At 43.0% G+C, this 72,089-nt stretch overlaps 2 protein-coding genes across 2 annotated transcripts; both read right to left on the reverse strand.

The window, feature by feature from the left end:
* Window positions 1–9,523: 9,523 nt before the first annotated feature.
* Window positions 9,524–11,688, reverse strand: LOC147975014 (uncharacterized). Its single transcript, XM_087517935.1, has one exon. It carries the CDS (start codon window positions 11,614–11,616, stop codon window positions 9,601–9,603), a length of 2,016 nt encoding a protein of 671 aa, XP_087374061.1. The 5' UTR covers window positions 11,617–11,688; the 3' UTR covers window positions 9,524–9,600.
* Window positions 11,689–35,209: 23,521 nt separating this feature from the next.
* On the reverse strand, window positions 35,210–38,973 carry LOC125550944 (large ribosomal subunit protein uL10-like). The gene is made up of 5 exons (XM_048714079.2): window positions 38,608–38,973; window positions 38,418–38,486; window positions 36,261–36,359; window positions 35,768–36,160; window positions 35,210–35,530 (listed from the first exon to the last, which is right to left on the reverse strand). Exons 1-5 carry the CDS (start codon window positions 38,866–38,868, stop codon window positions 35,384–35,386), a joined length of 969 nt encoding a protein of 322 aa, XP_048570036.1. The 5' UTR covers window positions 38,869–38,973; the 3' UTR covers window positions 35,210–35,383.
* Between the last annotated feature and the right edge of the window lie 33,116 nt (window positions 38,974–72,089).

Consider the following 72,089-nt stretch of genomic DNA (forward strand, 5'->3'; position numbering starts at 1 on the left):
ACAGGTGGGCCGGCGGTGCGTGGTAGACGGGGGCGGGCTGGACGGCCGAAGGTGCCTGCACCACCTCCTCCCGTGGCAACGCCTCCCGCTCCGGTGACCGCGGCGGAGTGGGGCACCAGTTCACGCCCACGTCGGCGGCCATCTCCGGAGCAGTGCAGGACCAGCCCCACCCCTGGCCCAGCAGCTGCTGGAACGCGGCCACCAGCTCCTCCTCCTCGGGGATGGCTACCTCGCCGGCAGCGGAGCGGGCCGTCATCTCCTCCAGGCCCTCCCATTGCCGCTCATCGTGCGTGTACATGGAGTCCTCCATGACACGCGCCATGAGACGGGCCTCCTCCTCGTCCGTCATGCGAGGAGGTGGTGGTGGCGATGGAGACGGTGAAGGCGACGGCGTGGGCGTGACGCCGCGCACCCGCCTACGCCCGCGCTCCTAGGGAGCAGGCGCTGCGCGCTCCTGTCGTGGCCGCTGCGGCCCCGTCGAGGTGCCGGCGAAGAAGGACGCGCGCCTAGTGTCGTGCTCGTCACGAAACCAGGTGTCCCAGAGCCCAGAGTCGGGGCGTACCTGGGGTCATAGAAGAGGTCGTCGGGGAGGAGGCGGCGGCGGTGCTCGATCTCCTTCTCGCGCGCACGGCCGCTCGTCGGGATCGGGACCCGGTCGGCGGAGAGATGCCAGTTATTGGGGAGATGGACGTCGCTCCAGGGGAGCGGCGTCCTCATCTTCCAATAACGGCGGCACACCGACGAGTGGACGTAATGCCGGTCGCGGTCGCCGGCGGACGTGGGCGCGATGGAGAAGGCGAGCGGCGCGGGGGCCCGGCGTGGTGGCGATGGCGAGCCGCGGCGGCGTCCCAACGAGGAACCAGCCTCGCGGTCGTGCTTGCCTTTGCGGCCGGACTTCCAAAGGCCCATTGCTGCGGGCGGCCGGCCGACGAGGTGTTGGCTAGGGTTTGGGACTGGGGCTGTCGGGTTTCGAGGAGGCCGCGGGGTGGCGTGGGGCAGTGTGGACGACGACCCGTCCACGCTTCCCACTTAAAGAAGAACGGCGACTGTTCGACGTGCGAATGACAGGTGGGGCCGCCCACTCGTGCGCATTGATGTGGGCGGATGGGAGGTAGGTGGCCGCCTGTCACGCGGCCCCGACGCGGACGAGCGCGCGTCCGTTTGTTGTCCATCGCGACCCAAACCCGGCGCAAGTTTGCGCTTGAAATGGGTCGGCCCGGACACAAAACGGACAAGATGGGTCCGGGCCGTCACGCGCTGGGCCGCCTTCTTTGTCCGTATTACCCCAAATGGACGAAGCCGGACAGGATAGGGTCGCACGGTGGAGTTGGCCTGAGTGTGTGCCCTGCCTTGGTATGTAGCTTTGATGTGTAGCAACCTCTTCTTTGTATTGATGATGATCAGGGTACAAAAATATTACAGGGGCAACATGGTCTTTTCATCTCACACTTAACACCGTTAGTGTTTAAAATATACGAAAGTGTCATATAAGAAACAAAAAATACTTTTGCTATTAAATAGGAAAGAAAATTTTATTTGAAACAAATAAGAAACCAAATTTTAAGAAAGGACCAAATAAGGAATTCTCTCTCCAAAATGACCAAGGGCCTTTTTGTAAAAAATGCCAGTGCGACAAGAATTTCAAGACAGAGGGAGTACTATCAAAAGGAGACTCTGAAGTTTTTCTTTTCGTATTCTTAAACCCAAAATACCTTCAAAATTTTCACATTTCCAAGGCCTAACTCTCTCCATCTTCATCTTTTCGGAGCCTCCCAATGGTAGGTTGCCCAATTTAGAGGTTGAGTGTGTCTTCTGCAAGGAAAGGCTTCACTAGAAGAGGAACTACAAAAAGTACAAGGCAGACCTGAAAAAAGAATTGGAAAGAGTATACATGTTAGGGACATTTACATTTATGCCCCTAACTCGATCCCGTTACTCAGATTTACCACTAATTCTCGAGTCTGCTCAAATTTGCCCCTCTTCCGTAATAAAGATGCTATGGCAAGCTAACACATTACTGAGTTTATTTTAAAAAAAGGTGTTATATGGAGTGACGATTCTCGGAGAAGCTGGGGAGGGGTAGAATCGCCCAAAAGAACTGGCCCATATAGTACTACATCTTACTTTTTACAATATTTACCAAGCTCAACAAACTTGCCTAGCTTCACCATGATTTTCTTAAATTGTGCACATAGATGATACTTCAAGATTCTATTGCGTATGACATCATAGGGCATGAAAAACAGGTGCAAAAGATGTTACCTTCACAGCTTCACTGCTATTATGGCATTCTCAAAAAGAGGTAGCAGGTTGGGATGGTTGAACAAGGACGAACCACCTCCTAGAAGACTTTGCGTTTCTTTGTATTGAAAAGTGAGGGTTTAAGTTACAAGCCTCCTAGGAGGTACAATGGTCAGGGTGGTTACAGGAAATCAGTGCACATCCCATGTTTGGGGCATGGTGTCCCGCAGGCCGGCAGCTCCTGCCTTGGCCCAGAGCGCCGCCTCCTCCTTGATCTTCGCGACTGGGTCACGCACACATGGCTGGGCGCCGTTAAAGACGCAATCGTTGCGGTGTTTTCAGATCAACCATGGGGTTACGAGGGCCATGGAGGCTAGGCCCTTGCGCATGAGCGTTGGTGTGCTCCGCTTGGCCGCATGCCACCATTCCAGGAGGGAAGATTCGTGGCTTGGCGATGTGCACGGCATGCGGAGCCAGACAATGATTTCATGCCAAACCTGCCGGGAGAATGGGCAGCGGACGAGCAGGTGGTCCGTCGTCTCGGGATCCTGGGAGCACAGGAGGCAGGGGTTGTGGTGCTGTAGACCTCGGCATGCCAGGCGGTCGGCGGTCCAGCATCTGTCTTGGTCGGCGAGCCAGTGGAAGAAGCGTACCCAAGGGGGCGCCCAGCTTTTCCAGATGAATTTCCAAGACTTGCTTTGGATTGAGCCCTGGAAGGTGGCCTTGTAGCAAGATTTGGCGGTGTATGAGCCACTTGTAGTCCACTTCCAGACGAGCTGATCAGGCGTGTTGCTCAGGGTGGTGTGCGCGATGGCATGCCAGAGCCGTATGTACTGGCCAATCTCGTGGACACCCAGCACGCCCTCAATGTCTCGGGCCCAAGTTGATGGCAACATCTAGTAGCAGGGGCAGAGGGGAAGGAGAAAATTTTACCAGACTCTGCACACAAAACCACAAGGATGCATTTGTCGGCTTAAGAAATGGAAATGATTTCACAGATTAAGAACGAATGCACAAAACCTACAACACACGCGAGACATGGAGGCGAGAGGTCACCAAGAGGTGAGTGGGCGGAATCAGCTGGGGGTACACGCAACATGCAAGATAAATCACTGACCTAAAACTTGGTTTGTTCTGTCTTATGCCTAAAGAAGGTATTAGCGCTTAATATCTAAATAGAAGTGCAGGAGATGCTTTTCACGCTTATTATAAGATTCCTTTATAGGATCACTGGCGCAAGAACCTGATTTGGCCTGGAATTCATTTGCTTATTAAGGCTTTCATTTGACACCCATAAGTGTTGAACTACGACTGAATATATTCCCCAAGTTCTTGCAGCACCAGAGAACTTTTGTGGCCACCAGAAATAAAAACAAAATCATGCATTTTCAAGTAAAACGAGCTTGCATTGACATTTGACAGCAGTACAAAGTCCAATAAATAGATATATATTCTCCCATCAGCGGCTACTAATAGGCAAGGCTAAAGATAAAAAAGATCAATGAACAGAGTCGCAGCAGCGAAGATAAAAAGACCAAACCAAAAATATACAGTCAGATCCAGACACAAACCAAAGGTCATCAATCCTGAACTGTATAATAATGAAAATAAAGTATGATCACTCAAAAAGGAACCAGATACTGGACCCCTAATCATAAAAATTGTGCATACATATAGGCAGAACAAATAAGATCCTTGTTGGAGTTACAAAGACGATTAAGCATAAAAGGGAAGGAATCAAAATTAGTACTCACCTCACCCATGAGGAACGGAAGCAGCAGCATCAAGAGCAGCACCAAAAGGATAGGAGGGACAGTGGTGGAAGATGCAGTTGAAGAGGAAGATTTTTCTATAAACAAAATCAATGGCACAATGGAAAACATTCAGAATAGTGGGGGTCAAGCTTGCAAACAAAAGAAACTGCTCAAAATCTGCAGTTTACTTTACAACAATCAAGGCTAGTATGTATAATACAGAACAAGGACCGCAATATTTTTACTTTTTGAGAAACCAGCACGGTATTTTGTTTGGTGGACAAGCAACCTTCAATTTTCAGAGGGAGCAGTGCTGAAGGCACGGAGTGTTATGCACAGATACCTTAAATATTGCAACCAGACATAAATTGTGGAATATATCAGGACCTGCGGCTCCATTGAAGGCACTTCCAAGGCCAGAAGGAGCATTTTTCTTTGTTCTATTTCACCTCTAATGCAAAAAAAGATCTGCCTATTAGCTATGCCATGTGTTTACAATAGCATATTAGCATGCCTAGTCTTTAATATTAGTACGTGTGCAAATCCCGTTGCATAAGCTTCAACTGTAAAAGCTAGCCCAAGTACATAACTTCGAATTATCTGTCTCTGATTTTCCCAAAGTGTAGTAAAAGATTCTTGTTTGTTCTTAGAATTTACTTTTCCTGATATGATGTTTGTCCTTCGATTTGCACAACACTTCGCACACCCATCTGGTTTAATTTATGCTAATGAAAAATAGAGGTCATTGAAGAGGAGAAAAATGCACTTGGCAGTTCTTGCATTATTCTGACATACAAACCTTTACTATTCTGGTTTTGAAGTTCTGTACTGATAAGCATCAATTGTTGTAGTCCTCAGTGTTATGAAATCTGATGTGGATAAACGCTCTAGAAAAATCTGATACAACAATTTTAGTAATATGGATTTAAAACAACCTGATCACTGCATCTTGCTCACTCCATTGGACCTCCACTCGCATGAGAAATGTTTTGAGCTCCTTGTTAGCGGGGTCCTGCTGCCTGCTGGAGACACACCAGCTGAAGGCGCTGCGTCCGTGAACAAGCGCACGTATCTGGTTTAGTTTCTGCTAGTAAAAAAGAGAAGAATGTGACCACATATGCACTGTAAACTGATCCATGTGTTGTAACTTAATCTTGCAGAGTAACCAATCCAACCATTCCAAATTGAGTTCGGCAAGGTAATAAAGGATAGAAGATGCAAAGAGAAGAAAGAATACAAATTGACCTGAAACTGAAGTGTTGTCAGGGATAAGGCAGGCAGCTCCTGTACTTGTTGTCTGCATGGTTGTGCGGAGACCTACTTGCCACCGTCCACCTCGATTTGTTATGATCTTGATGGCTGTCATTTTCGATCGTGTTAGAGCTTAAGTCCACTGATTATTAATTACTACTCTGTTGTACAGACACTCGCAATGTAATATGAACCGGCAACATTGATGTTTCATGATTATATCTCCCTCGCAATGTAGAATTCGCAACCACATATTAGTGTTGCATAGATCCCCTATGATTTCCAGGAAGAAATGCATCACAAAATATGACCATGATGTAGCATGGTTGCTTAAAAATATGATCATAAATCCATGTTACAGTTCATTTGTCTCTTGCTGTTTGTACATGGTATATGCCATGTCTTTAGGAAATTTTGTACATGTTGATGATTTTATTTTATTTTGAGAATTTGGGAAGACTAATGCAACATGGGGAAATCTGCATCCCATATTCATAGCTATTTTCAGTTCTGAACTTCGAAAAATAGAGGCAGGTGTAGCAATTTGCAACTATGCCTATCAAACATTACGAGGAGGTTATATATACCCTACAACCATGGAAAAGCTTTGGCAAGATTTCTGACATTATTGTTTTTTGGTGAGTGACCAGATATGGTAACCTTGGGCAGAACATCTGGGTGTAGTTTAAAAGGTTACATTCTGAAATGCTGCTATACGCCTACATTGACCAAAATACTCGTCCGTTCATTACATGATGCAAGTATGTCAGATGGACTGATCATGCTCTGATTTTCAGCAACTGAAATGATTATGTCGTTTAGAAGGATATAGTAAGCTGGAGAACATTTTAAATTTCCAACTATGGTCACTGTTTTCCGAAGACAAAAAGAATGCATACATTATTGTATTTATTTATTCATGAAGAAAAGTAGATACTGATAAAACGACTGGATGCTACCAACTATTTTTATTTATGTTGTTCTACATATCAGAAATGCTTATGTTATATAACCTGAACGATAAATATGTTTCTTATTATATAGGTGTATGTTTTGAAGATAAACATAACCTGACTGAGTGGCCATCAGGAACATCATGGGAAAGGCTGTGTACAAAAGATCCAAAGTGGCCAGACCATTCCCCGGACCCTGCACAAGCGGGAGCTACATGCACGGGGCTGCCCCTTTTTTTTAACTGGATGACCCACTGAACCAATATTTTTCTTGTGCTGAAATTAATGTTTAACATACAAGGCATTGGTATTTCTTATATATATATATATATAGCAGTATATAATAAAAACGTGTAATCTTGCATCAAACAATGTTTTGATCAGAAATATTAAAGATATACCTCGTTTCCGTTTTGATAACTATGTAAGTCTACCACATTTATAATATCTTGAAAAAGGAGCCCGTCCCAATATTCCGGTGGACCTTGTTGTATAGTTACTTGAATTTGCTTTCATGTCCTTCCTAGATAATTGTCCACATGTGATTCTTGCTAAGGTGATGAGAAACATTAGTAGATCCCTAATTAGCATGAGCATAGGAAGAACATGCAGCAGTATAAGGATGCCATGCTACACGTCCAACTACTTGTAACAAACTTTTTTTTCGTTGTATATTACTTGATACAAAATCCAACAATAGGCAATATTGATGCTCTGGTCAAGATTTATTTTGTCATGTTACAGTGGAACATACACATATTGTTATCTATAAAAAAACAGATTCATTTGAAATGTTAAGATGACTGAGCATGTCCTTTTAAACCGGTATAGCACTTATAGAAGTCTATTAGAATGGAAACAATAAGAAATTCTTTGTAGGCATAAACTCAAAAACATGGTGGTCAGAAAACGCTGTAATCCACATATTGATTTCTCTTAAGGCTGAGACGCAAACTCTGGGTTCAGATTTACGGCAGGAATATATACAGATTAGTAAAGAAAGAAGCTAGTACTTCATCAGATGGAAATCTTACCTATCAAACACATTAAGCTACGGGAGAATGGTGGCCAACCAGCATGGCCACGTGGCGCATGCTGGTTGGCCGTGGCAAAAAACTTTTTGATTTTCTTGGAAGATGAAATTGAGAAACTTTTTTATTTTTTTGGAAGATGAAATTGAGACCTTTTTTTTCTTTTGAGAAAAGTTTTTTTGAAGATTATTTTTGAAAGATGAAAGTGAGACTTTTGTTTCTTTTTCATTTTAAGAAAGTTTTTAGGCTTTTTCTTTTTCTTTTTGAGATGGATGTGATGTTCACGTGTTGTGAGAAAGTTTTCTTTTCAATTTTGAGATGAAATTGAGGTTTTTTCTTTGAGAGGGAGAAAGACATGCACAAGTTCCTCTCAAGAGGCCCGCAATGGCGGCCCCCAACCACTAGTTCAATATCTAAGTTGTATGTGCGTCAGTGCGGGCTTGAGTACGATATGTTCAGCCAGTGGCCGGGCAGCAGTGGTATGGCATCCAGCTGCTAGCACTTGCAGGGTGGGGCAACCGTGGCCAGAGGCACATACGCACGGAGATGCCAGGAAGCTATGGCGGTGAGCACGCGGAGCAGCAGCAAGAGTGCGGAGGGGTCTGGAAGTGTCACGGTAGGGGTGTTCTAGGCGCTTCCAGTCGCACGCGGTGGGATGATAGTGGTGGGATGACAGCGAATCCCGAAGATATTGACCGTTGGATTTGGTACAGTAAAGATCAGACCATAGATCATTGTCTTTGTAAATTGAATCAATGGTTGGCATTGATTTGGGATGCTAGGGAGGAGAGAGAAGAGGCAAAATTCAAAATTCATACACTATACAGCAGTATAGCTATAGAAAAAGGAAAAAGAATTTAGTAGTCACAAATTATGGTGTACTGCAGCCATTGAGATCTCTGCATATTGTTGTGGCTGGTCGTGGGTTTGAGTCCTATGGTTATAAATTATTATATTTATAGAAAAGCTAATAATTTAGACCGAATTTGACATGGGAGGAGTCCGTTAAGAGAGACCTGAAGGATTGGAGTATCACCAAAGAGCTAGCTATGGACAGGGGTGCGTGGAAGCTTGCTATCCATGTGCCAGAGCCATGAGTTGGTTGCGAGATCTTATGGGTTTCACCTCTAGCCTACCCCAACTTGTTTGGGACTAAAGGCTTTGTTGTTGTTGTTGTTGTATAGAAAAACTAATAATTTCCAAAATAGTACTTACCAAAATATTGATAGTGGTGAAAAATACGCATTTTTGAGAAAGGGCGGGGAAAATCATGTAACGAAATTTCGTTCACTCCCTATAAAGTGTACCACATCACCACCAATCTATTGAGAAAATATAACCTATTGCCTAACCATATGGCAACTTAACCATGAAACCATGCTCAGAGGCATATCTTTCATAACAAAGAAATATAAAGGGAAGCCAATGAACTCAACTACTACAAACATGTATCTGGATAACAGTAATCCAAATAAATAAATAGTAATGATAAAAAATGACAATGCTATCACCTTTATTATGACAATGCTATCACCAACTGCAACCAAGGCACCAATCTAGCTGGCTGGATAACACATAGCACATTCACTGGTCATTGGTCAACAAGACAGTCATTCATTTTACATGGCAAGCTAATGAATACTGTTGAATTTGATGAACCACATGGTTCACACAAGCTTGACTTGGTTACAGGAAGATGGAAAATCTACTCATCATTCAACAGCCCTGTTCATTTCTAGGTTCAGCTAGAATTACGAACATGGGGAGGGACCTACTCCGTCAATCACCATATTTTTCTCTCAAGATTGCAGCAACCAGATCCTGAACGGTGACTTCCCCCACCCCGGCCTGCTAAGCAAGACCAAAATATACTGGAGTACATATTTATCCCGCCAGTTTTAAAGTTCAAAGTATTTAATTAGTTGAAGGAGTGTGAATGTGAACTCTTAGTTACGTCTACCTACGAGATTTTAAACCCTGGCAATTAACCATGCACATTTAACTACTCAGTTTGGTGGAGTACTGGTGCTACTCAGTAATAATTTCAATTTTGTACAGTGATCAGTGTTCCCTGTCATTAGGAGCACTAGTGTGGATGCATGTGTCTGATGTGTAATTGTGTATGGAGACACGAGAGTAATGGACAGCATGTAATCATGAAGGCTACTGATTAATGAAGAAACACAAAAGCAGAGTACCATGAGCTGGGTGCTGGACATGAACTCAAAACGACTCCTTTTTTGGATAGTCACAGGTTGTCAAAAAACAAGCTTATAAAGAAACGCATAACACAAAAGGAAATGGCAGGCAATTCTTTACAAATCCTATGTCTGAGTTGTAGTTTACTTGATAAGCTACTGAAGTAAAGTGCTAGGGGTGGAATGACGGATGGCGGTATAAAGGATTTTGCTGGAAAGGATTATGCCGAGTAGGTACGACATTTGCTGCAACTGGCCCACCTTGAATTCCCGGTAAAAATGGTAGAGGAATTGCAGGCATTAAATCAAACGGCCGATGCCCAATGGGGCCAATCTGTGTCACATTCGGAATCACAGGTGATAGAGATCTTGCGGAAGGACCAGTTGGAGTTGGTAGCTTGGTAACACATGGCCTTGGCTGGTTTAAGTACAGCTGTTTCCCTTCCAGCTTTCTTTGTTTCCCCTGCACTTGGCCATCTTGTCCCTCGTGTTGCTGCTGCTCCTTCTTGTGCTTCTTGTATTTCTGCTTTTGCTTCTGCTGTTGGGTCTTTTGCTGCTGCCTTGAATTTAATGTCGATGTAGTAGAGGCATTTGTTGTAATACGGCTCTTTGCATACTCAACTAACAATTTGTTAATCTCTTCCAAGATAGTAACCGATTTTCTTGAATCAGTGAGTTGCTGTTTAACCATAGATTCCGCAAGCCGAAGATTCTCAATCTCCTTTGATATGGTCAGATTCAGGGACTTGTCTAATCCATTCTTGCTAAGTAACTCTAGAGCAGTCCCTTTTGCCTTCTCAACATATCCCTCCAGAAGAGCAAGTGGTGGATATTTGTCCACCAATTGAAGAACCTGTGTCATTGGTATGACGCTCAACTGTTGTCCATTTTCAATCAAATAATCAATTAAGTCGCTGATCCTACTGACAAGACCAAGACCCTTGCAGAGATTGACACAGTTCTTCTTCTGATATTTGCGTGGGACAGTGCCATAGAGACGGATGATCTCATCGACATCAAACTCTGATACAATGTTGTAAGAAATGATGAAGTTAAGGAAGGCCCATGAGTCCAGCATGCCATGATCTCCACAAATCTCCGACTCACCGATCTTCTTCTTCCAGTATTTGGCAAACAGCTTGGCCTGATCTATCATTCGCACAGAAAGCTTGGGTGCCACAGCAGGCACACAGCGGATCAGCGCAACACAGTTCTCCCAGATCCTGTTGGTCTTGGTCTGTTTTTTGGGCAGAAAGATCCTAACCACATCAAGGACAAGAGCAGCGGCATCTTTGGCATTGCACATGGCCACAGGGTACTCTTGACGGTCGATGTTGTTGTTAAACACGATATTCACCAGTCCTGCGACGTTCATTCTAGAGCATGCCGCTACAAGATCCTTATTACACACTTTTTTCACAGAAACCTTCTTGGCTTCCTGCTGCTCGTCTTTGGCATCCCCCATCTCATCGTCAGACACCTGCGGTTCCTCTTCATCCTTCTCTACCTTGCAGTCCCTCTCGGCCTCATCACTGGCCTCCAAAACCTTATGCTCATTCACCTTCTCTTCTTCAGCTTCCAGCATCTGCTCGCCGTCCTTCTGCGGCTTGCCTGCCGCATTGTTGGCATCTACCTCATCTTCTTCAATCTCCACGACCTCCTCCTCCTCCTCCTCTTCCACAACCACCTCCTCATCATCAGCATCCTCCTCCACCTCCACTTCTTCTTCCACCTCCTCCTCCACCTCCACCTCCACTTCTTCTTCCACCTCCTCCATCACTTCCTCGTACTCCTCTTCCTCCACCTCCTCCTCCTCGCTGGTGGTGTCCTCGTCTCCTTGATTTTTGCGCTTGCCGGTTGGGACTGGTGCGGGAACGGCGAGGGCGGAGCGGGCCCCCTCGAGGACCCGTAGCTGGCGGTGGCGGAGCGAGATGGAGGACTGGAGGGAGGAGATGTGAACGTCGAGGTCGCCCCAGGTGAAGGGGAGCGGGAAGGGCGAGCAGGCGGCGAGGCGGTCGAAGGCCTCGCGCAAGGCCTCCTTCCTGGCCGGGAGCGCGGCGATTGCTGCCTCCACCTCCGCCGTCGCCATCGCCTTCGGGGGCTGGTCGGAGTCAGACTGCGCTATCGGAGGAGAGGGGGTGGGGATTGGAATTTTGGCGGCGGCGGATTGCGCCGAGGCGGACTCCATCGCGACGCACTAGAAACCGGTTTTCCTGTTCTTTTGGCCTTCTTCTTTCCGTCGTTTGGACTTTGGATCACGGAAGGTCCAGCCGTCCAGGGGTCGTTTGGCGAAGGCTGAAAATAAAGGACAAAAACAAATCATGTTTGCTGCAGGATCCATAATACTCCCTCCGTTGCTAAATATTTGTGTTTTTAGATATTTCAAATGAACTACCACATATGGATGTATATAGACATATTTTAAAATGTAGATTCATTCATTTTGCTTCGAATATAGTCACTTGTTGAAATCTCTAGAAAGACAAATATTTAAGAACGAAGGGAGTAATAAATAAATTTAAAAAGAGTTTAGCCATAGCAATTTGTTCAAGTTCTCAACATGCAATGAGAGTTTACAAACATAAAATATGCCCAAAACAGTATTACCTCCGTTCGGAAAATAACCGACGCTCTTTTAGTTCAAGCTTACATGTGATTGTTTCTTGTCCTTTGTACTAAGTTTTCGTGAATTGAATAAATGAACAATGCTTGTTTTAAATTTCAATATATTTAACTCCTCCCTTTCTAGCCTCCTCATGTTTATCATGAGCTTTATAGCCTTCACGAAACCCTTCACATGATTGTAAAGTTTCAATCCAAATTCTTCTGGGCTGATGAGGGGGATAAGCAGAAACACCACATGGTCTGTTGGACCGGTATTTGCAAGCCTAGGGACTCGGGCGGTCTTGGGATCATGTCATCCAAACACATGAACATCACTCTCTTACAAAATGGTTGTGGCGCATTGCAAATAACAAAGGTGGATTATGGTTGGATATTGTCTGGCGAAATATCTTAGGAGCCAACCCCTTGCGTTTTGCCAACGCTCAGAAGGCTCCCAATTCTGGCACTCCATAATCCAACTTCTCTTCATCCTTCGGATTGCTTCCTCGATCTCGATGAGGTCGGGATCTGCAACCCTATTTTGGCTTGACCGCTGGCGGGTAACCTTCCTTCGTTACTCGCTTTCCGGAGCTATTCTCCATTAGCGGCGTGCCACTTATTTTGGTCCAGGCTGCCCTTTTGATCTTGGGAGTCTCGCCTTCCGTCGGGCTTTTTCGGCCCCCTTGAGCAAGCCGCCTGGGATGAGCTTCTACAATGTGTGGCGTTCCACACCCCTAGCCTGTAGCCAGACTGGGTGTCATGGCACCTTGAGAAACACGAGCGTTTCTCCTCTAGTCGCTCTGCCAGGCTATAACTCTGTAACACCCACAACGCGGCTATATCTCCCACGTGTCGGAGCACGACTTAGAGGCATAACCGCATAGTAGGCATGTCGCAAGAGGGGTAATCTTTACACATCCCATGTACTAAATAAGAGAGGGATAAAGAGTTGGCTTACAATCGCCACTTCACACAATACATAAATATAGCATTACATCATCCAGAATACAATCAAGGTCCGACTACGGAACCAAAATAAAAGAAGACCACCCCTAATGCTAGATCCCCGATCGCCCCGACTGGGCTCCACTACTGATCAACTGGAAACGAAACAACACAACCAACACGGCCTTCATTGAGCTCCCATCTGAGCTCAGTTGCGTCACCTGCTCTGGTATCATCGGTACCTGCAACTATTTGGAAGTATCTGTGAGCCATGAGGACTCAACAATCTCACACCCGCGAGATCAAGACTATTTAAGCATATGGGTAGGAAAGGGTAGTGAGGTGGGGCTGCAGCAAGCACTAAGCATATATGGTGGCTAACATGCACAAATAAGAGCGAGAAGAGAAGCAATGCAATGGTCGTGAACTAGAAGTGATCAAGAAGTGATCATGAAACTACTTACGTTCAAACATAACTCCAAAGCCGTGTTCACTTCCCGGACTCCGCCGGAAAGAGACCATCACGGCTACACACGCGGTTGATGCATTTTAATTAAGTGTCAAGTTCTCTACAACCGGACATTAACAAATTCACATCTGCCCATAACCGCGGGCACGGCTTTCGAAAGTTCAAACCCTGCAGGGGTGTCCCAACTTAGCCCATCACAAGCTCTCACGGTCAACGAAGGATATTCCTTCTCCCAGGAAGACCCGATCAGACTCGGAATCCTGGTTACAAGACATTTCGACAATGGTAAAACAAGACCAGCAAGACCGCCCGATGCGCCGACATCCCGATAGGAGCTGCACATATCTCGTTCTCAGGGCAACACCGGATGAGCGCTCCGTACAACTAAAACCAGCCCTCAAGTTTCCCTGAGGTGGCGCTGCAAAGGACTCTAGTTCGGACCAACACTTAGACAAGCACTGGCCCGGGGGGGGGGCTTAAAATAAAGATGACCCTCGGGAGCGCGACTCCCAAGGGAAAAGTAGGTGGTGGTGAGGCAAATGGTAAAACCAAGGTTGGGCCTTGCTGGAGGAGTTTTATTCAAAGCGAACTATCAAGGGGTCCCCATAACACTCAACCGTGTAAGGAACACAAAATCAAGGAACATAACACCGGTATGACGGAAACTAGGGCGGCAAGAGTGAAACAAAACACCAGGCATAAGGCCGAGCCTTCCACCCTTTACCAAGTATATAGATGCATTAATATAAATAAGAGATATTGTGATATCCCAACATATCCATGTTCCAAATATGGAACAAACTTCATCTTCACCTGCAACTAGCAACGCTATAAGAGGGGCTGAGCAAAGCGGTAACATAGCCAAACAATGCTTTGCTAGGAAAAAAGGGTTAGAGGCTTGTCATGACAATATGGGAGGCATAATATAACAAGTGGTAGGTATCGCGGCATAGCAATAGAGCGAGCAACTAGCAAGCAAAGATAGAAGTGATTTTGAGGGTATGGTCATCTTGCCTGAGATCCCGCCAGGAAGAAGAACGAGTCCATGAAGAAGACAAACGGACGTAGTCGAACGAATCCTCATAAACGCGACGTTATCGGAACTAACCCGAAGAAGCAACACCGGAAAGAAGCAAAACAACATAGTAAACAACCACGACATAGGCATGGCATGATGCACAACCAAGTATGATGCATGTCCGGTTTAATGAAGCATGGCATGGCAAAGTGCACAAGCAATTCTACAAATTAAGTGAAGCTCAATATGCAACGAGTTGCATATTGACGAAACACCACGTCAATTATTTAGTTCTCTCTTGTTTATGTACCCAACAATATTAAATGTTATTAAACATGGCAAGGGGTTAAGCACAACAAAACTACCTATTTAGGCAAGTTTAAATGAGGCCGGAAACAACAAACAACAAGTCCGGAAAATCCTCATGTGCATATTTATGGATTTGGTACTGTTCTGTCCTAAGGCATATTTTAGAGTTTTTAAACATGCAAAGTAAAGTCACCATGACAATCTATGCATTTTCTACCCCATTTACATATAAAGTTTATTAGGTTTGGAGCTACGGTTATTTAGTTATGAATTAAATCATTTTAACATGGCAATTAAGCAAATAAATGCAAATAGAAGCTTAAATATTTTAAACATGGTTGAAAGTTGGATATCATGAAACTAGACACAAATTTAAGCATTTTTCATATATAAAGTTTTTACATATGATGCATAGATTGTGAGATATTGAATGCATGAAGTCTAGGGGGTTCTCTGCAAATCTGTAAACTGGCGGGCCCATTTGCGCAAGGTGGGGCGCTAGACCTGGGCTTCTCACCAGAGGGCTTGGGGCGCTGCTGGGCAGCGGCCTGGCACGCTGTAGGCGCAATCAACGTGAGGCAGGGGAGCGGGGATCGAACGACTGCTCGTTCTCTAGCTCGGGCTCGGTGCAAAAGGAAGCAGAGACCGCGGGGATGAACATGGCGAAGCAGGGACGTCCAGGATGATGGCGGCGCGGCGGCTTGCACCCGGCAGCAGAGCGATCCAGATCCGGCAGCGGGGAGCTCCTGCGGGGTAGCCATGAGGGCGGCGGCAGCCATGGGAGCTCCTACTCGGGAGGAGGCGCGAGGTAGGGGACGGAGTGGACGCGGTCAACGACGACGAAGCCCGGTGAAGGGCCGCGAGCACACGTGGGATCCGAGCGGCGGCGGCTGCAGAACGCTATGTGGCTTGAGGCAGCATGGCAGAGCTCCATCGGGCTCCATGGCGTCCTTGGTGGCGCTCCTGTAGAAAAGGAAACGAGGGAGAGAGATGAGCAGAGAGAGAGGGAATGGTAGGAGCGCGGAAGGCCAAGAAGAAGGGGCAACATAGCTCATCTGGTGGTTCGGCGAGGTCTCCTGCTCGGCCGCTGCGCGCACGGGGATGAGAAGGAGCTGCTGGTTAGCTTGGGTTTGGATCGAGGATGCAAAACGAGGAGGTGGTCGGAGATCTGGTTGGTGGAACGGATCAGGAGGGGATCGAGGGGAGGAGGTGGTTGGCCCAGTGTATGTTTGGATCGGGAGCGATCCCAAGGAAGAGAGTGGCGGCGGCGGGTGAGGTGATTTGATGGATGGGACAAGCCCCTAGGATCTAGGGTTAGACTGATATTTATATTAGATGAATTTTAGGTTAGGGGCTAACTCGTCTCTCCGATCAAAATCGAACGGTCGGGAAAAATAAACTAGGGAGTCCAAATAAGAAAACGAAGATATTATATAGATGTTTGGAGATGATCCGGACCCATCAGTCATGACTGCTTGGGTCGGGTCCGGCACAATTTTCGGACGCGCGCGCGAGGAGGGCCACGGGCTGACGAGAGGGGTTAGGTTGGGCCTGGCGGTAGGTAGTGGACTGTGCAGAAAGTCTTGGGCTGAGAGAAGAGAAGAGAGAGACCCGGCGACTATTTCCGGAAACCGAAAACGCTCGACGTTTGACCGGCTATATTGCCGCTATAGTTATCCGTTGGGGCGTCAAACGGACTCCGAATGCGATGAAACTTGGCGAGCGACCTACTGACGACAAAACAACACCTCACGCCAACTTTCATCCCAATCCGAGAACATTTTCTGGCCACTTATAAAATAATATTTCGGACGTGCCGCGGGCGCGTGCAAGTGTGTCTGGGCTCCGAACGGACAACGGAAGGAACGAGCAGACCCGGACGGATGCAAGTTCTGAAAACATGATGATGCAATGCACATGATGACATGGCAAGATGCAATACGCGAGCAAATGACATGGCAAAGATAGCGAATAACTAGAAGACACCTGGCGCAACGGTTTTAGGGCGTCACAAACTCCCTCACTAGGGTCGGCTCCCCTCACTCTGTTTGGCCGATTAGGCTTCCCCTGAAAATTAGGATCTTCTTATGGCTCTGGATTCGAGCTAGGGTACCCAAGAGGTGGAGGTACTTAAATGGCATGGACCTGGGGATGGCATCTGCCCACTTTGTGATGTGGTCGAGGACTCCAACTAGATTTTCTTCTAGTGTGGAAGAACTTGATTCCTTTGGTGTTGCTTCTATAAAATTGGTTAGCGGTGGGTGGTGCCATGCGAACTTCCCTGGCCTCTTTGGAGAATTTCAAGCTTGCATGGCGGGATCTCGCCACATTAGGTGGCTGGCCATTGGAGTTCTTATGTGGATGCTTTGGATGATCCGTAACAAGCTAGTTATCGAGCGATCTCCGCTGCGATGTCCTGCTGATGCTATTTTATAAACTTTGTGGTTTCTTCCAGCTGTGGAATTAAGCCGGTTAACCGCAGCCAGGATTGTGGCACCATTGATGATCTCACTACCGGCTTCGGGACATCTGCCCTTTGCATGGGGCCACCCCTACCCCCGCCACCGTCGGAGCCGGACTAGAGTTGTGGTTCCCATTACGTGACCCGGTGGCCTTTTTTCTTTTATTTGGGCTTGTTGAGTTGTGCCCTCAACATAACCTTCTTCTTTTTCTGTGTTTTACTATGTCTCTATTTGTTTGCTACATCTAAACCTTGTATGCTTGTGGCGGCTGCTTTATTTATAAAGCGGGGTGAAAGCCTTTTTTTGGTGAATTTAATTATATTTTACTTGTTAACACCCCCCACCCACATGTAAATTCATGACCTCTCACAAGATAATTCTATAAGATTGAATTGTAGTGTTAGAATATATATTAACGAAAAGCACAAGGAGGTAGCATGTTGCTACTTCTTGAGCTTGCATTGGTTTTTCCCTTGAAGAGGAAAGGGTGATGCGACAAAGTAGAGATAGGTATTTTCCTCAGTTAGAGAACCAAGGTATCAATCTAGTAGGAGACAACGCACAAATCACCAATACCTGCACAAACAATCAAACACTTGCACCCAACGCAATAAAGGGGTTGTCAATCCCTTCACGGTCACTTGGAAAAGTGAGATCTGATAGAGATAGATAAAACTAAACAAAAGATAAAGTGAATATTTTTGGGTTATTTTTTTGTTTATAGATCGGAAAGTAAAAGATTGCAAAATAGTAGATTGGAAACTTATATGATGGAAAATAGACCCGGGGCCATAGGTTTCACTAGAGGCTTATCTCAAGATAGCAAATAATACGATGGATGAACAAATTACTGTCGAGCAATTGATAGAAAAGCGCAAAGTTATGACGATATCTAAGGAAATGATTATGAAATATAGGCATCACATCCGTGTCAAGTAGATTGAAACGGTTCTGCATCTACTACTATTACTCCACACATCGACCGACTCCTGTCTGCATCTAGAGTATTAAGTTCATGAGGAACAAAGTAACGCATTAAGTAAGATGACATGATGTAGAGGAATAAACTCAAGCAATATGATGTAAACCCCATCTTTTTATCCTCGATGGCAACAATACATACGTGCCTTGCTACCCCTACTGTCACTGGGAAAGAACACCGCAAGATTAAACCCAAAACTAAGCACTTCTCCCATTGCAAGAAAAACCAATGTAGTTGGCCAAACTAACCGATAGTTCGAAGAGAATTACAAAGATATCAAATCATGCATAAAAGTTGATCATAAATCCACAATTCATCGGATCTCGACAAACACACCGCAAAAGAATATTGCATCGAATAGATCTCCAAGAACATGGAGGAGAACATGGTGTTGGGAATCAAAGAGAGAGAAGAAGCCATCTAGCTACTAGCTATGGACCCGTAGGTCTGAGGCAAACTACGTACTCACGCTTCATCGAAAGGGCAATAGAGTTGATGTAGAAGCCCTCCGTGATCGAAACCCCCTCCGGCAGGATGCTGGAAAAGGCCCCAAGATGGGACTCACGAGAACAGAAGGTTGCGGCGGTGGAAAGGTGTTTTTGTGGATGCTTATGGAGGTTCGGGAATATATGTGAATATATAGGAGGAAGATCTAGGTCAAGGGGTCACCGAGGGGCCCACAAGGCAGGGGGCACGCCTACCCTTGTGGTCGCCTCGTGGCTCTTCTGACTTGGTCTTCAAGTCTCCGGGGTGTCTTCTGGTCCAAGAAAAATCATCGCGTAGGTTTTGTTCTGTTTGGACTCCATTTGGTATTCCTTCTTCGGGAAGCTAAAAAACAAGGAAAACAGAAACTGGCATTAGGCTCTACGTTAATAGATTAGTCCCAGAAATAATATAAAATAGCATATTAATGCATATAAAACATCCAAAACAGATAATATGATAGCATGGAACAATAAAAAAATTATAGATACGTTGGAGACGTATCAAGCATCCCCAAGCTTAATTCTTGCTCGTCCTCGATTAGGTAAATGATAAAAACAGAATTTTTGATGTGGAATGCTACCTAACATATTTATCCATGTAATTTTCTTTATTGTGGCGTGAATGTTCAGATCCATAAGATTCAAAACAAATGTTTAATACTGACATAAAAACAATAATACTTCAAGCATATTAACAAGGCAATTATGTCTTCTCAAAATAACATGGCCAAAGAAAGCTATCCCTACAAAATCATATAGTATGGCTATGCTCCGTCTTCATCACACAAAATATTTAAATCATGCACAACCCCGATGACAAGCCAAGAAATTGTTTCATATTTTTGATGTTCTCAAACTTTTTCAACTTTCACGCAATACATGAGCGTGAGCCATGGACATGGCACTATAGGTGGAATAGAATATGGTGGTTGTGGAGAATACAAAAGGAAGGAGATAGTCTCACACCAACTAGGCGTATCAACGGGCTATGGAGATGCCCATCAATAGATATCAATGTGAGTGAGTAGGGATTGCCATGCAACGGATGCACTAGAGCTATAAGTGTATGAAATCTCAAAAAGAAACTAAGTGGGTGTGCATCCAACTTGCTTGCTCACGAATACCTAGGGAAATTTGAGGAAGCACATCATTGGACTATACAATCCAAGTTCTATAATAAAAATTTTCCACTAGTATATGAAAGTGACAACATAGGAGACTCTATATCATGAAGATCATGGTGCTACTTTGAAGCATAAGTGTGGAAAAAGGATAGTAACATTGCCCCTTCTCTCTTTTCTATCATTTTTTGAATGGGCTTCTTTGGCCTCTTTTATTTTTTTGTAAAGTCCGGAGACTCATCCCAACTTGTGGGGAAATCATGTCTTCCATCGTCCTTTCCTCACATGGGACAATGCTCTAATAATGAAGATCATCACACTTTTATTTACTTACAACTCAAGAATTACAACTCGATACTTAGAACAAAATATGACTCTATATGAATGCCTCCGGCGGTGTACCGGGATGTGCAATGAATCAACAGTGACATGTATGAAAATTATGAAAGGTGGCTTTACCACAAATACGATGTCAACTACATGATCATACAAAGCAATATGACAATGATGGAGCGTGTCATAATAAACGTAACGGTGGAAGGTTGCATGGCAATATATCTCGGAATGACTATGGAAGTGCCATAATAGGTAGGTATGGTGGCTGTTTTGAGGTAGGTATATGGTGGGTTTGATGCACCGGCGAAAGTTGCGCGGTACTAGAGAGGCTAACAATGGTGGAAGGATGCGAGTGCGTATAATCCATGGACTCAACATTAGTCATAAAAAACTCACATACTTATTGCAAAAATCTATTAGATATCGAAACAAAGTACTACGCGCATGCTCCTAGGGGGGTAGATTCGTAGGAAAAGACCATCGCTCGTCCCCGACCGCCACTCATAAGGAAGACAATCAATAAATAAATCATGCTCTGTCTTCATCACATAACGGTTCACCATACATGCATGCTACAGGAATCACAAACTTTAACACAAGTATTTCTACAATCCACAATTACTCACTAGCATGACTCTAATATCACCATCTCTATATTTCAAAATAATCATAAGGAATAAATCTTCTCATAGTATTCAATGCACTTTATATGAAAGTTTTTATTATATCCCTCTTGGATGTCTATCATATTAGGACTAAATTTATAACCAAAGCAAATTACCATACTGTTTAGAGACTCTCAAAATAATATAAGTGAAGCATGAGAGTTTATCAATTTCTATAAAATAAAGCCACCGCCGTGCTCTTAAAATATATAAGTGAAGCACCAGAGCAAAATTGCCTAACTCAAAAGATATAAGTGAAGCACATAGAGTATTCTAATAAATCACGATTCATGCGTGTCCCTCTCAAAAGGTGTGTACAGCAAGTATGATTGTGGAAAACTAAAAATCAAAGACTCATATCATACAAGATGCTCCAAATAAAACACATATCATGTGGTGAATAAAAATATGGTCTCAAGTAAAGTTACCGATAGACGAAGACGAAAGAGGGGATGCCTTCCGGGGCATCCCCAAGCTTAGGATTTTGGTTGTCCTTGAATATTACCTTGTGGTGCCTTGGGCATCCCCAAGCTTAGGCTCTTGCCACTCCTTATTCCATAGTCCATCAAATCCTTACCCAAAAGTTGAAAACTTCACAACACAAAACTCAACAAAAAATCTCATAATAAGCTTCATTAGTATAAGAAAATAAATCACCACTTTTGGTATTGTTGTGAGCTCATTCTTTATTTATATTGGTGTAATATCTACTGTATTCCAACTTTTGCATGGTTCATACCCCCCGATACTACCCATAGATACATCAGAATAAGCAAACAACACAAGGAAAACAAAATCTGTCAAAAACAGAACAATCTGTAGTAATCTGTAACTCTCGAATACTTATGTAACTCCAAATATTCTAATAAATTAGGACAACCTGAGAAATTTTTATATTAGTCTTCTGCAAAAAGAATTAGTATTTTATCACGCTTCTGTTAAAAATGATAATTATTTTCCTGGACGCAAAAGTTTCTGTTTTTCAGCAAGATCAAAACAACTATCATCGTAAGCCATCCCAAAGGTCTTACTTGGCACAAACACTAACTAAAACACAAAAACACATCTAACCAGATGCTAGATGAACTATTTATTGCAAAACAGCAAGGAAAAATATTGGGTTGTCTCCCAACAAGCGCTTTTCTTTAAAGACTTTTAGCTAGGCATTGATAATTTTAATGATGCTCACATGGAAGATAACAATTGAAACACAAAGAGCGCATCATAAAACACGTGACAAACACATCTAAGTCTAACATACTTCCTATTCATAGGCATTTTATAAGCAAACAAATTATCATGACAAGCAAAAACTAGCATATGCAAGGAAGAAGAAAGAAACAATAGCAATCTCAACATAACGAGAGGTAATTTAGTAACATGAAGATTTCTACAACCATATTTTCCTATCTCATAATAATTACATGTGGGATCATATTCAAATTCAACAATATAGTTATCACATAAAATTTTCTCTACATGATCCACATGCATGCAAAGTTGACACTCTTCCAAAATAGTGGGAATATCATTAACTAAAGGCATGACCTCTCCAAACCCACTTTTATCAAAAACTTCATAAGATTGAACATTATCCAAATATGTGGGATCTAAAGTTGACACTCTCCCAAGCCCACTTTCGGTATTATTGCAAACATTATTATCAACCTCATGTTCATCATGGGGCTTAAATAATTTCCAAGATTATAAGAAGAATCACCCCAATCATGATTATTGCAACAAGTAGTGGACATAGAAAAACTAGCATCCCCAAGCTTAGGGTTTTGCATATTATTAGCATAATTGACATCAATAGAATTTAGAATAACATCATTGCAATCATGCTTTTCATTCAAGGAGCTATCGTGAATCACTTCGTAAATTTCTTCTTTTAGTACTTCATTACAATTTTCAGATTCATGAATTTAAAGCAAAACTTCATAAAGATAATCTAGTGCACACAACTCACTAGCAATAGGTTCATTATAATCGGATCTCTTAAAAATATTAGCAACTGTATGAGGATCCATAAACTCCTTGCTTCTAATTTTCAATAAATACACAATTATACCAAGCAAACGAGCAAACAAACCAAGTAAGACATAAGGGCAAATGCAAAGACGAATGAAAGAAGGGCGAAGAAAACGGTAAATATTTCTGAAAATCATTTTAGAAGTGGGGAGAGGAAAATGAGAGGCAAATGGCGAACAATGTAATGCAAGAGATGAGAGTTTTATGATGGGTACTTGGTATGTCTTGACTTGGTGTAGATCTCCCCGACAACGGCACCAGAAATTCTTCCTGCTACTTCTTGAGCTTGGGTTGGTTTTTCCCTTGAAGAGGAAAGGGTGATGCAACAAAGTAGAGATAAGTATTTCCCTCGGTTAGGGAACCAAGGTATCAATCCAGTAGGAGACAACGCACAAATCACCAATACCTACACAAACAATCAAACACTTGCACCCAACGCGATAAAGGGGTTATCAATCCCTTCAGGTCACTTGCAAAAGTGAGATCTGATAGAGATAGATAAAACTAAACAAAAGATAAAGTAAATATTTTTGGGTTTTTTTTGTTTATAGATCGGAAAGTAAAAGATTGCAAAATAGTAGATCGGAGACTTATATGATGGAAAATAGACCCGGGGGCCATAAGTTTCACTAGAGGCTTATCTCAAGATAGCAAATAATACAGTGGGTGAACAAATTAATGTCGAGCAATTGATAGAAAAGCGCAAAGTTATGACGATATCTAAGGCAATGATTATGAAATATAGGCATCACGTTCATGTCAAGTAGACCGAAACGATTCTGCATCTACTACTATTACTCCACACATCGACCGACTCCTGCCTGCATGTAGAATATTAAGTTCATGAGGAACAGAGTAACATATTAAGTAAGATGACATGATGTAGAGGAATAAACTCAAGCAATATGATGTAAACCCCATCTTTTTATCCTTGATGGCAACAATACAATACGTGCCTTTCTGTCCCTGCCGTCACTGGGAAAGGACACCACGAGATTGAACCCAAAGCTAAGCACTTCTCCCATTGCAAGAAAAACCAATCTAGTTGGCCAAACTAAACCGATAGTTCGAAGACAATTACAAAGATATCAAATCATGCATAAAAGAATCCAGAGAAGATTCAAATAATATTCATAGATAAGCTGATTATAAATCCACAATTCATCGGATCTCGACAAACACACCGCAAAAGAAGATTACATCGGATAGATCTCCAAGAACATTGAGGAGAACATGGTATTGAGAATCAAAGATAGAGAAGAAGCCATCTAGTATCTATATGTAGAATTTCACATATCTCTGCTCTCGAGACCACACTGGTATTAGGACTAAAGAAAATGCTTGATTTTGCTAGACTCACCATCTGTCCAGAACTCTGACAATAGGTATCCAGAACATGTTGTAAGGAAGTTGCATTTAGAACAGCTGGTCTCGTGAGAATTAGAGAATCGTCAGCAAAAAGGAGATGTAGTACCGACGGTGCATTTCTACACACTCTAACCCCATGCGTGCCACCAACTTCTTCTTCATACGGCAACATACTAGATAACCCTTCTACGCAAAGTAAGAAAAGTTAGGGGGAGAGGGGATCTCCCTGCCTAATACCTCTTGAAGGGGTAAACACATATATATGTTTCTTGAGAATTGAATCTCACCTTATACCTTACTAAGCTTACACATGCCATTATCATTTCGATCCATTGTTCATGAAACCCAAGCTTTTGCATCATAGCTTTGAGGAATGCCCACTCCACCCTGTCGTATGCCTTGTGCATACCCAACTTCACAGCAAATAAACTTTCTTGTCCTATTTTTTATTTTTTATTTTGTGCACACATTCATAAGCAATGAGTACATTATTCGTGATCAGCCTTCCTGGGATAAAAGCACTCTAAGTAGGAGATATTATTTCAGGCAGGATACATTTAATCCTTGAAGCTAACATCTTGGAGATGATCTTATATAAAACATTGCATAGACTAATAGGTCTATATTGAGTTACTAGGCCAGGTGAATTTGTCTTGGGTATGAGAACAATAAATGTATCATTCCATTCAGCCGGGATCTGACGAGAATTAGTAGCAAACACAACTTCCTGTGTAATGTCTGTTGGGGAACGTTGCAGAAAACAAAAATTTTCCTACTCGTTTCACCAAGATCCATCTAGGAGTTCATCTAGCAACGAGTGATTAGATGCATCTACGTACCTTGTAGATCGCGAGCGGAAGCGTTCAAAGAACGGGGATGATGTAGTCGAACACGACGTGATTCAAATCACCGATGATCTTAGCACCGAACGGACGATGCCTCCGCGTTCAACACACGTACGGAACGGATGACGTCTCCTCCTTTCTTGATCCAGCAAGGGGGGAAGAGAGGTTGATGAAGATCCAGCAGCACGATGGCGTGGTGGTGGATGCAGGGCGTCACAGTAGCAGGGCTTCGCCTATACTACGAGAGAGAGACGTAACGGGGAGAGAGGAAGCACCAAAGGCTGAGGTATGAAGTCCTCCCTCTCCTCAACTATATATAGGAGGTCCAAGGGGGGGGTGCGCAGCCTAGGAGATCCAATCTCCTAGGTGCGGCGGCCAGGGAGGTTTCCCTCCCCCCCAAGGCACTTAGGGGTGCCTTCCACTAGTGGGACTCCTCCCATATGGAAACCCTAGGCGCATGGGCCTATAGGGGCTGGTGCCCTTGGCCCATACAGGCCAAGGCGCACCCCCTACAGCCCATGTGGCCCCCTGGGATAGGTGGCCCCACCCGGTGGGCCCCCGGGACCCCTCCGGTGGTCCCGGTACAATACCGATAACCCCGAAACTTGTCCCGATGGCTGAAACAGCACTTCCTATATATAATTCTTTACCTCCGGACCATTCCGGAACTCCTCGTGACGTCCGGGATCTCATCCGGGACTCCGAACAACATTCGGGTTACTTCATATACATATCTTCACAACCCTAGCGTCTCCGAACCTTAAGTGTGTAGACCCTACGGGTTCGGGAGACAAGCAGACATGACCGAGACGACTCTCCAGTCAATAACCAACAGCGGGATCTGGATACCCATGTTGGCTCCCACATGCTCCACGATGATCTCATCGGATGAACCACGATGTCGAGGATTAATCAACCCCGTATACAATTCCCTTTGTCAATCGGTATGTTACTTGCCCGAGACTCGATCGTTGGTATCCCAATACCTTGTTCAATCTCGTTACCGGCAAGTCACTTTACTCGTACCGTAATGCATGATCCCGTGATCAACCACTTGGTCACCTTGAGCTCATAATGATGATGCATTACCGAGTGGGCCCAGTGATACCTCTCCGTTATATGGAGTGACAAATCCCAGTCTCGATCCGTGTCAACCCAACAGACACTTTCGGAGATACCTGTAATGCACCTTTATAGTCACCCAGTTACGTTGTGACGTTTGATACACCCAAAGCACTCCTACGGTATCCGGGAGTTACACGATCTCATGGTCAAAGGAAAAGATACTTGACATTGGAAAAGCTCTAGCAAACGAACTACACGATCTTTGTGCTATGCTTAGGATTGGGTCTTGTCCATCACATCATTCTCCTAATGATGTGATCCCGTTATCAATGACATCCAATGTCCATAGCCAGGAAATCATGACTATCTGTTGATCAACGAGCTAGTCAACTAGAGGCTTACCAGGGACATATTATGGTCTATGTATTCACACGTGTATTACGATTTCCGGATAATACAGTTATAGCATGAATAAAGACAATTATCATGAACAAAGAAATATAATAATAATGCTTTTATTATTGCCTCTAGGGCATATTTCCAACAGTCTCCCACTTGCACTAGAGTCAATAATCTAGTTACATTGTGATGAATCGAACACCCATGGAATTCTGGTGTTGATCATGTTTTGACCTAGGGAGAGGTTTAGTCAACGGATCTGCTATATTTAGGTCCGTATGTACTTTACAAATCTCTATGTCTCCATCTTGAACATTTTCACGAATGGAGTTGAAGCGACGCTTGATGTGCCTTGTCTTCTTGTGAAACCTGGGCTCCTTGGCAAGTGCAATAGCTCCAGTGTTGTCACAAAAGAGTTTGATTGGCCCCGACGCATTGGGTATGACTCCTAGGTCGGTGATGAACTCCTTCACTCATATAGCTTCATGTGCTGCCTCCGAGGCTGCCATGTACTCCGCTTCACATGTAGATCCCGCCACGACGCTCTGTTTGCAGCTGCACCAGCTCACTGCTGCACCATTCAACATATACACGTATCCGGTTTGTGACTTAGAGTCATCCAGATCTGTGTCGAAGCTAGCGTCGACGTAACCCTTTACGACGAGCTTTTCGTCACCTCCATAAACGAGAAACATTTCCCTAGTCCTTTTCAGGTACTTCAGGATATTCTTGACCGCTGTCCAGTGTTCCTTGCCGGGATTACTTTGGTACCTTCCTACCAAACTTACGGCAAGGTTTACATCAGGTCTGGTACACAGCATGGCATACATAATAGAACCTATGGCTGATGCATAGGGGATGACGCTCATCTCTTCTATATCTTCTGCCGTGATCGGACATTGAGCTGAGCTCAATTTCATACCTTGTAACACAGGCAAGAACCCCTTCTTGGACTGATCCATTTTGAACTTCTTCAAAATCTTATCAAGGTATGTGCTTTGTGAAAGACCTATGAGGCGTTTTGATCTATCTCTATAGATCTTGATGCCTAATATATAAGCAGCTTCTCCAAGGTCCTTCATTGAAAAACTCTTATTCAAGTAGGCCTTGATGCTGTCCAAGAGTTCTATATCATTTCCCATCAAAAGTATGTCATCTACATATAGTATGAGAAATGCTACAGAGCTCACTCACTTTCTTGTAAACGCAGGCTTCTCCATAAGTCTGCGTAAACCCAAACGCTTTGATCATCTCATCAAAGCGAATGTTCCAACTCCGAGATGCTTGCACCAGCCCATAAATCGAGCGTTGGAGCTTGCACACCTTGTCAGCATTCTTAGGATCGACAAAACCTTCCGGCTGCATCATATACAACTCTTCCTTAAGGAAACCATTAAGGAATGCCGTTTTGACGTCCATTTGCCATATCTCATAATCGTAGAATGCGGCAATTGCTAACATGATTCGGACGGACTTTAGCTTCGCTACCGGTGAGAAATTCTCATCGTAGTCAATTCCTTGAACTTGTCGATAACCCTTAGCGACAAGCCGAGCTTTATAGATGGTCACATTACCATCCGCGTCTGTCTTCTTCTTGAAGATCCATTTATTTTCTATGGCTCACCGTTCAACGGGCAAGTCAGTCAAAGTCCATACTTCGTTTTCATACATGGATCTTATCTCGGATTTCATGGCTTCTAGCCATTTGTCGGAATCCGGGCCTGCCATCGCTTCTTCATAGTTCGAAGGTTCACTGTTGTCTAACAACATGATTTCCAAGACAGGGTTGCCGTACCACTCTGGTGCGGAACGTGTCCTTGTGGACCTTCGAATTTCAGTAGGAGCTTGATCAGAAGTATCTTGATCATCATCAATAACTTCCTCTCTAGTCGGTGCAGGTGCCTCAGGAACATTTTCTTGAGTTGCGCCATTTTCCGGTTCAAGAGGTAATACTTCATCAAGTTCTACTTTCCTCCCACTTACTTCTTTCGAGAGAAACTCTTTCTCCAGAAAGGATCCATTCTTGGCAACAAAGATCTTGCCTTCGGATCTGAGGTAGAAGATATACCCAAAGGTTTCTTTAGGGTATCCTATGAAGACGCATTTTTCCGACTTGGGTTCAAGCTTTTCAGGTTGAAGTTTCTTGACATAAGCATCGCATCCCCAAACTTTTAGAAACGACAGCTTAGGTTTCTTCCCAAACCATAATTCATACGGTGTTGTCTCAACGGATTTCGACGGAGCCCTATTTAAAGTGAATGCGGCAGTCTCTAAAGCATAGCCCCAAAAAGATAACGGTAAATCGGCAAGAGACATCATAGATCGCACCATATCTAATAAAGTGCGATTACGACGTTCGGACACACCATTACGCTGAGGTGTTCCAGGCGGCGTTAGTTGTGAAACTATTCCACATTTTCTTAAGTGTGTGCCAAATTCGTGACTCAAGTATTCTCCTCCACGATCTGATCGTAGAAACTTGATTTTCCTGTCACGTTGATTCTCAACTTCACTCTGAAATTCCTTGAACTTTTCAAAGGTTTCAGACTTGTGTTTCATTAAGTAGACATACCCATATCTACTTAAGTCATCAGTGAGGGTGAGAACATAACGATAGCCACCGCGAGCCTCAACACTCATTGGACCGCACACATCAGTATGTATGATTTCCAATAAGTTGGTTGCTCGCTCCATTGTTCCTGAGAACGGAGTCTAGGTCATTTTTCCCATGAGGCATGGTTTGCACGTGTCAAATGATTCATAATCAAGAGATTCTAAAAGTCCATCTGCATGGAGCTTCTTCATGCGTTTGACACCTATGTGACCAAGGCGGCAGTGCCACAAGTATGTGGGACTATCATTATCAACTTTACATCTTTTGGTATTCACACTATGAATATGTGTAGTAATACGCTCGAGATTCATTAAGAATAAACCATTGACTATCGGAGCATGACCATAAAACATATCTCTCATATAAATAGAACAACCATTATTCTCGGATTTAAATGAGTAGCCATCTCGTATTAAACGAGATCCTGATACAATGTTCATGCTCAGACATGGCACTAAATAACAATTATTGAGGTTTATAACTAATCCCGTAGGTAAATGTAGAGGTAGCGTGCCGACGACGATCACATCGACCTTGGAACCATTCCCGACGCGCATCGTCACCTCGTCCTTCTCCAGTTTCCGTTTATTCCGCAGCTCCTGTGGTGAGTTACAAATATGAGTAACGGCACCGGTATCAAATACCCAGGAGTTACTACGAGTACTGGTAAGGTACACATCAATCACATGTATATCAAATATACCTTTGGTGTTGCCGGCCTTCTTATCCGCTAAGTATTTAGGGCAGTTCCGCTTCCAGTGACCCTTCCCTTTGCAATAAAAGCACTCCGTCTCAGGCTTGGGTCCATACTTTGACTTCTTCTTCCCAGCAGCTTGCTTGCCGGGTGCGGCAACTTCCTTGCCGTCCTTCTCAAAGTTCTTTTTACCCTTGCCCTTCTTGAACTTAGTGGTTTTATTGACCATCAACACTTGATGTTCCTTCTTGACTTCTACCTCTGCTGATTTCAGCATTGCAAATACTTCAGGAATGGTCTTTTCCATCCCCTGCATATTGAAGTTCATCACAAAGCTCTTGTAGCTTGGTGGAAGCGACTGGAGGATTCTGTCAATGACCGCATCATCCGGGAGATTAACTCCCAGCTGAGTCAAGCGGTTATGTAACCCAGACATAGTGAGTATGTGCTCACTGACAGAACTATTTTCCTCCATCTTATAGCTGAAGAACTTATCGGAGACTTCATATCTCTCGATCCGGGCATGAGCTTGAAAAACCATTTTCAGCTCTTCGAACATCTCATATGCTCCATGTCTCTCAAAACGCTTTTGGAGCCCCGGCTCTAAGCTGTAAAGCATGCCGCACTGAACAAGGGAGTAGTCGTCAACACGTGTCTGCCAAGCGTTCATAACGTCTTGGTTCTGTGGGACGGGAGGATCACCTAGCGGTGCTTGTAGGACATAATCTTTCTTGGCAGCTATGAGGATGATCCTCAGGTTCTGGACCCAGTCCGTATAGTTGCTGCCATCGTCTTTCAGCTTGGTTTTCTCTAGGAACGCGTTGAAATTGAATACAACGTAGGCCATTTGATCTACAAGACATATTGTAAAGATTTTTAGACTATGTTCATGATAATTAAGTTCCATCTAATCAAATTATTAATGAACTCCCACTTAGATAGACATCCCTCTTCTAGTCATCTAAGTATAACATGATCCGAGTTGGCTAGGCCATGTCCGATCATCACGTGACACGGACTAGTCAACGTCGGTGAACATCTTCATGTTGATCGTATCTTCTATACGACTCATGCTCGACCTTTCGGTCTTCTGTGTTCCGAGGCCATGTCTATGCACATGCTAGGCTCGTCAAGTCAACCTAAGTGTATTGCGTGTGTAAATCTGTCTTACACCCGTTGTATGTGAACGTAAGGATCTATCACACCCGATCATCACGTGGTGCTTCGAAACGACGAACTGTAGCAACGGTGCACAGTTAGGGGAGAACACTTCTTGAAATTGTTGTAAGGGATCATCTTATTTACTACCGTCGTTTTAAGTAAACAAGATGCAAAACATGATAAACATCACATGTAATCAAATAATAATAGTGACATGATATGGCCAATATCACATAGCTCCTTTGATCTCCATCTTGGGGCTCCATGATCATCCTTGTAGATCGTCATACTCATCGACATATAAGTCGTGATTCCTTGTACAAGAACATGATCAATCTCATACATCACATATATCATTCATCACATCCTTTTGGCCATATCACATCACATAGCATACCCTGCAAAAACAAGTTAGACGTCCTCTAATTGTTGTTTGCATGTTTTACGTGGCTGCTATGGGTTTCTAGCAAGAACGTTTCTTACCTACGCAATGACCACAACGTGATATGCCAATTGCTATTTACCCTTCATAAGGACCCTTTTCATCGAATCCGATCCGACTAAAGTAGGAGAGACAGACACCCGCTAGCCACCTTATGCAACTAGTGCATGTCAGTCGGTGGAACCTGTCTCACGTAAGAGTACGTGTAAGGTCGGTCCGGGCCGCTTCATCCCACGATGCCGCCGAATCAAGATAAGACTAGTAACGACAAGTATATTGAACAAAATCAACGCCCACAACTACTTTGTGTTCTACTCGTGCAAGAGAACTACGCATAGACCTAGCTCATGATGCCACTTTTGGGGAACGTTGCAGAAAACAAAAAATTTCCTACTCGTTTCACCAAGATCCATCTAGGAGTTCATCTAGCAACGAGTGATTAGATGCATCTACGTACCTTGTAGATCGCGAGCGGAAGCGTTCAAAGAACGGGGATGATGTAGTCGAACACGACGTGATTCAAATCACCGATGATCTTAGCACCGAACGGACGATGCCTCCGCGTTCAACACACGTACGGAACGGATAACGTCTCCTCCTTTCTTGATCCAGCAAGGGGGGAAGAGAGGTTGATGAAGATCCAGCAGCACGACGGCGTGGTGGTGGATGCAGGGCGTCACAGTAGCAGGGCTTCGCCTATACTACGAGAGAGAGACGTAACGGGGAGAGAGGAAGCACCAATGGCTGAGGTATGAAGTCCTCCCTCTCCTCAACTATATATAGGAGGTCCAAGGGGGGGTGCGCAGCCTAGGAGATCCAATCTCCTAGGTGCGGCGGCCAGGGAGGTTTCCCTCCCCCCCAAGGCACTTAGGGGTGCCTTCCACTAGTGGGACTCCTCCCATATGGAAACCCTAGGCGCATGGGCCTATAGGGGCTGGTGCCCTTGGCCCATACAGGCCAAGGCGCACCCCCTACAGCCCATGTGCCCCCCCGGGATAGGTGGCCCCACCCGGTGGGCCCCCGGGACCCCTCCGGTGGTCCCGGTACAATACCGATAACCCCGAAACTTGTCCCGATGGCTGAAACAGCACTTCCTATATATAATTCTTTACCTCCGGACCATTCCAGAACTCCTCGTGACGTCCGGGATCTCATCCAGGACTCCGAACAACATTCGGGTTACTGCATATACATATCTTCACAACCCTAGCGTCTCCGAACCTTAAGTGTGTAGACCCTACGGGTTCGGGAGACAAGCAGACATGACCGAGACGACTCTCCAGTCAATAACCAACAGCGGGATCTGGATACCCATGTTGGCTCCCACATGCTCCACGATGATCTCATCGGATGAACCATGATGTCGAGGATTAATCAACCCCGTATACAATTCCCTTTGTCAATCGGTATGTTACTTGCCCGAGACTCGATCGTTGGTATCCCAATACCTTGTTCAATCTCGTTACCGGCAAGTCACTTTACTCGTACCGTAATGCATGATCCCGTGATCAACCACTTGGTCACCTTGAGCTCATAATGATGATGCATTACCGAGTGGGCCCAGTGATACCTCTCCGTTATATGGAGTGACAAATCCCAGTCTCGATCCGTGTCAACCCAACAGACACTTTCGGAGATACCTGTAATGCACCTTTATAGTCACCCAGTTACGTTGTGACGTTTGATACACCCAAAGCACTCCTACGGTATCCGGGAGTTACACGATCTCATGGTCAAAGGAAAAGATACTTGACATTGGAAAAGCTCTAGCAAACGAACTACACGATCTTTGTGCTATGCTTAGGATTGGGTCTTGTCCATCACATCATTCTCCTAATGATGTGATCCCGTTATCAATGACATCCAATGTCCATAGCCAGGAAATCATGACTATCTGTTGATCAACGAGCTAGTCAACTAGAGGCTTACCAGGGACATATTATGGTCTATGTATTCACACGTGTATTACGATTTCCGGATAATACAGTTATAGCATGAATAAAGACAATTATCATGAACAAAGAAATATAATAATAATGCTTTTATTATTGCCTCTAGGGCATATTTCCAACAATGTCATCACCTAGGATATGCCAAAACTTTTTAAAAAAGGTCGCATGAAGCCCATCTGGACCCGGAGCTCTGAGATCACCAATACTAAAAACAGCCTTACGAACATCATCATGCGTATACGGAGCCATTAACATGTTATTCATATGATCAGTAAGCTTTGTTTGAACCCTCTCAAGAATATAAGGATCAACATGCTGCACCTCTGAACTAAAAAGGTTACTAAAATAATTCTGAATATTAGAACCCAGTGTTGCCATACCTTCTACTGCATTACCATTCTGATCATGGAGTTTTCGGATATAGTTCTTTTTTCCTTCTGGCCGATGCAAAAGCCTAAAAAAACTGTGTTTCGGTCACTGGATTTTAACAAACTCGCCCTGGATCTCGTATATAATGAATTTCTTCTAGTTCTAGTAGATATTCAACAAGTTCGGATAGTTCTTTCCTCTTCTCTTCACTCTCATCAGAGATAGGACCAGCTAGTTCCTTCTGTGCTTTTCTCAATCTGTTTTTCGGCTTCTTCAGCACTCTTTGATCCCAAGCATGGAATGCTCTATGCATGCGGTCGAGCTTCTCATGTATATTATTTGTTGTGGGATCGCTTCCGGCCTCATTCCAAGCTTCTTGAACTTTCTCATTAAAAGCCTTTTCTCGTAACCAACGAGCTTCGAATCTCTTAACGTGAACCCATCACTCGGTTCACGTACATAAAAATTGGTATCAACCAATAACGGCCTGTGGTCGGAGTGGTTATACCCCAAGTTCTCCAACGACGCATGAGGATGCATTGCTGCCCAGGTTTCGTTAAGAGGCCTCTGTCAAGCCTCTCGCGAATTCTTCCTCTCTGCCAAGTGAAGCGATAACCTCTGTGTCCCAAGTCTCTGATGTCACAGTCATCACTGGCCTGTTGGGGTCTGGGGTTTCCTCCCTCTTTTTCATACAGAAATTGTATCTCATTGAGATCCCCAATCAACAACCATGGGAGAGTATGATTAGTTGATGCATATGATCCCATGTTTTATATTTATTCTCCCACCGAAATTCATCATATATTCCAATCAACCTCCACAAGTTATTGTTACCATCATCCACAATGTACATAGGATCCAGATCCAATCTTTGGATTCTAATTTCATTCTTCCATAGCAGTAACAAGCCACCTTTTCTCCCATCACTCGCACACACAAGCTTTTGGTCCATCTTCATCCTTTTTCTCAAACATTCTGCGGGATAACTGTCCAAGTGGGTCTCCGACAAAACACCATATCAGGCGAACAACTATGATAAAATCTAACTCTCGGTTGACGATGCCGCCGGGGGACAACAAAACCCTGCACAACCTCAAACTCCCATGAAGGAGTTGCTGATCCAGTCTGGCAATCTAGGCAATCCTTGGAAGTCATTATTTTACCTATTCTCTTCTCCTCTCTCTAACATTCTCCTTGGTAGTAAAACTTGTTGGAGTTTCCCGCCATCACCTCACCCAGATCCAGGGGTTCATATTCATACATCTAGTTGATCATCCTATTTTAAGTCAAGATCGCATCTAAGTGTATGGTGAAACCATTTTGTGTCATTGAGATATGGCTACCTTCTTACTTTTTTTGTGTGCTTTAGGTGTGTTTGGGCCTCCGGTTCAGGGCACATCAGACTGGAGGTGAGTTGCTGTTAGTTAAAAGGAATGCAGATCATGAGCATCTCACACACGAAAAATCAGGGCAATATTACCAACCAAGTAAAAGTACGATAGCATTGGCGAATACACACAACAGTCCAAGCTTTATATGCCAACATTACTAGGATAAAAGAGCTCACTCATCTATCTACGCTACGACACAAGTGGCAACTTGACGAGAGGTGCAGCTTATCAGTCGTCGAACAGGTTCATGAATCCCTCCTCAGCGTCAGATCCACTATCGGATTCCTCTTCTTTCTTCTCCTCCGCAGTAGCAGCTCCAGCCTCGGCAGCACCACCACCAGACGGCGCGGCAGCAACAGCAAACTTGCTAGGGTCCTGCAATCCAACACAAACACAAAATTACACCATTACTTGTCTAGGCACTCGGTACGTATGAAATAGAGCAAGATGTTCACACATTCAAACCACACATGTAACATCGAGATCAGAACAAATAACAACAATTGTGAGGCTACATGATGCGTTTTAAAAACTAGCAAACATAACATTGGCATTTGAGCTAAGATTTCAAACAGGAAAACAGTAGTAACCAGAAATAGGAGGTCTACGTACCTTCAGGTACTCCTTGATCTGATCAGCATGGGGGAACGAGTATTCTGTCTCCACAGCGAGAGCAAGCACGTTCTTGTACCCATTGAGGAACATGTGCGGTGCAGCAGCCAAAGTTGGGTACGAGACCGCCAGGGACAGCGAGGCAACCATGGAGACACCACACGCAAACTTCTCCATCAAGTCTTCCTCGGTGAGGTCAAGAACCTCGGGGCTGAACACCGACCCATCGTCGTAGACATTGGTGATCACAAGACCATAGGAGAATGGGCGGATGCCGAGCTTGGCAAGCAGGGCAGCCTCGGATGAGCCCACCTTGTCACCCTTCTTGATGAGGTCCACATGGGCGACGATCTCAACGCTTCCCTTGTTGATCTTGGTGGGGATGTTAAGCACCTGAATGAATACAAAAGGGACATCAGACCGGGGTGAGAACTTGTGCTTGCTTAACCGTCAGGAGAACACAGCGTGTGTGTTATCAGACAAGAGTTTTTACCTGGAAGAAAGAAGTTTGGGAGGGGTCCAGACCAGTGTTTCCAGGGGGAACCACCACATCAATAGGAGCAATCAGGCCAACACGAGCAGGGGCCCCAACCTATTGCATAACAAAAACAAGATCACAAGGATAATAAGATGGCTAAACAAGAAGTGTTCTAAACATTAGATGATCAATGGAAATATTCCCAGTAAGTTCACACAAAACCATGCTGCAGGGTACTTGGAAAAAAGAAAAGAAATGTACGGTACAACATTATGCTTAGACTGAAACTTCCATATCATTCCCCCAAATTAGAGTAGACACATTCCTAAAAAAGAAAAGTAGACACAATTCACTATTTGAAATTATTATCTCCCAACTCTACTGCACAATGTATTTATATCTACTGCACAAGGTTTAAATATATCAATGAAAGGATAAATCTATGCTCCACGACGACATGTAACACGAGAAACTACTGCACACAAATACAGGCAACATGCAGACAAATAAACACCAACTACCATGTTCATATTGTTACCAAACCAAACTGTATTTAACGCTTGTGCTACTTGAATGAATCATCAAAGACACAGGTTATCCCAACAGACAATCCGTTTTCCTACTGAAGAATCATCAAATTCATGCACCCCAGTGGCACTCCCATAATTGAAGCAAGATGCCAAATTAGTTAAATTCGCAGATGATATCTCAAACAGAAGAATAATAACTGCCACAGTGCAACACAATAAACAACTTGAGATCTCTGAACCCTTTTCAAAATAACCACACTAGTACAGCTCAGAAGCAGAATTATGCATGCAGAATTGCAACACACGAGATCTCTAACCCCATCCAGAATAACCACACTAGTAAACTGAGAAGCTTTGTCTGAATTAATTTCCCTCCTATAAATGAAGATCTGGAACCGCTTCCCAAATAATTACAGCAAGATGGAGGTAAAAACATTCTTGTGCAATTTTGGCAGACACAAATTTATTACATCCATGCATGCAACCCAACAATCCTTTCCATAACTAGCAATTACACAATTAGCACACTGCAAAACCAACAATAACTTTATTGCATGATGTATCAATGCAGCAGCATTCGCAATACAAATTCAAAGGACAAATCTATGTGTGAGATGCATGACAAAAATTGCTTCAAACACTTTGCACCCGCACCTATAAAATCTTATATGTTCTCCACAGTCTATCAGACTATCAAAATGATGGCATGCACTCACCCATATGGTACATGACAACATGCAACACGAAATACTACTGCATGCACATATTGGAAAAATTTCAGACAAATACGCACAAGTTGCATCCCCAACAATCCGTTTTACTACTGAAGCATCCTCAAATTCATGCAGGCATTTAAGCAACATGCCAAACTGTAAACAGAAGAACTATGGCTACAGCATTTCAACACAATAACCAATTGAGATCTCTAACGCCTTCCATACAAACTAGCACAACTGAGAAGCAGAATTATGCCTACAGCATTGCAACACAATAACCAATTGATCTCAAACCCCTTCCATAATAACCACAAGTACAACAGATTCATACTAGAAAATATTTTTCCTGCCATAAATGATCTAGATCTGGAACTACTTCAAATAATTACAGCAAGATGAAGAAGCATGCTTGTGCAATTTCGGCAGACACATACAGTAATTATTACATCCGTGCAACCAAATAATCGTTTCCATAAACTAGCAACGACACAATTAGCACACTTCAAGCAGACAAAGTCGACAGCAATCAACACAAGCTCGCTCACAGAACAAGGGCAGTGGCACAACACAGACAGTACAACTGAGAAGCAGAATTTGTGCCTGCAGCATTGCAACACAATAACCACCTGATCTCAGACCCCTTCCATAATAACCACACAAGTACAACAGATTCATACTACTGAAACTAATTTTCCTGCCATAAATGATCTAGATCTGGAACTACTTCCAAATAATTACAGCAAGATGAAGAAGCATGCTTGTGCAATTTCGGCAGAAACATACAGTAATTATTACATCCATGCAACCAAATAATCGTTTCCATAACTAGCAAGCACGCAATTAGCACACTTCAACCAGACAAAGTCAGCAGCAATCAACACCAACTCGCTCGCAGAACAAGGGCAGTGGTACAGTAGTTAGTTTACCTTGTACTTGGCCACCTCCTCGCGCACCTCCTTGAGGTCACCCTTGGTGAAGATGAGGCCGACGTTCCCCTGCAACAAGCAGCACCAAAAGGACAAACAGGCGCACGCTTGAGAAAACGAACCCTCGACGACAAAACCAGACGCGGAGTAGAAGATCCGGCAGGGGGGGAGGGGGAGGGGCCGGGCTTACTTGGAGGAGGGGTATGAGGGCCTTGATGTCGGCGTTGCCCGACCTCTCGGCGTGCGCCGCGATGCAGCGGCGGATGAGGGTGTTCTTCCCCATGAGCATGACCGACTCGCCGCGGATGCCCCTGCGGATCTCCGCGAGCTGGCTGGAGCCGACGTTGTCCGCCGACGCGACGAGCACCCTCGAGTACTCGTCGAGGAGCTGGCACAGCTTCTGGTCGTACGCGTGCTTCTTGTCCGTCTTGGACGGCTTCTTGATCGCCATCGCTGGCCGCGCGCGGGAGGACCTAGCCCTAGCTTCGGTGGATCTGCGGCGCGTGGTGGGGTGCGGGTGGCGAGTGGAGGAGGAAGAAAGAGGACGTCTTGAGGCAGCGCGGCGGAAGCAAGGGGGCGTCTATATAGGGAGGGAGGAGGCCTGGGACATGGGGGTTTCGTGGGGCGTGCGTTGCGGGGGTATTGTGGTCTTTCCACTCTCTAACGTTCTGGACTCTTCGTCTGCTCTGAAACGGGCCATATGGCCAGGTGGGCTTGGGCTGTACCCTCAGAAGGATTACGTCAGTCCGGCCCAAATACTCCGCATCGGGGGTTTTCCTCTGAAGTAGTGGATGTGAAAAAAAAACATAACATGCCCGAAGTATTCGGAGAGGAATCTTGCCTCAAAAAAAAAGAGGAAGAGGAATCTTCAGAACTTCCAAACACGTTCATATATTTCAACGATCAAAGCATGTTCAGAAACCAGACACAATAAACACAATACTCAAAAGTGTATATTGGGATAAAAGAAAGTCGTGGTTCCGAACTGTAGAATTGTTATCAAGAAAAATACAAAAACCGGATGTGGACCTACGAGTATCTGGACAACCAGCCCAGTCTGCATCAGACTAAGCTGTCAAGGAGGTGGGAGAGGATTTGTTGATATGAAGACCTAAGTCTAGTGTGCCTTTGAGATACCGAAGAATACGTTTGACATGATTGTAGTGTGGAATACGAGGATCATGCATGTATAAACAAGCTTGTTGAACAGCAAAAGAAATTTCAGGATGAGTGAGAGTGAGATACTGAAGTGCACCGGTAAGACTACGATAAAGAGAAGGATCCGAGAAAGGATCACCGTCGACAAAGAGTTTGGAACCTGTATCAACAGGGGTACGGGAAGTTTGCCAATCAAGCATACCAGCACGAGAAAGAAGATCCAGAGTGTACTAACGTTGAGACAAGAAAAGACTAGAGGAGTCATGGATAACAGCAATACCTAAGAAGTGGTGAAGAAGACCTAAATCTGTCATAGAGAATTCCTGGCGAAGAAGAGAGATAATATGATCTAAAAATTATTGTGAGGAAGCTGTGAGGATAATATCATCAACATATAAAAGAAGGTACGCAGTGTTGTTGTTGTGATGAAAGGTGAAGAGTGAAGTGTCAGAACAGGAAGGGGTAAAACCGATGGTTTGAGCATAAATAGAAAAGCGTTGGAACCAGGCACGTGGTGCTTGTTTAAGACCATAAAGAGATTTTTAAAGAAGACAAACATGATTAGAATAGGAGGAATGTTCGAAGCCAAGAGGTTGTTGACAATATACTGTTTCTTGAAGAGAGCCATCAAGAAAAGCATTTTTGACATCTAGTTGATGAATTGGCCAGGAAGAAGAGACGGCGATGCCAAGGACAGTGCGAATAGTGCTGGGCTTGACAACTGGAGAGAAAGTCTCATCATAATCGATGCCGTGTTGCTGAGAGTAACCACGACATACCCATCGAGCCTTATAACGTGCAAGACTCCCATCAGAATTAAATTTATGGCGAAAAACCCATTTTCCCAAAACAATATTTGTATTGGAAGGACGAGGAACTAACTGCCACGTGTTATTCTGCAGAAGGGCATCATATTCATCTTTCATAGCTGCGGCCCAATTAGGATCTAGGAGAGCTGATTTGTAAGATTTGGTTAGAGAGGAAGGAGATAGAGATGCATGAAGATTTAGACGATCTTTTGTAGGTTAACAAAACTTGGACTTGGCACGTGTGCGCATGGTATGATCGTTAGTCGGAGTTGGAACGGGAATAGCATGAGCAGGAGGGGTGGGGGAAATGTGGTGGACGCGTCCGGCGTAGCGGAGGAAGCAGACGTAGGAGATGGCGGTGAAGACTGCGGCGGCAGGATGTCTGCCGCGACAGAGTGTAATGGGTTTTCCTCTGCCGGAACAGAGGTGATGACAGAAGTGGTCGCGGCAGGATCCGCTACCGCGGTAGAGAATTCGGCTGGTTTCGTTGGATAGGTCGGCGGGTGAAAGAAGGTAAGATGATTGCGACAAGAGGGACTAGTGGACGGCGTGGGTGAGTTGGGATTTAATTATTGACGCTCGAAAAAGGGAAAAATGTTTTCAGCGAATGTTACATGACGAGACACATGAACACGACCACTAACAAGATCTAGACAACGATAACCCTTGTGCTCGTTAGAAAAAACCTAGATGGACACACGGGGTAGAGCGCGGGGAAAGTTTGTTAGGAGAAGTGGAGTAGGAGTTTGGGAAACAAAGACAATCGAAGATGCGAACGTCGGAGTAATTTGGATGAGAGAGAAATAAATAGAAGTAAGGAGTAGTTTGTGGGTTAACTTTGGATGGAGGAGTATTGAGTAAATATGTGGCCGTGTGGAGGGCCTCAGCCCAGAACTTCGGAGACATAGAAGATTGAACAAGCAGAGTGCGAATGATGTCATTAAGAGTACGAAGAGGATGCTCGGCTTTGCCGTTTTGAGGGGAGGTATAAGGACATGAGAAGCGCAAGAGAATTCCATATTGTAAAAAGAAAATTTGATTTTTAAAGTTGTCAAATTCATGACCATTATCACATTGGATGAATCTTATAGGGAGGAAAAAGTAGACCCAGACATAGCGCTGAAAGTTAAGGAATATATTATGAACGTCGGATTTTTTATGTAAAGGAAAAGTCCAAACATAATGAGTAAAATCATCAAGAATCACGAGATAATACTTAAAACCAGATACACTTTCTATGGGTGATGTCCAAAGATCACAATGAAGTAATTCAAAAGGAAAAGTACTAGAGGATTGAGAGGAACTAGAGGGAAGGCAAACATGTTTGCCCAATTGACATGACTGACACATAGAAGAATTATGAGAGTCTCTATTACAAGGTATTGAAAAATCACTAAGAAGTGTGGATAACACTTTTTTATTGGGATGGCCGAGACGTTGGTGCCACAGATCAACAGAGGCCACCATAGGTGTTGGAGGAGCAGCGATGGAGCACCATGGAGAGAATATAAATCACCGGAGCTATTGAATCAAGCGATCTCGGCTTTGGTCGGGTACTCTTTCACAGACAAGCCAAAGGGGTCAAACTCAACGAAAACATGATTATCAGTGGTGATTTGGCGAACATAAATCAGATTTTTAATAAGAGCAGGAGCTACAAGAACATCATGAAGAAGCAAGGGCTTAATTGGGGATTGGATTTGAGCCTGACCGACACAGTAAATAGGAATAAAAGATTCATCACCAAGAGTAATAGAAGGAAAAGACGAAGGTGTGCAAGAAGAAAGCAAATTACTCGATGTAGACATATGACGAGAAGCAACAGAATCGAAAATCCAATTCGTACCTGAGTTCCCTTATGCAACAAAGTTGTTCATGGCTTGTAGCTTGGTGATAACCCACAAGTATAGGGGATCGCAATAGTTTTCGAGGGTAGAGTATTTAACCCAAATTTATTGATTCAACACAAGGGGAGCCAAAGAATATTCTCAAGTATTAATAGTTGAGTTGTCAATTCAACCGCACCTGAAAGACTTAATATCTGCAGCAAAGTATTTAGTAGCAAAGTAATATGGAAGTAACGGTAACGATGGCAAAAGTAACAGCATTGGTTTTATAGTGATTATAACAGTGGCAACGGAAAAGTAACTAAGCAGAGATCAATATGTGAAAAGCTCGTAGGCAATGGATTAGTGATGGATAATTATGTTGGATGTGATTCCTCATGTAACAGTTGTAACATAGGGTGACACAGAACTAGCTCCAGTTCATCAATGTAAGGTGGACATGTATTCTGAATATAGTCATACGTGCTTATGGAAAAGAACCTGCATGACATCTTTTGTCCTACCCTCCCGTGGCAGCGGGGTCCTATTGAAAACTAAGGGATATTAAGGCCTCCTTTTAATAGAGTACCAGAACAAAGCATTAACACTTAGTGAATACATGAACTCCTCAAACTATAGTCATCACCGGTAATTGTCCCGATTATTGTCACTTCGGGGTTAACGGATCATAACACATAGTAGGTGACTATTGACTTGCAAGATAGGATCAAGAACTCACATATATTCATGGAAACACAATAGGTTCAGATCTGAAATCATGGCACTCGGGCCCTAGTGACAAGCATTAAGCATAGCAAAGTCATAGCAACATCAATCTCAGAACATAATGGATACTAGGGATCAAACCCTAACAAAACTAACTCGATTACATGATAAATCTCATCCAACCCATCACCGTCCAGCAAGCCTATGATGAAATTACTCATGCACGGAGGTGAGCATCATGAAATTGGTGATGGAGGAAGGTTGATGATTACGATGGCGATGGATTCCCCTCCCCGGAGCCCTGAACGGACTTCAGATCAGCCCTCCCAAGAGAGATTAGGGCTTGGCGGTAGCTCCGTATCGTAAAACACAATGAATCCTTCTCCCTGATTTTTTTCTCCCCGAACGTGAATATATAGAGTTGGAGTTGAGGTCGGTGGAGCATCAGGGGGCCCACAAGACAGGGGGCGCGCCCCAGGGGGGTGGGCGCACCCCCACCCTCGTGGACAGGGTGTGGGCCCCCTGACGTTGATTCTTTCGCCAGTATTTTTTATATATTCCAAAAATATTCTCCGTGAAGTTTCAGGTCATTCCGAGAACTTTTATTTCTGCACAAAAATAACACCATGACAATTCTGCTAAAAACAACGTCAGTCCGGATTAGTTCCATTCAAATAATGCAAGTTAGAGTCCAAAACAAGGTCAAAAGTGTTTGGAAAAGTAGATACGGTGGAGACGTATCAACTCCCCCAAGCTTAAACCTTTGCTTGTCCTCAAGCAATTCAGTTGACAAACTGAAAGTGATAAAGAAAAACTTTTACAAACTCTGTTTGATCTTGTTGTTGTAAATATGTAAAGCCAACATTCAAGTTTTCAGCAAAGATTATGAACTAACCATATTCACAATAACATTTAGGTCTCATGTTTACTCATATCAATGGCATAATCAACTAGCGAGCAATAATAGTAAATCTCAGATGACAACACTTTCTCAAAACAATCATAATATGATATAACAAGATGGTATCTCGCTAGCCCTTTCTGAGACCGCAAAACATAAATGCAGAGCACCTCTGAAGTTCAAGGATTGACTAAACGTTGTAATTCATGGTAAAAGAGATCCAGTCATAGTCATACTCAATGTAAACTAATAGTAATGCATGCAAATGGCAGCGGTGCTCTCCAACTTGTGCTTTTTAATAAGAGGATGATGACTCAATATAAAAGTAAATAGGTAGGCCCTTCTCAGAGGGAAGCATGGATTTGTAGAGGTGCCAGAGCTCAATTTTGAAATAGAGATGAATAATATTTTGAGTGGTATACTTTCATTGTCAACACAACAACCGAGAGATCTCGATATCTTCCATGCTACACACATTATAGGTGGTTCCCAAACAAAATGGTAAAATTTATACTCCCCCTACCACCAACAAACATCAATCCATGGCTTGTCTAAAACAACGGGTGCCTCCAACTAACAACAATCCCGGGGGGAGTTTTGTTTGCAATTATTTTAATTTAAGCATGGGACTGGGCATCCCGGTTACCAGCCATTTTCTCGTGAATGAGGAGCGGAGTTCACTCCTCTTGGGAATAACCCACCTAGCATGGAAGATATATACAACCCTAGTTGATACATGAGCTACTCGAGCATACAAAACAGAATTTCATTTGAAGGTTTAGAGTTTGGCACATACAAATTTACTTGGAACGACAGGTAGATACCGCATATAGGAAGGTATGGTGAACTCATATGGAATAACTTTTGGGGTTTATGGAAGTGGATGCACAAGCAGTATTCCGGCTTAGTACAAGTGAAGGCTAGAAAGAGATTGGGAAGCGACCAGTTAGAGAGCGACAATAGTCATGAACATGCATTAAAATTAATTAACACTGAGTGCAAGCATGAGTAGGATATAATTCACCATGAACATAAATACCATGGAGGCTATGTTGATTTTGTTTCAACTACATGCGTGAGCATGTGCCAAGTCAAGCCACTCGAATCGTTCAAAGGAGGATACCACCCTATCATACCACATCACAACCATTTTAATAGCATGTTGGCACGCAAGGTAAACCATTATAAACTCCTCGCTAATTAAGCATGTCATGAGCAACTATAATCTCTAATTGTCATGGCAAACATGTTTCATTCATAATAGGCTGAATCAGGAACGATGAACTAATCATATTTACAAAAACAAGATAGGTCGAGTTCATACCAGCTTCTCTTATCTCAATCAGTTCATCATATATCGTCATTATTGCCTTTCACTTGCACAACCGAACGGTGTGGATAATAATAATAGTGCACGTGCATTGGACTAAGCTGGAATCTGCAAGCATTCAATACACAGGAGAAGACAAAGGTAATATGGGCCCTTGGTTAAATCAACAATAATGCATATGAGAGCCACTCAACATTTTCATCATGGTCTTCTCCTCTCGACCCCCAAAGAAAAGAAATAAAACTATTTACACGGGAAAGCTCCCAACAAGCAAAAGAAGAACGAGAAATCTTTTGGGATTTTCTTTTAATTACTACTACTATAAGCATGGAAAGTAAACTAGCTAAAAGCTACAACTAATTTTTTTTGTTTTGATTAAGGTTTTCGAACACACAAGAAGAATGCTGGAAAAGAAAATAAACTAGCATGGATATTACAATGAAAAAATATGAGCACCGACAATTGGCATGAGTGTGTGAACATGAATGTAATGTCGGTGAGAGATACGTACTCCCCCAAGCTTAGGCTTTTGGCCTAAGTTGGTCTATGGCCATGGCTAGCTTGGTGGATATCCAAAGTTGTAACTGGGGTCATACTGGGATGCAGCAGCTACTGCCTGACAAGCTGCAGCTTGGAGGCGAGCTGCCTCCATCCTCCTCTCGTACTCGTCCGCCTCCTCCCTGATTATAACATATCTCCTTTTTGCCTGAAAGTCAAAGAAAGTAGGAGCAGGGAGGGCAACATGGACAGTGCGCCGTCTGTCAAAGATTAGTCGATACTGAAGGAACTGATCGCAAACTGGTGGCGAACCATGGCATTATAATCTAGGTAAGCAGGAGGTAACTCAATATCATTTCCATGTATGGGTATATCAAGATAATTAGCTACACGAGTTGCATAAATTCCACCAAACAAATCTCCACTTATGTTGTTGTGATGCAACCTACGTGCAACAATGGCCCCCAAGTTATATTGTTTATCACCTAATACCGCACTTTTGAGGACACTAAGATTTGGAACACACATGTGACAAGCCTCATCTTTACCTTTAATACATCTACCAATGAAGAGAGCAAAATAATGTATGGAAGGGAAATGAATGCTTCCTATGGTAGCTTGTGTGATTTCCCTAGATTCCCCCACAGTGATACTAGCAAGAAAGTCTTTATATTCAGATTTGCGAGGTTCACTAACATTGCTCCACCACGGGAGTTTATAAGCAATATTAAAATCTTCTAGGTCCATGGTATATGATTTATCATAAAGATCAAATAAAACAGTGTGAGAATTGCGCGGGAATGTGAATTTAAACCTTCTCAAAAATGAATCAGTTAGATAGAGGTATTGCCAGCACTTATCTGACACAAAGCTCTCAAGATCAGCGTTACGCACATACGCGTCAAATTCATCCTTGATGCTTGCCTGGACCATGAACTCCTCTGATGGCCATTCGAAAGGCCGCACTTGAGCTTCCCTTGGTAGTTCATTGTTCGGCTCACGTATCACAAGCCTCGGTCCTTGCTTCCTTGAGGAACCACCTTGTTACATTTTCCTAAACATTTTTCTTCCTCTGAAAAATTTCTGAAATTTTTAGTGACTCAAAATAAAAGTGAATCAAACTCAACAAGATTGATAGCAATTACTCCTACAAGTGCCTAGAGGCCATAGCATGCATTAAAACTACTTTTGACCACATAAATTTGACATGCAAGCGCAAGAATAGGGTCACCTAGGCAGCAAAAATTTGCAATAAATAAAGCACTAGAACAAAAACTAATTTGACCATTGGAGGAGTCACATACCGAAGAACAATCCCCCAAAGCAGTTTTGTGAATGGAGCTTTGAGCTAGGAGATAAAAAATGGCAGCAAGATGAGCCTGAACACGAGTTTGAGATAGTGGATGATTTTTTCTGGAGGAAGACGAAGTGTGTGGGTGCAAGAATAAGTGGAGGGGGCCCACGTGGGGTCCACGAGGCAGGGGCACGCCCCAGGGAGGTGGGCGTGCCCTGGACCCTCATGGCCAGGTGGTGAGGCCCCCTGGTATGTTCTTAGTGCCAATAATTCTTAAATATTCTACCAAAAAATCATCTAAAATTTTCAGGGAATTTGGAGAACTTTTATTTTCGGAGTATTTTTTAATGCAAGGATAATTCAGAAAACAGACAGAAAATATTATTTTTGCTTTATTTAATCTAAATAACAGAAAGTAAAAAGAGGGTACAGAGAGTTGTTCTTTCTAACTTCATCCATCTCATGCTCATCAAAAGGAATCCACTAACAATGTTGATCAAGTCTTGTTAACAAACTCTTTTTGAATAACATGAAACCGGAGAATTTTCGAATAACACTAAGTTACCTCAACGGGGATATGCACATCCCCAACAATAAGAATATCATATTTCTTCTTGGGAGTAGGAAGAGGGAATTCAAAACCTCCAATAGTAATTGTTGGAATTTTTCCAATAGAATTGATACTGTGGACTTGAGGTTGTTTCCTCGGAAAGTGTACCGTATGCTCATTACCATTAACATGAAAAGTGACATTGCCTTTGTTGCAATCAATAACAGCCCCGACAGTAATCAAAAAGGGTCTACCAAGGATAATTGACATACTATCATCCTCGGGAATATCAAGAATAACAAAGTCTGTTAAAACAGTAATGTTTGCAACCACAACAGGCACATCCTCACAAATACCGACTGGTATAACAGTTGATTTATCGGTCATTTGCAAAGATACTTCAGTAGGTGTCAACTTATTCAAATCAATTCTACTATATAAAGAGAGAGGCATAACACTAACACCGGCTCCAAGATCACATAAAGCAGTTTTAACATAGTTTCTTTTAATGGGGCATGGTATAGTTGGTACTCCTGGATCTCCTTGTTTCTTAGGTATTCCACCTTTAAAAGTATAATTAGCAAGCATGGTGGAAATTTCAGCTTTCGGTATCTTTCTTTTATTTGTAACAATATCTTTCATATACTTAGCATAAGGATTCATTTTAAGCATATCATTCAAACACATGCGCAAAAAGATAGGTCTAATCATTTCAGCAAAGCGCTCAAAATCCTCACCATCCTTTTTCTTGGATGGTTTAGGAGGAAAAGGCATGGGTTTTTGAACCCATGGTTCTCTTTCTTTACCGTGCTTCCTAGCAACAAAGTCTCTCCTATCATAACGTTGTCGAGGCACGAGGACGGGCGCGCCGGTGTGAGGGCGAGCACCGGGCTTCCAGCCACCGGTATAGGCAGGCGGGGCACCGTATGGCGTAGGGGCGGACAAAGTGTGGACTTTGGTTGACTCGCCCGATGATCGACAAGACATAGAGAATGAATGGATCTTCAAGAAGAAGACTGACGCTGACGGTAATATTATTGTCTACAAAGCTCGACTTGTTGCAAAAGGTTTCTTGACAAGTTCAAGGAGTTGACTACAATGAGACCTTCTCACCCATAGCGATGCTTAAGTCCGTCCGAATCATGTTAGCAATTGCCGCATTTTATGATTATGAAATTTGGCAACTGGATGTCAAAACTGCATTCCTTAATGGATATCTTAAAGAAGAGTTGTATATGATGCAACCAGAAGGTTTTGTTGATCCAAAAGGTGCTAACAAAGTGTGCAAGCTCCAGCGATCCATTTATGGACTGGTGTAAGCCTCTCGGAGTTGGAATATACGCTTTGATAGTGTGATCAAAGCATATGGTTTTATACCGATTTTTGGAGAAGCCTGTATTTACAAGAAAGTGAGTGGGAGCTCTGTAGCATTTCTGATATTATATGTAGATGACATATTGCTGATTGGAAATAATACTGAATTTCTAAATAGCATAAAAGAATACTTGAATAAGAATTTTTCAATGGAAGACCTCGGTGAAGCTGCTTATATATTAGGCATCAAGATCTATAGAGATAGATCAAGACGCTTAATTGGACTTTCACAAAGCACATACCTAGATAAAGTTTTGAAGAAGTTCAAAATGGATCAAGCAAAGAAAGGGTTCTTGCCTGTGTTACAAGGTGTGAAATTGAGTCAGACTCAATGCCCGACCACTGCAGAAGATAGAGAGAAAATGAAAGTCATTCCCTATGCTTCAGCCATAGGTTCTATCATGTATGCAATGCTGTGTACCAGACCTGATGTGTGCCTTGCTATTAGTTTAGTAGGGAGGTACCAAAGTAATCCAGGAGTGGATCACTGGACAACGGTCAAGAACATCTTGAAATACCTGAAAAGGACTAAGGATATGTTTTCGTTTATGGAGGTGACAAAGAACTCGTCGTAAATGGTTACGTCGATGCAAGCTTTGACACTGGTCCGGATGACTCTAAGTCACAAACCGCATACGTATTTTTATTAAATTGTGGAGCTGTCAGTTGGTGCAGTTCCAAGCAAAGCGTCGTGGTGGGATCTACGTGTGAAGCGGAGTACATAGTTGCTTCAGAAGCAGCAAATGAAGGAGTCTGGATGAAGGAGTTCATATCCGATCTAGGTGTCATACCTAGTGCATCGGGTCCAATGAAAATCTTTTCTGACAATACTGGTGCAATTGCCTTGGCAAAGGAATCCATATTTCACAAGAGAACCAAGCACATCAAGAGACACTTCAATTCCATCCGCGATTAAGCCAAGGAGGGAGACATAGAGATTTTCAAGATACATACGGATCTGAATGTTGAAGAACCGTTGACTAAGCCTCTCTCACGAGCAAAACATGATCAGCACCAAGACTCCATGGGTGTTAGAATCATTACAATGTAATCTAGATTATTGACTCTAGTGCAAGTGGGAGACTGAAGGAAATATTCCCTAGAGGCAATAATAAAGTTGTTATTTATATTTCCTTATATCATGATAAATGTTTATTATTCATGCTAGAATTGTATTAACCGAAAACTTAGTACATGTGTGAATACATAGACAAACAGAGTTTCACTAGTATGCCTCTACTTGACTAGCTCGTTGAATCAATGATGGTTATGTTTCCTGACCATAGACATGAGTTGTCATTTGATTAGCGGGATCACATCATTAGAGAATGATGTGATTGACTTGACCCATCTGTTAGCTTAGCACGATGATCGTTTAGTTTGTTGCTATTGCTTTCTCCATAACTTATACATGTTCCTATGACGATGAGATCATGCAACTTCCGAATACCGGAGGAACACTTTGTGTGCTATCAAACGTCACAACATAACTGGGTGACTATAAAGATGCTCTACAGGTGTCTCAGATGGTGTTTGTTGAGTTGGCATAGATCGACATTAGGATTTGTCACTCCGTGTATCGGAGAGGTATCTCTGGGCCCTCTCGGTAATGCACATCACTATAAGCCTTGCAAGTAATGTGACTAATGATTTAGTTAAGGGATGTTGCATTATGGAACGAGTAAAGAGACTTGCCGGTAACGAGATTGAACAAGTTATTGAGATACCGACGATCGAATCTCGGGCAAGTAACATACCAATGACAAAGGGAACAACGTATGTTGTTATGCGGTTTGACCGATAAAGATCTTTGTAGAATATGTAGGAACCAATATGAGCATCCAGGTTCCACTATTGGTTATTGACTGGAGATGAGTCTCGGTCATGTGTACATAGTTCTCGAACCCATAGGGTCCGCACGCTTAACGTTCGGTGACGATCGATATTATGAGTTTATGTGTTTTGTTGTACCGAAGGTAGTTCAGAATCTTGGATATGATCACGGACATGACGAGGACTCTTAGAATGGTTGAGACATAAAGATCGATATATTGGAAGCCTATGTTTGGACATCAGAATGGTTTCGGGTGAGTTCGGTTATTTACCGGAGTACCGGGGGTTTACCGGAACCCCCTGGGGAGTATATGGGCCTTATTGGGCCTTAGTGGAATAGAGGAGAGGAAGGCCAAGGTGGAGGGCGCGCCCCCCTAGCCCAATCCGAATTGGGTGGGGGGCCGGCCCCCCTTCCTTCCCTCTCTCTCCCCTTCCTTCGCTCCTACTCCAACTAGGGAAAGGGGGGAATCCTACTCCCGGTGGGAGTAGGACTCCCCATAGGGCGCGCCATAGAGAGTGTCGGCCCTCCCCTCCTCCACTCCTTTATATACGAGGGAGAGGGCACCCCATAGACACACAAGTTGATCTCTTAGCCGTGTGCGGTGCCCCCTCCACAGATTTCCACCTCGGTTATATCGTTGTAGTACTTAGGTGAAGCTCTGCATCTGTAACTTCATCATCACCGTCATCACGCCGTCGTGCTGATGAAGCTCTTCCCCGACACTCAGTTGGATCTAGAGTTCATGGGACGTCACCGAGCTGAACGTGTGCAGATCACGGAGGTGTCGTACCTTCGGTGCTAGGATCGGTCGGATCGTGAAGACGTACGACTACATCAACCGCGTTGTCATAACGCTTCCTCTTATGGTCTACGAGGGTACGTGGACAACACACTTGAAGCAAATATGCCCTAGAGGCAATAATAAAGTTGTTATTTATATTTCCTTACATTATGATAAATATTATTATTCATGCTAGAATTGTATTAACCAGAAACTTAGTACATGTGTGAATACATAGAGAAATAGAGTGTCACTAGTATGCCTCTACTTGACTAGCTCGTTGAATCAATGATGGTTATGTTTCCTGACCATTAGACATGAGTTGTCATTTGATTAATGGGATCACATCATTAGAGAATGATGTGATCGACTTGACCCATCCGTTAGCTTAGCACGATGATCGTTTAGTTTGTTGCTATTGCTTTCTCCATAACTTATACATGTTCCTATGACTATGAGATCATGCAACTCCCGAATACCGGAGGAACACTTAGTATGCTATCAAACGTCACAACATAACTGGGTGACTATAAAGATGCTCTACAGGTGTCTCCGATGGTGTTTGTTGAGTTGGCATAGGTCGAGATTAGGATTTGTCACTCCGAGTAACGGAGAGGTATCTCTAGGCCCTCTGGGTAATGCACATCACTATAAGCCTTGAAAGCAATGTGACTAATGAGTTAGTTATGGGATGATGCATTAAAGAATGAGTAAAGAGACTTGCCAGTAACGAGATTGAAATAGGTATTGAGATACCGACGATTGAACCTCGGGCAAGTAACATACCGATGACAAAGGGAACAACGTATATCGTTATGTGGTTTGACCGATAAAGTTCTTTGTAGAATATGTGGGAGCCAATATGAACATCCAGGTTCCGCTATTGGTTATTTATCGGAGACATGTCTCGGTCATGCCTACATAGTTCTCGAACCCGTAGGGTCCTCACGCTTAACGTTCGGTGACGATCGGTATTATGAGTTTATGTGTTTTGATGTACCTAAGGTAGTTCGGTGTCCCAGATATGATCACGGACATGACAAGGAGTCTCGAAATGGCCGAGACATAACGATTAATATATTGGACGGCTATTTCGGACACAGGAAGTGTTCCGGGTGATTTCGGGGAAAACCGGAGTGCCGGGGGTTACCGGAACCCCCCCGGGGAAAGTTGGGCCTTCATGGGCCATAGGGAAGAGGGGAGGCAGCCCACAATGGTCAGCCGCGCCCCTCCCTATAGGGAGTCCGAATTGGAGTAGGGAGGGGGGCGTGCGCCCCCCTTTCCTTCTCCTCTTCCTCTCCCTTCCTTCCCCTCCTAGTTGGACTAGGAAAAGGGGAGTCCTACTCCTACTAGGAGGAGGACTCCTCCCCTCCTTGGCGTGTCCTAGGGCCTGCCGGCCTCCCCCTTGCTCCTTTATATACGGGGGCAGGGGGCACCCTAGAACACACAAGTTGATTGTTTCCAGCCGTGTGCGGTGCCCCCCTCCACCATAATCCACCTCGGTCATATTGTCGTAGTGCTTAGGCGAAGCCCTGCGCCGGTAGCTTCATCATCACCATCATCACGCCGTCGTGCTGATGGAGCTCTCCCTCGAAACTCAGCTGGATCGAGAGTTCGTGGGACGTCACCGAGCTGAACGTGTGCAGATCGCGGAGGTGCCGTACTTTCGGTACTAGGATCGTGAAGACGTACATCAACCGCATTATCATAACGCTTCCGCTTACGGGCTACGAGGGTACGTGGACAACACTCTTCCCATCTTGTTGCTATGCATCACCATGATAGATCTTGCGTGTGCGTAGGAATTTTTTTGAAATTACTGCGTTCCCCAACAGTGGCATCCGAGCCAGGTCTATGCGTAGATGTTATATGCACGAGTAGAACACAAAGGAGTTGTGGGCGTGGGTATATACATATTGCTTGCCATCACTAGTTGATTCTTGATTCAGCGGTATTGTTGGATGAAGCGGCCCGGACCGACATTGCGTGTACGCTTACGCGAGACTGGTTCTACCAACGTGCTTCACACACAGGTGCCTGGTGGGTGTCAGTTTATCCAACTTTAGTTGAATCGGTTTCAATGAATAGGGTTCTTTCTTGAAGATCAAAAAGCAATCACTATACCGTGTTATGGTTTTTGATGCGTAGGTAAGAACAGTTCTTGCTCAGCCCGTAGCAGCCACATAAAACTTGCAACAACAAAGGAGAGGACGTCTAACTTGTTTTTGCAGGGCATGTTGTGATGTGATATGGTCAAGACATGATGCTAAATTTTATTGTATGAGATGATCATGTTTTGTAACACAGTTATCGGCAACTGACAGGAGCCATATGGTTGTCGCTTTATTGTATGAAATGCAATCGCCATGTAATTGCTTTACTTTATCACTAAGCGGTAGCGATAGTCGTAGTAGCAATAGTTGGCGAGACGACAACGATGCTTTGATGGAGATCAAGGTGTCAAGCCGGTAACGATGGTGATCATGACAGTGGTTTGGAGATGGAGATCAAAGACACAAGATGATGATGGCCATATCATATCACTTCTATTGATTGCATGTGATGTTTATCCTTTATGCATCTTATTTTTCTTAGTTTAGCGGTAGCATTATAAGATGATCTCTCACTAAATTTCAAGGTACAAGTGTTCTCCCTGAGTATGCACCGTTGCTACAGTTCTTCGTGCCGAGACACCACGTGATGATCGGGTGTGATAAGCTCTACGTTCACATACAACGGGTGCAAGCCAATTTTGCACACGCAGAATACTCGGGTTAAACTTGACGAGCCTAGCATATGCAGATATGGCCTCGGAACACTAAGACCGAAAGGTCGAGCGTGAATCATATAGTAGATATGATCAACATAGTGATGTTCACCATTGAAAACTACTCCATCTCACGTGATGATCGGACATGGTTTAGTTGATATGGATCACGTGATCACTTAGATGATTAGAGAGATGTCTATCTAAGTGGGAGTTCTTAAGTAATTTGATTAATTGAACTTTAATTTATCATGAACTTAGTACCTGATAGTATTTTGCATGTCTATGTTGTTGTAGATAGATGGCCTGTGCTGTTGTTCCGTTGAATTTTAATGCGTTCCTAGAGAAAGCAGATGATGGTAGAAACTACACGGATTGGGTCTATAACTTGAAGATTATCCTCATTGCTGCACAAAAGTATTAAGTCCTGGAAGCACCGCTAGGTGCCAAACCCGCTGCAGGAGCAACGCCAGATGTTGTGAACACCTGGCAGAGCAAAGCTGATGACAACTCGATAGTTTAGTGTGCCATGCTTTACGGCTTAGAAACGGGACTTCAACGACGTTTTGAACGTCATGGAGCATATGAGATGTTCCAGGAGTTGAAGTTAATATTTCAAGAAAATGCCCGGATTGAGAGATATGAAGTCTCCAATAAGTTCTATAGCTGCAAAATGGAGGAGAATAGTTCTGTCAGTGAACATATACTCAGAATGTCTGGGTACCACAACCACTTGACTCAGCTGGGAGTTAATCTTCCTAATGATAGTGTCATTGACAGAGTTCTTCAATCTCTGCCACCAAGCTACAAGAGCTTCGTGGTGAACTACAATATGCAAGGGATGGATAAGACAATTCCTGAGCTCTTTGCAATGCTAAAGGCTGCGGAGGTAGAAATCAAGAAGGAGCATCAAGTGTTGATGGTCAACAAGACCACTAGTTTCAAGAAAAAGGGTAAAGGGAAGAAGGGGAACTTCAAGAAGAACAACAAGCCAGTTGCTGCTCAAGTGAAGAAACCCAAGTCTAGACCTAAGCCTGAAACTGAGTTGTTCTACTACAAAGGGACTGGTCACTGGAAGCGGAACTGCCCCAAGTATTTGGCGGAGAAGAAGGATGGCAAAGTGAAAGGTATATTTGATATACTTGTTATTGATGTGTACCTTACTAATGCTCGCAGTAGTGCCTGGGTATTTGATACTGGTTCAGTTGCTAACATTTGCAACTCGAAACAGGGGCTACAGATTAAGCGAAGATTGGCTAAGGACGAGGTGATGATGCACGTGGGAAATGGTTCCAAAGTCGATGTGATTACCGTCGGCACACTACCTCTACATCTACCTTCGGGATTAGTTTTAGACCTAAATAATTGTTATTTGGTGCCAGCATTGAGCATGAACATTATATCTGGATCTTGTTTGATGCTAGACGATTATTCATTTAAATCAGAGAATACTGGTTGTTCTATTTATATGAGTAATATCTTTTATGGTCACGCACCCTTGATGAGTGGTCTATTTTTACTAAATCTTGATAGTGACACACATATTCATAGTATTGAAGCCAAAAGATGCAAAGTTGATAATGATAGTGCAACTTATTTGTGGCACTGCCATTTGGGTCATATTGGTGTAAAGCGCATGAAGAAACTCCATTCTGATGGACTTCTGAAATCACTTGATTATGAATCACTTGGTACTTGTGAACCATGCCTTATGGGCAAGATGACTAAAACTCCGTTCTCCGGAACAATGGAGTGAGCAACAGAGTTATTGGAAATCATACATACTGATGTATGTGGTCCAATTAACATTGAGGCTCGCGGAAGATATCGTTATTTTCTCACCTTCACAGATGATTTGAGAAGATATGGGTATATCTACTTGATGAAACATAAGTCTAAAACATTTGAAAAGTTCAAAGAATTTCAGAGTGAAGTGGAAAATCATCGTAACAAGAAAATAAAGTTTCTACGATCTGATTGTGGAGGAGAATATTTGAGTTACGAGTTTGGTCTTCATTTGAAACAATGTGTAATAGTTTTGCAACTCACACCACCCGGAACACCATAGCGTAATGGTGTGTCCGAACGTCATAATCATACTTTACTAGATATGGTGCAATCTATGATGTCTCTTACTGATTTACCGCTATCATTTTGGGGTTATGCTTTAGAGACGGCTGCATTCACGTTAAATAGGGCACCATCTAAATCCGTTGAGACGACACCTTATGAACTGTGGTTTGGCAAGAAACCCAAGTTGTCGTTTCTTAAAGTTTGGGATTGCGATGCTTATTGAAAAAGCTTCAACCTGATAAGCTCGAACCCAAATCGGAGAAATGTGTCTTCATAGGATACCCAAAGGAGACTGTTGGGTACACCTTCTATCACAGATCCAAAGGCAAGATATTCGTTGCTAAGAATGGAACCTTTCTAGAGAAGGAGTTTCTCTCGAAAGAAGTGAGTGGGAGGAAAGTAGAACTTGATGAGGTAATTGTACCTGCTCCCTTATTGGAATGTAGTTCATCACTGAAATCAGTTCCAGTGATTCCTACACCAGTAAGTGAGGAAGCTAATGATGATGATCATGAAACTTTTGATCAAGTTACTACCAAACCTCGTAGGTCAACTAGAGTAAGATCCGCACCAGAGTGGTACTGTAATCTTGTTCTGGAAGTCATGTTATTGACCATGACGAACCTACGAACTATGAGGAAGCGACGATGAGCCCAGATTCCGCAAAATGGCTTGAGGCCATGAAATCTGAGATGGGATCCATGTATGATAACAAAGTGTGAACTTTGGTTGACTTGCCTGATGATCGGTAGGCCATAGAGAATAAATGGATCTTCAAGAAGAAGACTGACGCTGACGGTAATATTACTTTCTACAAATCTCGAGTTGTTGCAAAAGGTTTTCGACAAGTTCAAGGAGTTGACTACAATGAGACCTTCTCACCCATAGCGATGCTTAAGTCCATCCGAATCATGTTAGCAATTGCCGCATTTTATGATTATGAAATTTGGCAAATGGATGTCAAAACTGCATTCCTTAATGGATATCTTAAAGAAGAGTTGTAGATGATGCAACCAGAAGGTTTTGTCGATCCAAAAGGTGCTAACAAAGTGTGCAAGCTCCAGCGATCCATTTATGGACTGGTACAAGCCTCTTGGAGTTGGAATATACGCTTTGATAGTGTGATCAAAGCATATGGTTTTATACCGATTTTTGGAGAAGCCTGTATTTACAAGAAAGTGAGTGGTAGCTCTGTAGCATTTCTAATATTATATGTGGATAACATATTGTTGATCGGAAATGATACTGAATTTATGAATAGCATAAAAGAATACTTGAATAAGAATTTTTCAATGGAAGACCTCGGTGAAGCTGCTTATATATTGGGCATCAAGATCTATAGAGATAGTTCAAGACGCTTAATTGGACTTTCACAAAGCACATACCTTGATAAATTTTTGAAGAAGTTCAAAATGGATCAGGCAAAGAAAGGGTTCTTGCTTGTATTACAAGGTGTGAAGTCTAGTCAGACTCAATGCCCGACCACTGCAGAAGATAGAGAGAAAATGGAAGTCATTCCCTATGCTTCAGCCATAGGTTCTATCATGTATGCAATGCTGTGTACCAGACCTGATGTGTGCCTTGCTATTAGTTTAGCAGGGAGGTACCAAAGTAATCCAGGAGTGGATCATTGGACTGCGATCAAGAACATCCTGAAATACCTGAAAAGGACTAAGGATATGTTTCTCCTATATGGAGGTGACAAAGAGCTCGTCGTAAATGGTTATGTCGATGCAAGCTTTGACACTGATACAAATGACTCTAAGTTACAAACCAGATACGTGTTTTTATTAAAAGGTGGAGTGTCAGTTGGTGCAGTTCCAAGCAGAGCGTCGTGGCAAGATCTATGTGTGAAGCGGAGTACATAGCTGCTTCGGAAGCAGCAAATGAAGGCGTCTGGATGAAGGAGTTCATATTCGATCTAGGTGTAATACCTAGTGCATCGAGTCCAATGAAAATCTTTTGTGACAATACTGGTGAAATTGCCTTGCAAAGGAATCAGATTTCACAAGAGAACCAAGCACATCAAGAGAAGCTTCAATTCCATCCGCGATCAAGTCAAGGAGGGAGACATAGAGATTTGCAAGGTACATACAGATCTGAATGGTGTAGACCCGTTGACTAAGCCTCTCTCACGAGCAAAACATGATCAACACTAAGAGTCCATGGGTGTTAGAATCATTACAATGTAATCTAGATTATTGACTCTAGTGCAAGTGGGAGAGTGAAGGAAATATGCCCTAGAGGCAATAATAAAGTTGTTATTTATATTTCCTTATATCATGGTAAATGTTTATTATTCATGCTAGAATTGTATTAACTGGAAACTTAGTACATGTGTGAATACATAGACAAACAGAGTGTCACTAGTATGCCTCTACTTGACTAGCTCGTTGAATCAATGATGGTTATGTTTCCTGACCATAGACATGAATTGCCATTTGATTAATGGGATAACATCATTAGAGAATGATGTGATTGACTTGACCCATCCGTTAGCTTAGCAGATGATCATTTAGTTTGTTGCTATTGCTTTCTCCATAACTTATACATGTTCCTATGACGATGAGATCATCCAACTCCCGAATACCGGAGGAACACTTAGTATGCTATCAAACGTCACAGCATAACTTGGTGACTATAAAGATGCTCTACAACTATCTCCGATGGTGTTTGTTGAGTCGGCATAGATCGAGATTAGGATTTTTCACTCCGAGTATCGGAGAGGTATCTCTGGGCCTTCTCGGTAATGCACATCACTATAAGCCTTGCAAGCAATGTGACTAATGAGTTAGTTACGGGATGATGCATTAAAGAACGAGTAAAGAGACTTGCCGGTAACGAGATTGAACTATGTATCGAGATACCGACGATCGAATCTCGGGCAAGTAACATTCCCATGACAAAGGGAACAATATATATCGTTATGCGGTTTGACCGATAAAGATCTTTGTAGAATATGTGGGAGCCAATTTGAACATCCAGGTTCTGCTATTGGTTATTTATTGGAGACATGTCTCAGTCATGTCTACATAGTTCTCGAACCCATAGGGTCCGCACGCTTAACGTTCGGTGACGATCGGTATTATGAATTTATGTGTTTTGATGTACTGAAGGTAGTTCGGAGTCCCAGATATGATCAAAGACGTGACGAGGAGTCTCAAAATGGTCGATACATAAAGATTGATATATTGGACGGCTATATTCGGACACAGGAAGTGTTCCAGGTGATTTCAGAGAAAACCGGAGTGCTCGAGGTTTACCAAACCCCCCCCCCCAAGGGAAAGTTGGGTCTTCATGGGCCATGATACGTCCATTTTGCATCATGCTTTTATATCGATATTTATTGCATTATGGACTGTTATTCCACTTTATGTCACAATACTTATGGCTATTCTCTCTTATTTTACAAGGTTTACATAAGGAGGAAGAATGCCGGCAGCTGGAATTCTGGGCTGGAAAAGGAGCAAATATTAGAGACCTATTCTGCACAACTCCAAAAGTCCTGAAACTCCACGGAACATCTTAAAATAAATAAAGAAAAATCCTCGCCAAAGATGAAGGCCATGGGGACCACACCCTGCTCACGAGGGTGGGGGGCGGGCCCCCCCTAGGGCGCCCCTACCTCGTGGGCCCCCTGGTGGCTCTCCGACGTCCATATTCTCCTATATGAGGTCTTTCGATGAGAAAAAAATAAGAAGGAATTTTTTGGGACGAGACTCCGCCGCCACGAGGCGGAACCTTGGCGGATCCAATCTAGAGCTCCGGCAGAGCTGTTCTACCGGGGATACTTCCCTCCGGGAGGGGGAAATCATCACCATCATCATCACCAACGCTCCTCTCATCGGGAGAGGGCAATCTCCATCAACATCTTCACCAGCACCGTCTCATCTCCAAACCCTAGTTCATCTCTTGTATCCAATTCTTGTCTCAAAGTACGGGATTGGTGCTAGTAGGTTGCTAGTAGTGTTGATTACTCCTTGTAGTTGATGCTAATTGATTTATTTGGTGGAAGATCATATGTTCAGATCCTATACGCATATTATTACCCCTTTGATTATGAACATGAATATGCTTTGTGAGTAATTACGTTTGTTCCTGAGGACAAGGGAGAAGTCTTGCTATTAGTAGTCATGTGAATTTGGTATTCGTTTGATATTTTGATAAGATGTATGTTGTCTAGCCTCTAGTGGTGTTATGTGAACGTCGACTACATAACACTTCACCATTATTTGGGCCTAGAGGAAGGCATTGGGAAGTAATAAGTAGATGATGGGTTGCTAGAGTGACAGAATCTTAAACCCTAGTTTATGCGTTGCTTCGTAAGGGGCTGATTTGGATCCACATGTCTCATGCTATGGTTAGGTTTACCTTAATACTTTTGTTGTAGTTGTGGATGCTTGCAATAGAGGTTAATCATAAGTGGGATGCTTGTTCAAGTAAGAATAGCACCCAAGCACCGGTCCACCCACATATCAAATTATCAAAGTATCGAACGCAAATCATATGAACGTGATGAAAACTAGCTTGACGATATTCCCATGTGTCCTCGGGAGCGCTTTTCCTATTATAAGAGTTTGTTCCGGCTTGTCCTTTGCTACAAAAAGGATTGGGCCACCTCTCTGCACTTTATTTACTTTTGTTACTTGTTGCTCGTTACAATTTATCTTATCACAAAACTATCGGTTACCACTTATTTCAGTACTTGCAGAGAATACCTTGCTGAAAACCGCTTATCATTTCCTTCTGCTCCTCGTTGGGTTCGACACTCTTACTTATCGAAAGGACTACGATAGATCCCCTATACTTGTGGGTCATCAAGACTCTTTTCTGGCGCCGTTGCCGGGGAGTGTAGCGCCTTTGGTAGGTGGAATTTGGTAAGGAAAAATTTATATAGTGTGCTGAAATTTACTGTCACTTGTTACTATGGAAAGTAATTCTCTGAGGGGCTTGTTCGGGGTATCTTCACCCCGTCCAGTAGAGCAAAGAGTTGCTCCTCAACCTACTGAACCTATTGAAAATGAAACTCCTTTTGAATTTCCTTCGGGTATGATGGAAAAACTGCTAGCTAACCCTTTTACTGGAGATGGAACAAAGCATCCTGATGAGCACTTAATATATGTGGATGAAGTTTGTGGATTATTTAAGCTTGCAGGTATACCCGATGATGTTGCTAAGAAGAAGGTCTTCCCTTTATCTTTGAAGGGAGACGCATTGATATGGTATAGGCTATGTGATGATATGAGATCATGGGACTATAAAAGATTGAAGTTGGAATTTCATCAGAAGTATTACCCTATGCATCTTGTTCATCATGATCGCAATTATATATATAATTTCTGGCCTCGCGAAGGAGAAAGCATCGCTCAAGCTTGGGGGAGGCTTAAATCAATGTTATATTCATACCCCAATCATGAGCTCTCAAGAGAAATGATCATTCAAAATTTTTATGCTTGGCTTTCTGAAAACAATCACACCATGCTCGATACTTCTTGTGCTGGCTCTTTTATGATGAAGACTATTGAATTTAAATGTAATTTTTTGGATAGAATTAAACGCAACTCTGAAGATTGGGACCTCGATGAAGGTAAGGAGTCAGGTATGACACCTAAGTTTGATTGTGTTAAATCTTTTATGGATACCGATATTTTCTGTAAGTTTAGCACTAAATATGGACTTGACTCTGAGATAGTAGCTTCTTTCTGTGAATCTTTTGCTACTTATGTTGATCTCCCTAAGGAGAAGTGGTTTAAATATCATCCTCCCATAGAAGTAAAAGTAGCCGCACCTATTAAAGTTGAAGAAAATACTGTCACTTATAATGATCCTATTGTTCCTACTTCTTATGTTGAGAAACCACCTTTCCCTGTTAGAAAAAAGGGTCATGCTAAAGCTTCAACTATTGTTCGTAAAAGCAATATTAGAACTTATACACCTCCTGAGCAAGTTAAAGTAGAACCTAATATTACTATTGTTAAAAATCTCTTGTCTGATAATATTGATGGGCATGTTATTCAGTTCGAAGGTGAAACTACTAGAATTGCTAACCCTTGTGCTAAAGATAAACATAGACCTGTGGTAGGCGTGCCTGTTATTTCTGTTAAAATAGGAGATCATTGTTATCATGGCTTATGTGATATGGGTGCTAGTGCTAGTGTTATACCTATTGACTTATACAAAGAAATTAAGAATGAAATTGCACCTGCTAAGTTAGAAGGTATTGATGTCACAATTAAACTTGCCAATAGAGATACTATTTCACCAATTAGAATTGTTAGAGATGTTGAAGTCTTGTGTGGGAAAACTAAATATCCTGCTGATTTTCTTGTTCTTACTTCTCCGCAAGATAGCTTTTGCCCCATTATATTTGGTAGACCCTTCTTAAATACTGTCAATGCTACCATAGATTGCACAAAGAATGTTGTTACTATTGGCTTGGATGATATGGTTCATGAGTTTAATTTCTCTAAATTTAGTAAACAACATCATGAGGAAGAATTACCTAGTAAGGATGAAATTATTGGTCTTGCTTCTATTGCCATACCTCCTAGTGATCCTTCAGAACACTATTTGCTAGACCATGAAAATGATATGTTCATGAATGAAAGAAGGGAAATAGATGAAGTATTCTTTAAACAGGAACCTATTCTGCAACACAATTTGCCTGTTGAAATTTTAGGGGATCCTCCTCCACCCAAGGGCGATCCCGTGTTTGGGCTTAAACCTTTGCCTGATAATCTTAAATATGCTTATCTTGATGAAAAGAAGATATATCCTGTTATTATTAGTGCTAACCTTTCAGAGCATGAAGAAGAAAGATTATTGAAAACTCTGAAGAAGCATCATGCTGCTATTGGATATACTCTTGATGATCTTAAGGGCATTAGTCCCACTCTATGTCAACATAAAATAAATTTGGAGGCAGATGCCAAACCAGTTCATGATCCTCAACGATGTCTGAATCCTAAAATGAAAGAAGTGGTAAGAAAAGAAATACTAAAGCTTCTGGAGGCAGGTATAATCTATCCCGTTGCTGATAGTGAATGGGTAAGTCCTGTCCATTGTGTCCCTAAGAAGGGAGGTATTAGTGTTGTTCCTAATGATAAAGATGAATTGATTCCACAAAGAATTATCACAGGTTATAGGATGGTAATTGATTTCCGCAAATTAAATAAAGCTACTAAGAAAGATCATTACCCCTTACCTTTTATTGATCAAATGCTAGAAAGATTATGCAAACATACACACTATTGCTTTCTAGATGGTTATTCTGGTTTCTCTCAAATACTTGTGTCGGCTAGAGATCAATCAAAGACTACTTTTACATGCCCTTTTGGTATTTTTGCTTATAGACGTATGCCTTTTGGTTTATGTAATGCACCTGCTACCTTTCAAAGATGCATGATGGCTATATTCTTTGACTTTTGTGAAAAGATTTGTGAGGTTTTCATGGACGACTTTTCCGTCTATGGTTCCTCTTGTGATGATTGCTTGAGCAATCTTGATCGAGTTTTGCAGAGATGTGAAGAAACTAATCTTGTCTTGAATTGGGAAAAGTGCCACTTTATGGTTAATGAAGGTATTGTCTTGGGGCATAACGTTTCTGAAAGAGGTATTGAAGTTGATAAAGCCAAGGTTGATGCTATTGAAAAGATGCCATGTCCCAAGGACATCAAAGGTATAAGAAGTTTCCTTGGTCACGCCAGATTTTATAGGAGGTTCATTAAGGACTTCTCAAAAATTTCTCGGCCCCTGACTAATTTATTGCAAAAAGATATACCATTTGTCTTTGATGATGATTGTGTAGAAGCATTTGAAATACTTAAGAAAGCATTAGTCTCTGCACTTGTTGTTCATCCACCTGATTGGAATTTACCCTTTGAAATTATGTGTGATGCTAGTGATTATGCTGTAGGTGCTGTTCTAGGGCAAAGAGTTGATAAGAAATTAAATGTTATTCATTATGCTAGTAAGACTCTAGACAATGCTCAAAGAAATTATGCTACTACTGAAAAAGAGCTTTTAGCAGTTGTATTTGCTTGTGATAAGTTCAGATCTTATATTGTTGATTCTAAAGTAACTATTCACACTGATCATGCTGCTATTAAATACCTTATGGAAAAGAAAGATGGTAAACCTAGACTTATTAGATGGGTTCTCTTGCTACAAGAATTTGATCTGCATATTGTTGATAGAAAGGGAGCTGAGAACCCCGTTGCAGACAACTTGTCTAGGTTAGAAAATATTCTTGATGACCCACTACCTATTAATGATAGCTTTCCTGATGAACAATTAAATGTTATAAGTACTTCTCGTAGTACTCCATGGTATGCTGATTATGCTAATTATATAGTTGCTAAATTTATACCACCTAGCTTCACATACCAGCAAAAGAAAAAGATTTTCTACGATTTAAGACATTACTTTTGGGACGACCCACATCTTTATAAAGAAGGAGTAGATGGTGTTATTAGACGTTGTGTACCTGAGCATGAACAGGAATAGATCCTATGCAAGTGTCATTCCGAGTCTTATGGAGGACACCACGCTGGAGATAGAACTGCACATAAGGTATTGCAATCTGGTTTTTATTGGCCTACTCTCTTCAAGGATGCCCGTAAGTTTGTCTTGTCTTGTGATGAATGTCAAAGAATTGGTAATATTAGTAGACGTCAAGAAATGCCTATGAATTATTCACTTGTTATTGAACCATTTGATGTTTGGGGCTTTGATTATATGGGACCTTTTCCTTCCTCTAATGGATACACACATATTTTAGTTGCTGTTGATTACGTTACTAAGTGGGTAGAAGCTATTCCAACTAGTAGTGCTGATCATAACACTTCTATTAAAATGCTTAAGGAAGTTATTTTCCCGAGGTTTGGAGTCCCTAGATATTTAATGTCTGATGGTGGTTCACACTTTATTCATGGTGTTTTTCGTAAAATGCTTGCTAAATATGATGTTAATCATAGAATTACATCTCCTTATCACCCTCAGTCTATTGGTCAAGTAGAGTTGAGCAATAGAGAGCTCAAATTAATTTTGCAAAAGATTGTTAATAGGTCTAGAAAGAACTGGTCCAAGAAACTTGATGATGCATTATGGGCTTATAGAACTGCATATAAAAATCCTATGGGTATGTCTCCGTATAAAATGGTTTATGGAAAAGCATGTCACTTACCTCTCGAACTAGAACATAAGGCATATTGGGCTATTAAAGAGCTTAACTATGATTTTAAACTTGCCGGTGAGAAGAGGTTATTTGATATTAGCTCACTTGATGAATGGAGAACCCAAGCTTATGAAAATGCCAAGTTGTTTAAAGAAAAAGTTAAAAGATGGCATAACAAAAGGATACAAAAGCGTGAGGTTAATGTAGGTGATTATGTATTGCTATACAACTCTCGTTTAAGATTTTTTGCAGGAAAACTTCTCTCTAAATGGGAAGGCCCCTATGTTATCGAAGAGGTCTATCGTTCTGGTGCCATAAAAATCAACAACTTCGGGGGCACAAATCCGAAGGTGGTAAACGGTCAAAGAATCAAACATTATATCTCAGGTAATCCCATAAATGTTGAAACCAATATTATTGAAACCGTAACCCCGGAGGAATACATAAGGGACACTTTCCGGAACGTTTTAGACTCCGAAAAGGAATAGGTATGTGGTACGGTAAGTAAACCGACTCCAAAACAATTTTTGAGGCAATATTTCTCCGTTTTGGAATATTTAGAAAAATAGAAAAATAAGTAGCAGTCCGGGAAGGACACGAGGGCCTCACGAGGGTGGTGGGCGCGCCCCCTACCTCGTGAACACCTTGTGTGCCTTCCGAACTCTGTTTTCTTGCACGATACGTATTTTGGTCGGTAAAAATTCATTATATAACCTCCCGAAGGTTTTGACTCCCGTATCACGCAAACCTCCTCTGTTCTTGTTTCGAGCTGTTTTCTGTCAGGGTTTTCCAAGCTAGGCATCACGTCGTCTCCCTCCTCCAACAATGGTGACAATGATGCTTGGCTAATGAAGATAGATCTGAAGAGGGAAGAACCCACGAGGGTCAACAAGGATGAAAGGATCAAGAAGGCCACGGAGGATCAAGCTCCAACAGCAAAACACACCCTTCAACTTGATCATAACCTTCTTACCCCAACTGAGATCGAAGCTTTCAAGATGATTGAGTTAGCTCATATACAAAACAAGTATCTCACACAAGAAATTTTTTTGTTGAAGGAGCATACTGTTGCACTTAAGGGCATTATTCGCAAGCTGGAGGACCTCTTACGCTCGATGTGCGATTATCCGTCACCTCCACCTTCTTCACCGACAAAGGAGATATAATCACATGGGTATGGGCACTCCCCTTGGCAACTGCCAAGCTTGGGGGAGGTGCCCCGGTATCGTATCACAATCACAACTCCTATCTTTACCGTTTTTCTTAGTTCGATTCTATTAGTAGTATCTTGATTTAGTAGAATAAAGTTTATGGCATGATCTAGTTTTGAGTTTGCTTTATGATCTCTCTATGTAATCGAGTCCGTGAGCTATATATAATAAAGATAAGTGTTGAGTCAAGGGCTTGATTATTTTGCCATGATCTTGGGTGAATAAAAGAAAAGAGAAAAAGAATAAAAAGAAACAAAAAGTTCATATTGATCTTATTGAGAGTAATGACTTCACATAGAAAGAGTATGATGATTAAAAGTTGTTGGGAGTTGGCAAACATAGCTTTGGTCATTATTGCAATTAATAGGAAGTAATAAGGAAAGAGAGGTTTTCACATATAGATATATTATCATTGACATCTTTTATGATTGGGAGCACTCATTAAAATATGACATGCTAAAGAGTTGATGTTGGACATGGAAGACAACGTAATGAGTTATGTCTTTCTTATATCTGAGATAAAGTATGTTGTCATGGATCCTCTAACTTGTTGAGATTGCCTTTCCCCGTCATGCTAGCCAAATTCTCAGCACCAAGTAGAAATACTACTTGTGCTTCTAAATACCCTTAAACCAGTTTTGCCATGAGAGTCCACCATATCTACCTATGGATTGAGTAAGATCCTTCAAGTAAGTTGTCATCGGTGCAAAGCAATAAAAATTGCTCTAAATATGTATGATTGATTGGTGTGGGAGAAATAAGCTTTATACGATCTTGTGATGTGGAAGTAATAAAAGCGACGGACTGCATAATAAAGGTTCATATCACAAGGGGCAATATAAAGTGACGTTCTTTCACATTGAGATTTTGTGCATCCAACCATAAAAGCACACGGCAACCTCTGCTTCCCTCTGCGAAGGGCCTATCCTTTATTATTATCTTCTACCTTATGCCAGAGTCATGGTGATCTTCACCTTTTCTTTTTCATTTTATCCTTTGGCAAGCTCAGCATGTTGGAAAGAACATGATATATATATCTAATTGGATGTAGGGGAGCATGAACCATTATTGTTGACATTACCCTTGAGGTAAAAGGTTGTGGGGCAAAACTATAAGCCCCTATCTTTCTCTGTGTCCGATTAAAACTCTGTAACCACAAGTATTGCATGAGTGTTAGCAATTATGGAGGACTAAATGATAGTTGAGTATGTGGACTTGCTTTTTAGCTCTGACATAGACTCTTTCCGATGTTATGATAAATTGCAATTGCTTCCATGACTGAGATTATAGTTTGTCGGAGCCCAATAAGGTTTATGATTTATACTTTTGCATTGTGAATAGATCATCACTTGAACATAAGTAATCATATGAAAAATCTATATATGTTGCTGTTATGAGAATAATCATGATGCCTTCATGTCCATATTTTTATTTTTATCGACGCCTCTACCTCTAAACATCAGGACATATTTATTGTTATCGGCTTTTCGCTTGAGGACAAGCGTGGTCTAAGCTTGGGGGAGTTGATACGTCCATTTTGCATCATGCTTTTATATCGATATTTATTGCATTATGGACTATTATTTCACTTTATGTCACAATACTTATGGCTATTCTCTCTTATTTTAGAAGGTTTACATAAGGAGGGAGAATGCCGGTAGCTGGAATTCTGGGATGGAAAAGGAGCAAGTATTAGAGACCTATTCTGCGCAACTCCAAAAGTCCTGAAACTCCACGGAACATCTTAAAATAAATAAAGAAAAATCCTCGCCAAAGATGAAGGCCAGGGGGCCCACACCCTGCTCACGAGGGTGGGGGGCGCCCCCCCTAGGGCGCGCCCCCTACCTCATGGGCCCCCTGGTGGCTCTCCGACATCCATCTTCTCCTATATAAGGTCTTTCGATGAGAAAAAAATAAGAAGGAACTTTTCGGGACGAGACTCCGCCTCCACGAGGCGGAACCTTGGCGGATCCAATGTAGAGCTCCGGCGGAGCTGTTCTACCGAGGATACTTCCCTCCCGGAGGGGGAAATCATCACCATCGTCATCACCAACGCTCCTCTCATCGGGAGAGGGCAATCTCCATCAACATCTTCACCAGCACCGTGTCATCTCCAAACCCTAGTTCATCTCTTGTATCCAATTCTTGTCTCAAATTCCGGGATTGGTGCTAGTAGGTTGCTAGTAGTGTTGATTACTCCATGTAGTTGATGCTAATTGGTTTATTTGGTGGAAGATCATATTTTCAGATCCTATATGCATATTATTACCCCTCTAATTATGAACATGAATATGCTTTGTGAGTAATTACATTTGTTCATGAGGACAAGGGAGAAGTCTTGCTATTAGTACTCATGTGAATTTGGTATTCGTTTGATATTTTGATAAGATGTATGTTGTCTAGCCTCTAGTGGTGTTATGTGAACGTCGACTACATAACACTTCACCATTATTTGGGCCTAGAGGAAGGCATTGGTAAGTAATAAGTAGATGATGGGTTGCTAGAGTGACAGAAGCTTAAACCCTAGTTTATGCGTTGCTTCGTAAGGGGCTGATTTGGATCCACATGTCTCATGCTATGGTTAGGTTTACCTTAATACTTTTGTTGTAGTTGCGGATGCTTGCAATAGAGGTTAATCATAAGTGGGATGCTTGTTCAAGTAAGAACAACACCCAAGCACCGGTCCACCCACATATCAAATTATCAAAGTATCGAACGCGAATCATATGAACGTGATGAAACTAGCTTGACGATATTCCCATGTGTCCTCGGGAGCGCTTTTCCTATTATAAGAGTTTGTTCCGGCTTGTCCTTTGCTACAAAAAGGATTGGGCCACCTTGCTGCACTTTATTTACTTTTGTTACTTGTTGTTCGTTACAATTTATCTTGTCACAAAACTATCTGTTACCACTTATTTCAGTACTTGCAGAGAATACCTTGCTGAAAACCGCTTATCATTTCCTTCTGCTCCTCGTTTGGTTCGACACTCTTACTTATCGAAAGGACTAGGATAGATCCCCTATACTTGTGGGTCATCAGGCCATAGGGAAGAGGGGAGGCAGCCCACAAGGGGCAGCCGTGCCCCCTCCCTATAGGAGTCCGAATTGGACTAGGGAGGGGGGCGCCCCCTTTCCTTCTCCTCTTCCTCTCCCTTCCTTCCTTCCCCTTCCCCTCCTAGTTGGACTAGGAAAAGGGGAGTCCTAGTCCTACTAGGTGGAGGACTCCTCCCCTCCTTGGTGCGCCCTAGGGCCGGCCGGCCTTCCCCCTTGCTCCTTTATATACGAGGGCAGGGGCACTCTAGAACACACAAGTTGATTGTTTCCAGCCGTGTGCGGTGCCCCCTCCACCATAATCCACCTCGGTCATATCGTCGTAGTGCTTAGGCGAATCTCTGCGCCGGTAGCTTCATCATCACCGTCATCACACCGTCGTGCTGACGAAACTCTCCCTCGACACTCAGCTGGATTGAGAGTTCGTGGGATGTCACTGAGCCGAATGTGTGCAGATCGCAGAGGTGCCGTACTTTCGCTACTAGGATCGGTCGGATCATGACACTACAAAAAAAGACACATCCGTGACATTTTGGGCCGAATGAATTTTTTTTCTGTCATACTTATGACACTTCTATGACGATAATTGTGACAAAACCTGGTATCATCATAGATGTGGTGGGCTCCTACTTCTATGACAAAAAATCATGACAGAAAATGGGCTTTTTGTCCTGGGCGGGCCGGAGACGCAGCTGCATGAAATTCCATGGGTCGTCCATGACGGAAAAAACCATGGTAGAAGCGAGGGCTAGGAAAATATCGGGGTGTTCCTGGTTACGGTGGGTGGTCGGGGCTGAGCGATGCGCATTTATCTCATACACGCACGCGCGTGTGTGCGAAGCATTAGGATCTAACTGAAACCGAGCGATTGCACTGTAGGCTACGCGTTACTGAACCCGAGCGAACGATCGATGGTTGTTAACTGAACCCGATCAAGCGATTCCTTCGCTACTGATACGTCCATTTTGCATCATGCTTTTATATCGATATTTACTGCATTATGGGCTTTCATTACACGTTATGTCACAATACTTATGCCTACTCTCTCTTATTTTACAAGGTTTACATGAAGAGGTAGAATGCCGGCAGCTGGAATTCTGGGCTGGAAAAGGAGCAGATATTAGAGACCTATTCTGCACAGCTCCAAAAGTCCCGAAACTTCACGGAAGTTATTTTTGGAATTAATAAAAAATACTGGTGAAAGAATCCACCAGAGGGGGCCCACAGCCTAGCCACGAGGGTGGGGGGTGCGCCCCCTGCCTCGTGGGCCCCCTGGCAGGCCTCCGGTGCCCATCTTCTGCTATATGAAGTATTTTGTCCGAGGAAAAGCCAGAAGCAAGATTTCGGGAAGGAACTCCGCCTCCATGAGGCGGAATGATGACCCACAAGTATAGGGGATCTATCATAGTCCTTTCGATAAGTAAGAGTGTCGAACCCAACGAGGAGCAGAAGGAAATGATAAGCGGTTTCCAGCAAGGTATTCTCTGCAAGTACTGAAATAAGTGGTAACAGATAGTTTTGTGATAAGATAATTTGTAATGAGCAACAAGTAACAAAAGTAAATAAGGTGCAGCAAGGTGGCCAAATCCTTTTTGTAGCAAAGGACAAGCCTGGAAAAACTCTTATATGATGTAAAGCGCTCCCGAGGACACATGGGAATATCGTCAAGCTAGTTTTCATCACGTTCATATGATTCACGTTCGGTACTTTGATAATTTGGTATGTGGGTGGACCGGTGCTTGGGTGCTGCCCTTACTTGGACAAGCATCCCACTTATGATTAACCTCTATTGCAAGCATCCGCAAATACAACAAAAGTATTAAGGTAAACCTAACCATAGCATGAAACATATGGATCCAAATCAGCCCCTTACGAAGCAACGCATAAACTAGGATTTAAGCTTCTGTCACTCTAGCAACCCATCATCTACTTATTACTTCCCAATGCCTTCCTCTAGGCCCAAATAATGGTGAAGTGTCATGTAGTCGACGTTCACATAACACCACTAGAGGAGAGACAACATACATCTCATCAAAATATCGAACAAATACCAAATTCACATGACTACTAATAGCAAGACTTCTCCCATGTCCTCAGGAACAAAAGTAACTACTCACAAAGCATAAACATGTTCATAATCAGAGGGGTATTAATGCGCATATAGGATCTGAACATATGATCTTCCACCAATTAAACCAACTAGCATCAACTACAAGGAGTAATTAACACTACTAGCAACCTACTAGCACCAATCCTGGACTTGGAGACAAGAATTGGATACAAGAGATAAACTAGGGTTTTGAGATGAGATGGT

The sequence above is a fragment of the Triticum urartu genome, chromosome 4A (assembly GCF_056163025.1).
Source record: "Triticum urartu cultivar PI428250 chromosome 4A, HENAU_Tu73, whole genome shotgun sequence".
Classification (NCBI taxonomy): domain Eukaryota; kingdom Viridiplantae; phylum Streptophyta; class Magnoliopsida; order Poales; family Poaceae; genus Triticum; species Triticum urartu.

Bases quoted from the DNA above. Each gene is read 5' to 3' on its own strand.
- LOC147975014 (XM_087517935.1), bottom strand. From the start codon at position 11,616: ATGGAGTCCGCCTCGGCGCAATCCGCCGCCGCCAAAATTCCAATCCCC.
- LOC125550944 (XM_048714079.2), bottom strand. From the start codon at position 38,868: ATGGCGATCAAGAAGCCGTCCAAGACGGACAAGAAGCACGCGTACGAC. The intron at 36,161-36,260 runs GTAAAAACTCTT...GTATTCATTCAG, and splicing joins CCCAAACTTCTTTCTTCCAG to GTGCTTAACATCCCCACCAA. The intron at 35,531-35,767 runs GTACGTAGACCT...GTTGGATTGCAG, and splicing joins AGATCAAGGAGTACCTGAAG to GACCCTAGCAAGTTTGCTGT.